General features: G+C 47.8%; 1 pseudogene; it reads right to left on the reverse strand.

Annotated features, from left to right (window-relative positions):
* Positions 1 to 716: 716 nt before the first annotated feature.
* On the reverse strand, positions 717 to 56,102 carry LOC144822730 (pescadillo homolog; annotated as a pseudogene).
* Between the last annotated feature and the right edge of the window lie 15,987 nt (positions 56,103 to 72,089).

A 72,089-nucleotide genomic window follows, 5' to 3' on the forward strand; every position in this document is an offset into this window, starting at 1 on the left:
GTGAAATGTGCATTCAGAAAATGCTATTACCATCAACTCCAAGTCAATGGGAGCGATTTACAATTTTAAAAAATGCACCGAAAATGAATTTTTTTACATGCTATGTAGCATGCACATGCCACTACGGCATTTGTGCACTTTACAAGTGCACCAGAATTTTGGGGGGTGCATTAAGAGGGGCCTTGAGGCCCATGGACAACCTAGGTTTTGCATTTTCGAAATTGCTATTTATTTTTTACCTTTTTATTTTATTTATTGAGACAAATTTTCCACAAATAATTTTGGGGGGGCTGGGCATCTTGGAGGAAGCAGGCAGTTTGTAATCATAGGCTGAAGAGTGTAGCTATATCAGCCAGGAGTCTGAAGGGGACGCTGAAGGAAGATACTTGTCATGCTCTTCCTTACTGAGTTGACATGCTGGAGGGCTCACTTTGCTATTGATGCCTCAGATTTGATTTCCGCTCACCACATTTTGGCCATCCTACTACCATTATAGTGAGTCGTCTGGTTCTAGAGAAATTCCTAGAGTCATATTCTTGTTATGGATCCGGATTTTGAGAAAGAGACATGCCATTTTATAGTACTTCAGGCCTGAGCTCTTCTTGTTGTTATGGGTCTAAAGGAATGCGGCGTAAGAGAGGAGTCATGCTTTAATGTCTTGTGTGTAAAGGTGCAGGAACTCATTTCTTACCTTGCGATGAAAGACCACGATGTGCTCAGATGCACATTGTCTGGTTCCAGGAAACATCACAAACAAAACTCCTAATGACAAAGGCATGAAGCTCATGTGTAATTTCTCAGTTCAAGAAGAACTTAAGGCCCTCAAAGAGAATCTTACTGCTCCTTTTGGATTTACTCTTTTTCCTCAGGTTTCTCCATATCTACAGGAAACCCATCTACTACCACGTTATCTTCAGTACTTGGCACCATGACTCAGGACAGGCTGGCACTGAGTGTGGACAGTTTCTCCAAGTAAGTCTCTGTATCCATAGTGTAATTCCTTTCAACTGATTTGGGGTTGTGTTCAGATTGCCCTTCCAGCTTTGTAGGGTAATGAAGATTTAGCGTTTGATACAGACGAAAGCTTACAAATTCCAGCAGCATTGTATAGAATTCTGTGAAGGTTGCCATGACCCTGTAGTTCAAGTCAAAGATAGCTTTATTCGATTTTGATAAAAAATCATAAAAGCACATAAAATACATATATGTACAATAAAATCATTCATGTTAATTAATCGAGCAATCAGCCAGACATTTCAATTTTCAGTTTTAGCAGAAATATTATAACAATGGCATTAAAATATTATAACATTGAAGATCGACATCTAAGGATACTTTTTAAAAACGAGGGGCATATTATCAAGGGATTTATCTCCGCTTTTTTGGCTTTAAAAGCCAAGAAAGCGAAGCTAAAATGATCTCCCTATCACCTAGCTGTCGCTAACACCAGTTAGCGACAGCTAGTAGGAGATAGCGACCATCTTGGGCCCGCTTTGCATGTCAGAGATATTTATCACTAATGACATGCAAAGTGGGCGTGCCAAGATGTTAGCGACTGGAAACAGTCGCTAACATCGCTATCTCCTATTACCAACTTTTGGAGATATTCGAGCTAAGCGCGAATATCTCCAAAAGCTAACACCTGCCCTGAGCAGTTCTTAGCCATGTTATCCAATGGGAGGTGGATAACATGGCTAAGAGCATTAGCTTGGTAATGCATGAATATCGCTGACTTTACAGCGATATTCATGCATTTCAGCCGATTTTTATCGCTTAGGAGATAAACCTTGATAATAGCAAGGCTCCTAAGCGATAAAAATCGCCGCAACACAGCGATAAAATGTTTGCCGCTAAGCCAACATAGCGATAATTATCGCTAGTTGTTGGTAATATGCCTCAAGGAGACCGCATTTATAGTCATCTCATCTTGCAACAATTGTATCTTAATAAAAGCAGGTCTACATTGTCTCAGCGCCCACAATTTTAGCAATGGTAATAAAAATCTCCTCCTACTATGCGAGTAGAATTTACAGAATAAAATGCAGTGTGTGGATGATTGCAAGGAGATATCATCGCATGGACATTGTATTAAATGTTTTGCCCAATCATTAATAGCTGGAAAGGTGGCCATTCTAAAGAAAGTTCCAGTTCTCAAACGTGCTAGCAGCATTCTACTATAACTGGAGTGATTTGATGTCAGGTATGACTGTATACCTGTGCCCTGTAATAGGTATTGGTGTTGAACAACAGACACCTTCATCCTCTCCACCTGCCAATGTTGCTCCTCCTAGTGTTCAAGACAAGCCTCCTTCAATGCTTTTCTGGAGAAAGAGGATAAGGTAGATGGGGCATTGTAGAGCTCAGGGTGGCCTATGTCTGTTAGAAAGTCTTTTACATAAGCAAGCCAAGGAATGTGTTTTGCTCCTTGATGTTAAACACAGTCTTGAATAATGGCCCGAATAAACTCAGTTTCAGTAGATGACCACACTTTGTGCCATAGCAAGACTGGTGAGACCTTGATTAAATCTGTTATATAAACCAAGGCGAGCTCCTTATGGCAGACATAACTAGAGGTGGATTTAGGGACGGACAGCATGAATCTCAGAAAAGCATTTTCACATGTTTGAATTTCTAAGCAATCTGATACCCCCCAAATGCCTGCCCCATCAATGGCAGTCGAAACGCACTTGGCCTTAAAAATCTCCAACAAGACGCGTACCGGTCTGCCCCCCAGTTTGTTTGCAGACCGTTTCACTCCTCCAATGGCACGCAGAAAAGCTAGCTTCCTTGTGCCTACAGCAGTGGACCATGTACCTTTTTTATTAAAAACGATCCCTAGGTATGAAAAGGTGTTGGTGAGTCCTATCTTTGACTGGTTTAAAAATATGTTGCAGGGTACATTCATTTTAGATGAGCAGCACATGGTGAAGGTTTTCCCAACATTAATTTTTAAGCCTCTTTGTATTCCGCAAAGCTGTTCAACGCCTTTTGAAGGCTTACTTGGGTCCTCGCCATTATAACTGCATCATCTGCTTGAACTCTTTCTGCAAGGGGGCACAGAGACGCTCTGACAGCATGGAGCACACATCCTACCTGCCGCATTTGTTCCTGGGCTGCACACGCTGTTGGTCTCCCCTGCCGCCGTCCCCTTCATCGTAGAACGGCCGCTGCAGGGGGAGACTACAGCTCCCAGACATCTCCACCGCACCGCCCACTTCCGCCCTGCAACTCGCCCGGAGGCGCTTAAACAGCGGACGCTCCCTCGGTGGAGCAGGGGCTTGAACTCTTTCTGCAAGGGGGCACAGAGATGCTCTGACAGCGCGGAGCACACATCCTACCTGCCGCATTTGTTCCTGGGCTGCACACGCTGTTGGTCTCCCCTGCCGCCGTCCCCTTCATCGTAGAACGGATGCTGCAGGGGGAGACTACAGCTCCCAGACATCTCCACCACACCGCCCACTTCCGCCCTGCAACACGCCCGGAGGCGCTTAAACAGCGGACGCTCCCTCCGCGTGGCGGACACGCGCGGGTGGCGCCGGGCAAAGCCCGGGCAAAGGGCAGGCCGTCTGTGGCCGTCCGGGGCAGGAGGAGGCAGGGCAGGGCCAGCCCTCTGACAACGAAAGATGGGTAAGCGTAAGAAAGTCAACGAAGTAGAGGAGGGGGTAGCAAAGCAAATGTACCTAAACATTCATACTCCATCCTGACGTACCTCTCCTCTGCTGTGGGGGCACTCACAAAGGAGATTGCGAATGCCAAACATGAGCTAGGCTTGACATCTTCATCTTCACCCACTACCCCCAACACCCAGAATCCTGCTGAAGCTTCCCATATCCCCCTTGAACCGGAGGTGATTATCGCTAACCCCATCCCACCGGTTATTTCCAGTGTTGACTTACTCCCAGATTGCTCAGTCACGCTCCCTGTGTCCCCTAGCGTCCAGCAGTGCGAACCATCACTTAAGCGGAAACGGGGAAACTCTAAGAACGCCCTGGTTGTGCCACCTGGGGCATCAGACCTATTGGGAGACCAGATGGAGGCCCTTTTTACCGCCCGGATTGAGCCCTTACTTATAGGTATTGCAAAGGACATCGTGGAAACATTTAATACCTGCCTGGAAGGACTTTTAAAGAAGTGCTCACTCCTGGATAGACTTGTACATGATCACACTTTGCATTTAAAAACACACAATGTGGGGTTCAAAGGGAATGGTAATAGTGGTAATGAGGGGGCCAAAAAAGGGGAATCTGGACCACTTTATAGTGAGGTGGTGCAAGCCAAAGTTAGCGACAGGACAAGGGATCCTATAACCACCCACACAGGTTTGGAGGAAACTTCACCATACCCCAATATTCCCGCCCGCCCAATTGTACAATCTAAGGTTCCTATTAACAAAAGGGTAAGACCTAGCCAGATCAACTTGGATTTACCACCGGAAGCTGCCCCACTTGTTGCCATCTTTACTGGGGTACCTCCACTTATTGAGGGAGAGTTTGAATCCGTCCCAGACCTCATGGCAAGGGCTCGATCCTGGTGTGATGATGTTTGTAGTGGGGCTGTCATCTCTGACAGGATTATCTTTGCCAGGAGGGTGGGCTGGATAGGGAGGAGTGCGAAGACCGTCGAGGGGGACTGTGTCTTAATTAATTTTGACAGGGCCAATTTGGCAACAGACTGTTCTGGGACGGTTCTCATATCTCAGTAAAAGACCAGTTGAGACCTGTCCCCTTGGGTTATTTTTATCCCCCCCTAGTAAAGTCTTATGGTGACCTCCGACTATCCACACGGAGGCGGGGGTTAATCCCAGTATCGGGAGGGATATGTCCAGATGTGCATGATCGCACCAATACCTTAAGGACAGACACTGTAACCCTGGTACCTGTTCTCCACGCAGTATCCAGCCCCGCTGTGGGTTGCGGGCCGGTTCTGAGCAATCGGTTTGCCCCCCTGTCGGGTCTAGAAGAAATCGATTGACTGGCGGATACGAGGCCTGCTCCAACGGTTGCGGCCCCCATTTCCGATGAGCGTTTAGCTTGTAAAATCCTTAGTTGGAATGTGGCTGGGGTTAGAGCAAAAAGAGGAAATGATGCATGGGTTAACTCTATCATTAGGCACGACATTATAGCATTGCAGGAAACATGGGATACCTTGCCTGGTTTTTATTGGGACGGTTTTGTAAACTTTGCCGTGCCGGCAGTCCCTAGCATCACTGGTAGAGCCAAGGGAGGTCTTATTCTCCTTTTTTCATTGAAACTTAAGGGGGCTTTAAAAATAATCAATAATAGCTCACCAAATCTTTTAATTGTGGAAAGGGAGGTTTCCCCTAGCAGGAAAACCTTCTTTATCAACTTTTATAACTCTTGGATAAGGGAAAATGATAATGACCTCATTGCCACCCTGGAATCCTTTTTATTTTCAGTCGGTCAATATAAAAATACCAATGACGAGTGCGTCTTATTGGGCGATTTTAACATTCACCCCTGCCATAACATATGTAGCATAGGCGACCCCATGGGCCCCCCTAGTTCAGGGGCCATCCATTTTCAACACACCAAGACTGGAGAGGCACTGGAAGAGTTGCTGGCTAATTTTAACTTATATGAACCTATGACCCCGGATGGGAAGATGAGACTTAATACCTACAAGGGTTCAGACCGTGGGTCCATCATAGACTACATATTTGTGAGCTCGGGGATTTTACATAGGGCTGTTTTCTATGCCACAATTGTTTCCCCGTTCAGTGATCATAATCCCGTCTTACTTGAAGTGAAATAGGGGGATTCCATGGGATCCATGCCACGCCCTGTTAAGATTAGGTCAGCGCTACGCCCCGTGGACCAGGGGAGAAGGATAAAGTGGGCAAACGTGGTCCCTGAAACCTTTTACGCAGACCTCCTCCCAAAAATAGAGGGTTATATGGCCACTTGTGGGGACCTGAGCGCAGCAAACTATGAAATTATGGGGGCATTTGAATCCATATGCACACACATCTCCACAGATCTGACGGTCAAATCAAGGCAGGTAGCAAATAATCACCGTCGATGGTTCGATACCAAGTGTTCAAAAGCACATAGAGCACTTATTTCAGCCCTAAAACACACCCTGAGGGACAAGGCGGTAATCACACTGGTAAGGAGAGAGTACAAGCAACCTACTAAACAACGGAAGGACGATATAAAGGCAGCGGCCTTGGACAATTTACTCTCAGTAGACGTCCTTCGTAACAGCAGCAAATTTTGGACAATATTAATGAGCCTTTTTTCTCGGATGTCGGCAATTGTGCTATGGACTGTGTCATCCCTGATGACAAATGGCTGAGCCACTTTAGAGCAGTCTACGGTAATATGGACTCAGAAGCCTCAGGCTATATATGTACAGTCCCTGACGCTGGACCAGTAGCCTTCAACGAAGTAGAGGTGGAGCTAGCTATCTCAGAGTAAACTAAAACAAAGCCTCTGGGCCGGATGGGGTGCCAGTGGATTTTTATAAACATTCCCCGAAGCTTTGGGCCAGTATATTGTCTAATATCTTTAATGCTGCCAACGGCAATCTCTTGCCTGCTTCTTGGGCTACCTCAATCATAGTGCCGATCTATAAAAAAGGCCGGCGCGACGACCCAGGGTGTTATAGACCCATTTCTCTCCTAGATTCTGCTATAAAGATCTTAGGCAGAGTCCTCCTGGTTAAGTTAAGGGACAGTATCGAGGGATGCGGTGGGCTATCAAACATCAAGTATACGGTAGCCAAGGAGGGGTCGTTGTTTTGGCCTTTATGGACCTCTCCTCGGCCTTCGATGTGGTGATTAGGGCCAAACTATGGGCAATCCTCCTGGAACTTGGCATAGATGGGGCATTAGTTAAATTCATGGCATCTTTCCATCAAGAGCTGTTCTCCCAAATCCGGGTCACAAATGAGGGAAGGTACACTACCCGCTTTAAATCTATGCGTGGAGTGCGCCAGGGCTGTATTTTGGCCGCCCTCCTTTTTACCATCTAAATCAACAGCCTGGGTCAACATCTGGAGGAGGTGGACGGGGACGTCCCGCGTATAGGAGATGCAAAGATCCCTGCTCTCCTATACGCGGATGACACAGTCCTTATAGCCCGGACTGGTAATGGCCTTTAGCTTCTACTCGATGCATTTGCGGCTTTTATGGACAGGCTGGACCTAAAGGTAAATGCTAATAAATCTCATACCATGGTGGTCGGTCTTCATAGGAACAGGGGTAAATCAAAACTTTTTAAATGTAAGGGCGAGGTGGTTACTAGGGTAGCAGTGTTCCCATACCTGGGGGTGCTCTTTGACGAGAGGGGCTCTTGTGGCCCCCAGGTAAGGGCAAAGAGCCTATCCATGGCTAGATCAACCATGGCTCTCATGGGTTTCACAAAAAGGTTGGGTGCAAGGCCCATGGAGGGCTTGCTTAAGGTCTATAATGCTAAATGCATCTCGATCGCGATGTATGGGTCGGCCCTATGGGGATATGTACATTTAGAGACAATCCAGAGGGTCGAAAACAGGTTTTTGCGTTCCTTGTTGTCCGTGCCCCAGTCGACTCCGACTTTTTCGACTCATGCGGAGTTGGGCTTGAATTATGTCACCGACAGGCTTAACCTGGCACCGTTAACATTCTGGCTTAAGATCTGGCTCAACAAGGAACTAACCCTTAATCACGCGATCTTAGCAGACGTAATGTCCTTAGACCACTCCCACAAAGTGCCCTGGTTGGAGTATCTGAGAAAATCCTTTGAATATCTGGGACGCCTAGACCTTTTCCTGTCACCATCCTGTATCAGGAAGGCGGATGTGAATTTGGTCAAATAAACTTTTCATGGAAAGGGCCAGCCTAGCCAGGGAGGAAAGGGAAATGTTGAAACCCATTGTGCGATCCCACTGTATGCTTTTAGGTTCTTTTGCACTTGAGCAATACCTTATAACCGTCACAAAGCCATTTCATAGGTTTTTATTGATAAAGTTTAGATTTAATTTGATTCATTTTTATTTGGCCAATTATCCTACTTGGGTAAAACCAGATTTAGCCACCCCTTGCACTTGTGACCAATTTTCAACCCAAGACACAATGCACTTTGTAATGTTTTGCGGGCTTTTCTCGGACATCAGAAAAAAATACCTGTGGCCTATTTTGAGGGAGGCTGGCTTTGCGCAAGTGAGGCCGGCACTAGTTTTCCTTCAGTCTTTGAGCAGCATCCGCATTACATTTTGTGTGGCAAATTTTTTAGTGGCTGCTTCCAGGATCAAATTACATAACGCCCCACGGTCTGTGACATAATGAACTTTTAACCATGTCATTTATGTGTTTTTATCCTTTTGACCCATTGTATTGTATGAGTTGACTATGAAAATGTATCAAATTATTTTGTGTGCGTACAAAAATGTTTTTATGCCTTTTATTATTTTATAAATCGAATAAAGAGTATTTGACTGACTGGCATCATCTGCATACAGTAATATCGGTACCGCAACACCTTTGATTTTGGGATAGTCCAATTTTTTATCAATTAAAAGAGCTGCCACGCTAGTTATATAGAGGTTAAATAAAAAGGGTGCCAGAATGCAGCCCTGCCGCACACCTTTCAGTGTAGGAAATTTTCTTTTGCATTCTCCATTTTTTCCGAAGCGGACTTTTGCCCCTGCCCCTCTATACAATTCTTTTATACAATTAAGGATGTTATGATCGATGCCTATATCTTTTAAGGTGTCCCACAGTACTTCATGACTCAAACAGTCAAACTCTGAACTAAGATCAACGAAGGTCATGAATAGGTTTCCCTTTTTGGCCACTACATACTTGTCCCTGATTATGGTCAAATTAAGCCCTTGTTCGACTGTGCCTATGCCTGAGGTAAAGCCATACTGAAATTTAGAGAAGGCATTAGCCTCCTTAGCCCATGTGTGTAGTCTATTCAGTAAGACTCTACCAGCCACTTTCATCAAAGAATCTAAAAGTGAAATTGGCCTATAACACTTAGGATCATTACGATCTCCCTTTTTGAAAATTGGCACTACAATTGCCTCCTGCCAGGTCGATGGAAATCCCCTTTTAGTATAGCTGTTTAACACATTAGTCAGGAGCGATGCCCAGAGGAAGGTATTGGCCTTGTAGGTGTCTATCGGGGCTCCATCCGGTCCTGGGGCTTTATTCAGGGCACTTTCTAGAATAGCTAGTTCTACTTCTGCTAAGGAAAAGACTATTTCCAAGGGGAAGTAGCCCCGAGTATCAGACTCGTCAATTTTCTGGTGGCCGAGAGAGGTCGAGCTAACTAATTCATCCTTTTTATATAGCTCAGTGAAGTGGTTTACCCATACCACCTCCTCTAAAGCAATCTCAATTGTATCCGTTTTCCTTTCTATAAAGAAGGGGGCATTTACAGCCCTCCAAAAGGCCGTATTATCTTTCAGTGCGCATGCCTTGTGGAGGGCTAACCAGGCGTCCTCCTTTATGTCCAGCTTCCTCTTTTTTATTGCAGTTTATAAAATAGTCTGGCTGATCTTATTTCTATTGTATTTCTGGGTACCTTTTTAAGAGCTGACATTAGCAGGGAGTGAGCTCTGGTGCACTCAGAGTCAAACCAGCCCTCGGTCCTAATTCCTTCACCCACCCTTGTCCTGCGTGTCAATTGGTTACAGATTTGATCTGTTATCTTTTTAAAAGCAGGTACAACCTTAGCTGGGCTGGGGTTTTCCTCTAGGCAGGTTACAATATCATCTAGATGTCCTGCTATTAAAGTATGGAGAAAAGTGGTTGGATCTATCTTGTTCCATTTAATGGAATATCCATTTACTCTAGAGAGTGTAATCCCATGGTGATAAATATTTTCAACCACATCAGACTTCTGCGGGTTTCCCACCCCAAAACTAAAAGATGTATGTATCGGAAAGTGATCGCTCATCGCGCTGTCCTCGGTTCTAAAGGTCAGGACACAACTTTGATATCTAGCTGTAAATAATGTAAAGTCGATCACTGACCTGAAGCCTCGTCCATTAAAGGTAGGTTGGAAGGCGACCTGGGGACTACAAAGCTCATTTGTAAAACCTAAATCCCATTCACACATCAGAGTATTAATTAGAGTGCCTATTTTGGAATGCTCAAAGTGGGTGCATGGGTCTCCTTTCAAATTAACCAACCCGCAAGTGCCAGATTCACTATAAGGGCATAAATCGCCCGTTAGTATGACACATATCTCTATTTGCCCACAGTCTTGTTGAATGTGTAAGGTATTGATTAGGTACCCATGACCTTGTCATCCTTTGGAATGTTATTATAAAAATTAATCAGGATGACCTGTTGGTTTTCTCCCATCTTTAATCGCAGAAGTTGGTAATAATCTGCTCCGGTGCTCAGTGTCTTTATCGCCATATTTATCATATTTGATATATAAACGGTCAGACCACCTGAACTCCTACCCCTTGTTCTGTTTAGCTGCTGAGAAGAATGTACGGTATCCACTGATATGTATCTCCCGCTGTTCCCAACACTCCTGTAGGTATATAATGCTGAATTTATTAACAAATGTCAGGAAGGTTGGGTCCTTAACTTTACTTGATAATCCCGCTATGTTCCAAGACAGGAGGGTTAATTTACCCACGGTTTCATCCAGTAAGGGCCTCTCATTGCCTTGCAGTATGGGTTCCAAAGCCTCTCCATAGTCCCCCCGTGAATCACCTACGACCCATGCACGTGGGAATTTGCTTCCCAAATGTCCATGATCATATTTGGATTCTGCACTGTTATTGTCGGTCTTAACCTTTGTGGATATATTCTGGATAGATACATTGTGTGTACACACATCTAGCCCTTGCTTGGTTGGTGACTTGGATGTATAATGCCCTGTCGCATTCTCATTCGTGTTGGGCTTAGCTTTTTCCCTCCTAGGCTCGTCTGATTTCATGGGTGGCGTTACCAGTCAATCCACCATCTCAAGACAGCTGTACCTGTTAGCAGTGGGGATCCCCCCCAGTTTCCTGGGTATAGTTGGTTCCTATTTGGGTATCCTTCCCACTCTTGGGGGTCGATTAGGATGGCGGACGGAAATGAGTACTGTCCGCCATGGTCGTGGAAATTTTACTCCCGGCTGCGCCGCGGAGATTCCGCGGTTGGGATTAGGATAATCATGTCACGAAACTCCGACCGCGGCGGACGGATCATAACAAACACCGTCCGCGGTGGACGGAACACATCTAACTCCGTCCGCGGCGGACGGAGCCCAATGAACAATCCCCGCCGCGTACGGAAATGACCACGGAAAAAAACACATGTACCGCCATACCTGTGAATACTCCGTGTCCGCAATTAGGATAAATCCGCCCGTACCACGGAACGCACAGCCATCCACGTCCGCGGCGGAAAGAATGCAACGATAAACAGTGCATCACTGCGGAAGGCCAACACGCACAACATCCCTAACATCAAACAAATGTCAGAAAGTGTACCGCAAGTACAAAGCAAACATACGAACATTGACAAGGCCCCCCCCCGATACACCAACACCAAGCACAAGCCAGCATGACACGCCCCAAGTACCCAATAATGCACACTAGTCAACACGCCCACCTACCACCTGACTGCCAACAACCATTGAGACACGACTATAAAATGACACCCACACACTACCACAATCCTTTGCATCACAGCATTGCTGCTAGCAAGAGGCCCTAATCGAGATACAGCTAACTCACATAGAAGACACACAACCACCACCCTACCACACCCACCACACAAACACCCACCACACAATTCCTACACATCACACACCACACACCTGCACCCCCCAACTCACTCAACCCACACACTGAGCACCACACACCATGGCACCCAAAAAAAAACCTAAATTCACGGAGACAGAGTTGAAGGTAATGGTAGATGAAATCATCCGTGTTGAGCCCCACATCTTCGGGGCCCAAGTCCAGCAGACGTCCGTGGCGCAAAAGAACCACATGTGGGACAGGATCGTCACTCGGGTGAATGCGTCAGGGACCGTGCCGAGGACGAAGCATGACATTCAGAGGCGGTGGCATGACCTGAAGACCCGGGTGAAAGGCATCCGCGCAAAAAACTATGCAAGAGCCAATCATACTGGCGGAGGAACACCCCCGGAGCCCATACCCTTCACCGATTGGGAGGAGAAGGTGCTGGTGATACTTCACCCAGAGAGTCTAGACGGACTTGATGAAGGAGAAGAGGCTGGTAAGTACAAACCAAGCCCCACGATCAGCACGACATGGTCAGGCTCACACAACTGAGAAGACACATCACCTACGCCCCAACCCATGCACGTCGGACACCTACTCACAAACATGTACATGGCTACCAACAGGCCCCCATGTTCACGGGGAGGGTGGTGGTGGTGGAGGGTGGGGTGTGTGAGAGGTCCAAACTACAACTCCCAACAGGCCCCCATGTTCACGTGGAGGGTGGTGGTGGTGGAGGGTGGGGTGTGTGGGAGGTCCAAACTACTACTCCCAACAGGCCCCCGTGTTCACGTGGAGGGTGGTGGTGGTGGAGGGTGGGGTGTGTGAGAGGTCCAAACTACAACTCCCAACAGGCCCCCATGTTCACGTGGAGGGTGGTGGTGGTGGAGGGTGGGGTGTGTGAGAGGTCCAAACTACTACTCCCAACAGGCCCCCATGTTCACGTGGAGGGTGGTGGTGGTGGAGGGTGGGGTGTGTGAGAGGTCCAAACTACTACTCCCAACAGGCCCCGTGTTCACGGGGAGGGTGGTGGTGGTGGAGGGTGGGGTGTGTGAGAGGTCCAAACTACTACTCCCAACAGGCCCCCGTGTTCACGGGGAGGGTGGTGGTGGTGGAGGGTGGGGTGTGTGAGAGGTCCAAACTACTACTCCCAACAGGCCCCCGTGTTCACGGGGAGGGTGGTGGTGGTGGAGGGTGGGGTGTGTGAGAGGTCCAAACTACTACTCCCAACAGGCCCCCATGTTCACATGGAGGGTGGTGGTGGTGGAGGGTGGAGTGTGTGAGAGGTCCAAACTACAACTCCCAAGAGGCCCCCATGTTCACGTGGAGGGTGATGGTGGTGGTGGAGGGTGTGGTGTGTGAGAGGTCCAAACTACAACTCCCAACAGGCCCCCATGTTCACATGGAGGGTGGTGGTGGAGGGTGGGGTGTGTGAGAGGTCCAAACTACAACTCCCAACAGGCCCCCATGTTCACGTGGAGGGTGGTGGTGGTGGAGGGTGGGGTGTGTGAGAGGTCCAAACTACAACTCCCAACAGGCCCCCGTGTTCACGTGGAGGGTGGTGGTGGTGGAGGGTGGGGTGTGTGAGAGGTCCAAACTACTACTCCCAACAGGCCCCCGTGTTCACGGGGAGGGTGGTGGTGGTGGAGGGTGGGGTGTGTGGGGTGTGTGCGACAGGAAACAGAAATGTCTACAAATCCATATGAACATGTAATGTCCACATTACTGACCAGCTCTATCTTGTCCCTCAGGTGATCGTGAACTGACTGGGGAAACCAGTACCCGGCCGCAAGCCTCGCCTCCCACACATACCGGACTCTCTGGTGACGATGACACAGGCAGCTCTGGTGCGGAGGATGGAGCGGGACCAAGCACACAGCCAGGGCCATCTGGCTCACAGGGACTCCCGGGCCCGACAAGCGTTGCATGTGTGACTCCAGCGACACCTGCCTCTGTGATCTGCAGAGTCCCCACCACCACCACCAGTACCACCAGTACCACCAGTACCACCAGTATCACCAGTACCACCAGTACCACCAGTACCACGACTCCTGCCTGTGCCACCCAGCCTAACCCAGCGCACGATGCAGGTCCATCGGCCTCACACCCAAGCAGGGTGAGTGGGCCACAGAGGAGAGAGGCGACGGGACATCAGGCAATAAGGCGACCCACACCCCGCCGTACAGAGAAAGGACAGCTACCCCATCCTGTGGCAGAGTCCCTACAAGCCCTTCAGGAATACTGTGCAAAGGGGTTTTTAGAAAATTAGGACTAGAGGGGCGCGCTGCCTGGGTTAAAACGTTACAAAGTGTGTATGGAGCAAGAGTGTCGTTGTGTAGTGCGTGAAGAGCAGACGGCAAAACACCCTTAACCGTCCAAACAAGTCAAAAGACAAGGCAAATTAACAAAGATAAGCTCTCGCAACTACATGTGTGTTCATCAAAACAAGGTAAATTGACCAAAAGTTAAAAAGAAGCGCAGAAGCAGGTTCTTTGGTGTAAGTCTTCTTGTCACAGCAAGATGTTTAATTTTCTCCAGACTTGAGAATAATATCAATCGCCGACACGTGTTTCGTCGTGTGCGGTTGAGTCACACGACTCTTCAGGGCTTCCACTCCAATTCCAATGTGTGGTTGGAGTAAGTCTGGGTCTTTAAAAGCTCAGTTTCAAGCAATGGGTATTCTGTATGTATATGAAACAGTCGATGCTGTTTGACAAAGTAATCAGTTGCAGTATATGGATAGAATTATCGTATCCCACTGGTAATTTCCATTTGAAAGTATAGCGCTGTGTCTCGCTATGCTGTAAGGCGGGGAGCCGGGAGGGGATTCTTTATAGCGCCAAATTGAGGAAACGAGTACGTGACCTCTGCGGTGGTGTGCCGCTGTAGGCAATCCCTCCTCTGTTAGTTCCCGGCGGTCGTCTCTCGTGTACGAGAGACGATTACTTTGTCAAACAGCATCGACTGTTTCATATACATACAGAATACCCATTGCTTGAAACTGAGCTTTTAAAGACCCAGACTTACTCCAACCACACATTGGAATTGGAGTGGAAGCCCTGAAGAGTCGTGTGACTCAACCGCACACGACGAAACACGTGTCGGCGATTGATATTATTCTCAAGTCTGGAGAAAATTAAACATCTTGCTGTGACAAGAAGACTTACACCAAAGAACCTGCTTCTGCGCTTCTTTTTAACTTTTGGTCAATTTACCTTGTTTTGATGAACACACATGTAGTTGCGAGAGCTTATCTTTGTTAATTTCCCTACAAGCCCTTGCCAGGTGCCAGGCGTCATACGACCGTTCCCAGGAACATGCAGATCGTGCACACCAGGACTCAGTGGACAACACCAACATGTTGCGCGAAATCTCTGGGTACCTTGGCCAGATCGTGCACATCATGGGCCAACAGACAACAATGTGGAGGGAATGGATTGCCCGGAACAACCCCCCTCTCCACCAATTGTTGTAGCGCCACCGCCACCGTCACCTCCACCTCCACCGTCACCTCCGCCTCCACCGCCGCCACCACCACCTGTGCCCCTGGCGACGGATGTGGCCCATGACCAACCTGCACCCCCAGCTGACTCTGTTCCACCTCAGAGACGGAGGGGCCGCCCGAGGCTGGAAGTGGGTGAGAGCAGTGTTGGAGCGCCATCCACACGCTCCAAGAGGGGCCGCCAATGACTTTGTCACTGCCTGTGCCAGACATTCACCCTGCAAAGTATCCTGTCCCACATAGACAATCATTGCCACTGGTCTGCTGGACTAGCCTGACACCCCCCAATGTGGTGTCAGCACGGACATTTCATCTGCCATTACCTTCAACTCCAACTCCCTCCCCACCCACTTACTTGTAAATATTCACCAGCACAAAAGCACAACCTGTAAATAAATGTCACTTACACACTCAATGATGTTTTGCCTCCATGTTTATTCACATGATTGCCTTCAGAAACAGACGTAAACAGGTTCAGGGATCCTAGTCGTACATGATCATGGCGCTGCGGAGTGACCTAGGGAAAAGCAGAGACAGCAAACACACATCAGGAAACAGATTCACACACATCACAACACACTGCACAGCAACATTACACAAACTACACTCATCACTAAAGCATGGGATGAGAGGACACACATCATGGAGACTTGTATGTCCAAAGAAATGAAGACACACATATGCAACCATCACAAACAAGAACACACAGCTGATGCACCCCACATCCACACAACACCAGCAAACATACATAAGGCATTGTCAACTGGCACAAGAGGTAGTTACTCACATTCAAGGGAAGTAGCGATCAATGAGCTGGCGCCTCTGGTCCACACCTTCCTCCTCACCACTATCCTCATCAGTCGACATGGGTGGGATGGGAGGCCGAGGAACTTCTTCGTCTTCAGGGTCCAAGAGCAGTTCAATGTCATTGCGCACTGCCAGGTTGTGGAGCATGCAGCAGGCAATCACGATCCTGCATACTTTTCCTGGTGAGTAAGGCAGGGCCCCTCCGGTCTTATCCAGCCACCTAAACCTAGACTTTAGCAGTCCAAAGGTACGTTTGATCACTCTCCGTGTCCTTCCATGTGCATCATTGTAGCGCATTTCACCCGCTGTAGTAGGATTACGTATGGGACTGAGGAGCCATGGCCGGTTTGGGTACGCCGAGTCGCCTAAGTAGGGGGATGACAGACACAAATATCACAACAAGAAATGGTGGGTACCCCATGCCACACAGAGATCACAAAAGTCCCCACTGCACACTCACCAACAAGCCACGCTTGACCGGGTCGCAGATTTGCCATCAGTTGGGGGACAATGCTGCTCCGCATGATGTGGGCGTCATGTGCGGAGCCAGGAAATCTTGCACACACATGGGAGATGATGTTGTTTGCCAGGCACACCACCTGCACCTTCAGCGAATGGAAGTGTTTGCGATTCCTAAAAACCTGCTCACGTGCCCGTGGTGGAATGATAGCGATATGTGTGCCATCAATTGAACCCACAACGTGTGGTATGTGGCCCAGTGCATAGAAGTCTGCTTTGACTGCTGCCAACTCTTCCGGCCGTGGGAAATGTATGTAGTCATTCTTGTACAGCATCATAGCTCTTAAAACATCCCGAAGTACCGTGCTGAACATGGACTGTGACATCCCCCCGGCATATCCAACTGTGTACTGAAAGGTGCCAGTAGCAAAAAAGTGTAAGGCCGCCATCACCTTTGCTGTGGGTGTAATGGAACCAGGATAAGTCCTTCGTGGCTGCAGATGAGGAGACAATTGTGCAACAAGCTCCATCAACCGTCGTCGATCCAGCCGGAATTTCCTAATCACCTCCTCGTCAACCATATCCTCCAGCACAGTGTATGGCCGATGCACATTTGGAGCCCTCCTGTGTGGGAGAGAAATGTAACTTGGGTCAACTTACAAACGACGCATACGTGTGCAACTCCATCACATGTGAGCCAACATTAGCAACAACAACTTTTCTAGGGAGAATGGTCATATGTGTGACATCTCTGATAGTCTATACAATACGGAGTGCCCCTTTAACAAAGTGCAGCCACTTGCAACAGGAAGTGTGTCAACGCAACGTAGTCACATGTGAACCTTACTGACAATACGTGTGTCTGTACCCTAATGTTTAATAGCCACATCACAGACACACATGCAAGTGCATGCACACAAAACGATAATGATACACACACACCATGTCATCATGCACCAATGCCAACACCAATAATGTTGTGCATACGGTAATTACATGCATGGTGACACAACGTCCAAAACACATACACTGAATGCATGTGTACCACCACCACCGTAGTCACCTCGCCAGAACCACACACTGACAACAGATGCATAATTTGGCCATACAGCCGTGATGTATTGTGTAGTTGTGAAGATGTAATAACGTTTGTAGGGTCACACCCGACGTCAACAGGTCCAAATGCACATCTGTTACCCATTGTGTGCCCACCGATGGGCATAGTATGGACACACATGCAATAGTGTATGACATATGACCTTTCCCTATCACGCTCACAACCCTCATGACGCAACTGCACACAACACATCACGGTGCAGCGTCTGACAAGATAACATATTTGGCGCCGCCATGGCGGTGCACAACTTCCGCTACTTCCCAAAGGCCATACGCGGCCAGCGTCCCTCTTCCCATTGGCTGCATGTGCACGGACCGTCACGGGCACACATCGGCAACCGCACGTGCAAGCTTCAGGCATGGATGCTTCAGTTGCAACAATGTTCTATCACTGGCGCCACCATGGTGGAGAAGTGTGGCTCACTGGTTAGAGGAGGCAGACCTGGAAGCAGAGGTCAGCCCGGGACCAGGGTTCAATTCCCGGCTCGGCGGGGTCTTGAGTCCTAAAATGTCCATGGACTCGACAATTCTCGCTCCGGTGCCTACTCGATTCACGGGCTCACACTCTGCGACTCTGGGCAATAGCTTGCTTAATCTCCACAACGGCCCCTCGCGGCGGGATGCCTGGCTTTCACCTTGCGGATACCCTGCTGGGGTTATCTCACAGGGGAATACCAGGACGGGTTCCCTAAGCAAGCGCTTAGAAACCGCTTGGTGATTTGCGCTATATAAATTCCTGTACATTTACATTTACATTTACATGGCGGTGCACGTACTCAGCGGGGGAGGTGCAGGCCTATACACCCTTTAGATGTACTCAATGGACATGCCAGTTCATGTCCCCTCTTACAGTCACATTGCATCATCCACCGTACACCGGCCGGAGCGGCCGTGCCAAGGACCAACCGCCGTGCCAGGCCGGGCCTAGGACGGCCGTGCCGGCCATGTCCACAACCGCCATGCCAGGCCGGGCCTAGGACGGCCGTGCCGGCCATGTCCACAACCGCCGTGCCAGGCCAGGCCTCGGACGGCCGTGCCGGCCATGTCCACAACCGCCATGCCAGGCCAGGCCTCGGACGGCCGTGCCGGCCATGTCCACAACCGCCGTGCCAGGCCGGGCCTAGGACGGCCGTGCCGGCCATGTCCACAACCGCCGTGCCAGGCTGGCACGGCGGTTGTGGACATGGCCGGCACGGCCGTCCTAGGCCCGGCCTGGCATGGCGGTTGGTCCTTGGCACGGCCGCTCCGGCCGGTGTACGGTGGATCATGCAATGTGACTGTAAGAGGGGACATGAACTGGCATGTCCATTGAGTACATCTAAAGGGTGTATAGGCCTGCACCTCCCCCGCTGAGTACGTGCACCGCCATGGTGGCGCCAGTGATAGAACATTGTTGCAACTGAAGCATCCGTGCCTGAAGCTTGCACGTGCGGTTGCCGATGTGTGCCCGTGACGGTCCGTGCACATGCAGCCAATGGGAAGAGGGACGCTGGCCGCATATGCCCAATCGCAAGTAGCGGAAGCAGTGCACCGCAACAACAGGGCCAGTCATTGGCCCATTTCACGAACACGCTTCCAGGGCTGACCAATTGCTGGCGACGTATGCCACTGACACGTGCTGAGGGCCCTATATATGTGTGTTGTCCAAAAGCACACATCCTACCCTGGGAACCAGTGCTGCCTGTTCACCTCGACCTTCTGCTGCTGCTGAGCTGACCAACGACTGCTGCCTGTGACCATCACCTCGACCTGCTGCTGCTGCTGAGCTGACCACCGACTGCTGCCTGTGACCATCACCTCGACCTGCTGCTGCTGCTGAGCTGACCAACGACTGCTGCCTGTGACCATCACCTCGACCTGCTGCTGCTGCTGAGCTGACCACCGACTGCTGCTCTAGTCCCATACTCCGTGATCTTGCCATGTCGAGAGGCAAAGAGATCCGGTCTCGTCCCTTCACCGCCGTGGAGCTTGATGTCCTCGTGGACGGTGTGCTCCGCAACTATGGACGCCTCTACGGCGCACCCGGACGGGTGGTAAGTGCAGTGTGGGACATGTTGGTGTGCATGAGGGGGCCAAATAATCGTGCCTACTGCTATCTTAGCTGTGTACTGTGGGCTCGACATATGTTCCGGATTGTGCATGGCTGCTGACAGATACGTGTTGCCCCTATGTGTGTGACAGGCCAACTGTCCACTGACTTACACCCTTTTGTCTCCCATCATGGTAGGTCAAGCTGCACCTTCTCAAGGATGTGTGGAGGAGCATTGCACGGGAAGTACGGGCATTGGGGGTGTGCAACAGACGACATACACACTGCCACAAACGCTGGGACGACATTTCCAGGCTGAGCAAGAATGTAGCGGAAGTGACACTGGGGATGATTCCAAGGACGCCCCGTCTGGCCCGACGCTCCATGACCCCTCTCATGCACCGTACCATTGCAGTGACGCATCCTGAACTGTCCGAACGTCTGAGTGTCGATCAACAGCAAACTAGCGCTGAGCATACTGTCTGTGTAGGAAACTTGTGAGCGCAATGCATGTATTGGTGCACAGACACAGTATTGAGTTCCGTGTTGCGTATGTATCTCTGTGATGCCATGTTGGTCCCATTGGGTGGGTGTCATTTGACATCCAGGTCCGCCATGTTGACACGCCAATTGCTTAGTAGTTGAGTGTTGAAGCACATCCTGCCCTGTCCGCATGCTGTACATGTGTCACGGCCACCAACGCTTATGTAATGTGAGGATGACTGGTAGAGGTGGGCCGTGTGCAGGATGGGGGCTACAATTACTTTGTCAGCTATGGAATTTGGCAATCCTTGTCCTTCTGTACGTGAGTGTGCCCATGACTTACACCTCTTTTATGTGCATTTCAGCTATGACAGAGGACACTCGGCCACAGACGGAGGAGATCAGTCGAAGAAATGAGTCCGGGTCAGACTTCGCACACACGCAGACTGACACAGAGGAGGGCAGCGCCGGAGAGGGGGACAGGACCGTCCCTGAGGACTCGCATGTGGAGACACCATCGTCCTCATCTTCGGAAACTCTTGGTGAGCCTGCACTGTTGTCACAGACTGGGAGTGGGCAATCATCACCTTCTGTCGGAAGACAGCACACAGGGCCCACACTTCCGCCAACTGCACCATGTACTGTTCGTGGCCGCAGGAGTAGGGGGAGCAGAGTGGCGTTCGGTGCAGGCACCGCTGCCCCTGCCACGGTGAGCCAAAATGCACTGTGTGCTGAGGCCGTTGATCTGCTGCGACAGCTGTGTGTGGGGCAGACCAATATGACAAATGCTTTCCAAGACCATGATAGGAAGTTGGGGCAGGTGGTGGCATTCATGGAAGGGATGCACGGCGATCTTGCTGGTCTACACAGGACAGTGCAGTCATTGGCAAGCAGTGTGTCGTCTGCAATAGTACAGTCGCATGGCCAGGGTGCTACTTCTGTTTCCCCATCTACACCACTGGATGTCTCAGGAGGTAGTGATTATTCAGAGCAGGACTCAAATGCAGGTTATTGCACTAGAAGCAGCGTCAGACAGCACGTCAGGGCAAGCAGGGCACAGACCCCATCCCCTAGATCAGCTAAATCTGTTCACGAAGACAACGTCAGATACACTGGAGTACACACACACGATCCACAAGTGTTGTTGGGGGACATGCCTTCAGGAGCTACACAGGCATTCAACACAAAAGGTACTCCCAAGGCAAGGGATACTCACAAGTCCATGGACAGTCCCTTGGACAAGGCCACTCAAAAGACAAAGGACCCTCCTAAGAGCAGGGAGACTCCCAAGGGCAGGCCCACAACAGAGGAAAGGGACCCTCCCAAGGACAAGGACAGTCAGAAGACAAAGGCTCCTCCTAAGAGCAGGGAGACTCCCAAGGGCAGGCCCACAACAGAGGAAAGGGACCCTCCCAAGGACAAGGACAGTCAGAAGACAAAGGCACCTCCTAAGAGCAGGGAGACTCCCAAGGGCAGGCCCACAACAGAGGAAAGGGACCCTCCCAAGGACAAGGACAGTCAGAAGACAAAGGCACCTCCTAAGAGCAGGGAGACTCCCAAGGGCAGGCCCACAACAGAGGAAAGGGACCCTCCCAAGGACAAGGACAGTCAGAAGACAAAGGCACCTCCTAAGAGCAGGGAAACTCCCAAGGACAGGCACACAACAGAGCAAGGTCCATCTCCCAAGGCCAGGGACACACACAGAGAGCAGGTGTCTACTGGAGACAGGTGCACCACAGACGACAAGTCTGCTGGCAGGAACAGGGCGGCGACCAGGGCACAGGCAAAATCCAGAGACAACACTCCACCTAAGGATAAGACACATCCTACGGACAAGGCTTCTAGCATGGACAATGGCGCAATCAAGGACAGGCATACTTCACCCCTGGCTGCACTGAGGCTGATGTTTTCAACTGAACGCCAAACAGATGTCTCCGTGGCGGAGTCCCCCCATACCTCCACTTCCATCCAGCCCAGTCAGAAGCAGAGGAGGGAGTCCCCTGTTGTTGCATCCCCCATTACACATGAATCTGAGTCCAGGCGGCAGGCACACAGCAAACGACAAGCAGGCTCCAGCACGTCCCCAGAAACCCGGTCCACGGCTGCAGATGCTCCACCTATGGTGGGTGATAATTCTTTAGAGTCCCCACCACTTGGCAGTCCTGTCCTGTCCAGGGTGCACTCACACATCCCTAAGAAACACAGACACACACCATTGACACCTGCCCACCCCGATGTCGCTCAAGGTCAGCTATCCCCAGCTCCCAGGGCCACCCTGCCTCCTGGCCCATACAGCCCTGTGGCTCATCATTTCAGTGGTCCCAGTGGCGCAGGTGCAGTTGACTCTCATGTATCAGATAGTGGCACTGTGTCTGTTGTTGGCTGTCATGCATCATGTAGTGGCACAGTCTCTGTTGTGCCCTCTCCTGTTGCTGGTCCTGGCAGTGTATCTGGGTCTATGGCTCACGTGTCAGTGAGTAGATCTGTGGCTGTGTTGCACACTCCTGTTTCTGGTGCTGGCAGTCTGTCTGGGTCAGTGGGTCACGTGTCAGTGACTACATCTGTGGCTGTGTCTCACATTCCTGTTGCTGGTGCTGGCAGTGTGTCTGGGTGTGTGGCACATGTGTCTGTCACTCGGGCTGTGGCTGTGTCTCCCACTCCTGTTGCTGTTGCTGGCAGTGTGTCTGGGTCCGTGGCCCATGTGTGTGTCACTCGGGCTGTGGCTGTGTCTCACACTCCTGTTGCTGGTGCTGGCAGTATGTCTGGGTCCGTGGCCCATGTGTCTGTCACTCGGGCTGTGGCTGTGTCTCACACTGCTGTTGCTGGTGCTGGCAGTGTGTCTGGGTCCGTGGCACATGTGTCTGTGACTCGGGCTGTGGCTGTGTCTCACACTCCTGTTGCTGGTGCTGGCAGTGTGTCCGAGGCAGGTAGTTCACGCAGTCCCCCTGATTCTGTGATGTGAGGTGCTGATCACTTCACTCAAATGTTATTTCACATGGTGTGTCCATTGAGAACTGCGTTGCACTCTTGTGGTCCCTGGGACGGGTTGGTTGGGACACGTACTTGTGCTGCCTCTGATGTACCTGCTCTGTACTCGACAATGCCCTGTTGATGTTCTGATACTGCATTCTGCCCTCTCACATGCTGCCTCTGATGTACCTGCTCTGTACTCCACAATGCCCTGTTGATGTTCTGATACTGCATTCTGCCCTCTGATGTGCTTCCTCTGATGTACCTGCTCTGTACTCCACAATGCCCTGTAGATGTTCTGATACTGCATTCTGCCCTCTGATGTGCTGCCTCTGATGTACCTGCTCTGTACTCCACAATGCCCTGTAGATGTTCTGATACTGCATTCTGCCCTCTCACATGCTGCCTCTGATGTACCTGCTCTGTACTCCGCAATGCCCTGTTGATGTTCTGATACTGCATTCTGCCCTCTGATGTGCTGCCTCTGATGTACCTGCTCTGTACTCCACAATGCCCTGTAGATGTTCTGATACTGCATTCTGCCCTCTGATGTGCTGCCTCTGATGTACCTGCTCTGTACTCCACAATGAGTGCTGAGAGGGCATGGAGGAAATCTTTTGACTCCACGTTAAAATCGTTGTACTTTGCCCAGCTTAAATTCTATCACAGAGCTATCTGCCAAACCCGGGCCGCATATTACTCCTCTGAGTTTTCCAACAGCCCTAACCCATCCAAATGAATCTTTAAGGTGCTTAAAGATTTGATGGGGAAACGGGCAACCTCGCTGGAAATCTGCACGGACTCTCACTGTGAAGGTCTGGCATCCTTTTTCGTGGAGAAGGTGCAGGCAATCTATCGAGGATTTACACCATCTGTACTCGGGGATAAACCTAGTGACGTGAAGGCTTCGGTCTCCGAAACTCTGTCCTCTCTGCCTGTCATGTCTGTTGAGGTTTTTGACACGCTGAGCCTCAAAATTAAATCTGGCTCTCCCTTAGATCCGCTGAAGCCGGAGCTTATTACTCTTCTCCCGCCCCTCTGCCGAGAGCCCATATTGGACCTGATTAATCTTTCGCTCAGTGAGGGCGTGGTTCCTCCCTCCTGGAAGCAGGCAGTGGTTAGCCCCATTTTGAAGAAGCCCAACCTTGACCCCCTGCTTCCTGAGAACTATCGGCCCATCTCTCTTCTGCCTTGGACTGCCAAGGTTACTGAGGCACACGTGAACTCCATTCTGTCTGCCCACCTCTCTCGTAATAATATTCTTGACGAGAGTCAGAATGGTTTTCGCGCACAACACAGCACTGAAACTGCTCTGCTCTTTATGACCGAGCACTTGCGTTCAGTGCTGGATGCGGGACAGACAGCGGCGCTCCTCTTGTTAGACCTGAGCGCCGCGTTTGACACGGTGTCTCATGACATTCTGATGCGGCGCCTAGAGGAAGTGGGTATTGAGGGGAAGGTTCTTCAATGGTTCCGCTCTTTCCTTTCGGAACGGTTTTTCAAAGTGGCCATTCCACCTGGTCAGTCCTCTTTTCATCCTCTGGGACTGGGTGTCCCTCAGGGCTCTGCGCTGAGTCCCACTTTGTTCAACCTGTATGTGAAACCGCTGGCTGCTGTCGTCAGACAATGTGGCTTAACCATGACATCGTATGCCGACGACACGCAGCTGGCGGTGACACTCAGTGGGGACCCTGAGGTGACGGCGCCCAGATTCCGTGCAGGACTAATAGCTGTAGCAAATTGGATGCGTAGCAATTGCTTACAGCTAAATGCCAAGAAAACCGAGGTCCTGATTCTAGGGAAGCAGGCGGAACTTTGGGGAGATCAGTGGTGGCCTCCTGAATTGGGGGTGTCCCCCGTCCCAGCGGCCGAAGTCAAGAACTTGGGGGTCTGGCTGGATTCCAACCTCTCTTTTACCAGCCACACAAAGAAGGTTGCAGCTACCTGTTATGGTATTCTGCGAGGAATGAGACCAGTCCTCAAATTCTTCGACCCTCCTACTCGGCAACTGGTGGTCCAGGCCTCTATTCTTTCTCGGCTGGACTACGGGAGTGCACTGTTGCTAGGAGTTAACCAGGCTGAGGCTACTAGGCTGCAGAGGGTGCAGAATGCCGCTGCGCGGGCCATTGTTGGCCTCCCGAGACGCTGTTCTGTCTCTGCAGTCTTGACCTCCCTTCACTGGCTGCCAGTCAGACAGAGAATCAAATTCAAGGCTCTCTGCCTGACATTTAAGATCCTGAAACTCTCTTCGCCTCCAGCCCTTGTGGGCCTTGTCTCCCTTTATGTCCCTACGCGGTCTCTCAGGTCGGAATCTCTATTTCTGGCGATTAAGCCTAGGTTCAGACTGAGTAGGATGGGAGGTCGCTCTTTCTGTGTTTTGGCGGCTGGATTGTGGAACTCCCTCCCTGTCCATATTCGTGCCCTAAATAGCCTGACTCTCTTTAGACGCGCTATAAAAACCCATCTGTTTGCCTCCGCTGACTGATTCCCTTTCTTCTCAGCATTGATCTGTTGTGTTGTGGTTCTTGACCAGGCGCCAGGACGCCCCTTAGCTGGGGCAGCTGTGCGCCTAATAAAAGTTATTAACATAACATAATAAAAGTTATTAACATAACATAACAATGCCCTGTAGATGTTCTGATACTGCATTCTGCCCTCTGATGTGCTGCCTCTGATGTACCTGCTCTGTACTCCACAATGCCCTGTTGATGTTCTGATACTGCATTCTGCCCTCTCACGTGCTGCCTCTGATGGACATGTTCAGTGCTATGGACTGTTGATGCACTTGGCCCCTCTCACGTGCTGCCTCTGATGGACCTGTTCAGTGCTATGGACTGTTGTTGCACTTGGCCCCTCTCCCGTGCTGCCTCTGATAGACATGTTCAGTGCTATGGACTGTTGATGCACTTGGCCCCTCTCACGTGCTGCCTCTGATGGACCTGTTCAGTGCTATGGACTGTTGTTGCACTTGGCCCCTCTCACGTGCTGCCTCTGATGGACATGTTCAGTGCTATGGACTGTTGATGCACTTGGCCCCTCTCACGTGCTGCCTCTGATGGACCTGTTCAGTGCTATGGACTGTTGATGCACTTGGCCCCTCTCACGTGCTGCCTCTGATGGACCTGTTCAGTGCTATGGACTGTTGATGCACTTGGCCCCTCTCACGTGCTGCCTCTGATGTACCTGCTCTGTTGGGCACAATGCCCTGTTGATGCTGTGATACTGCATTCTGCCCTCTCACGTGCTGCCTCTGATGGACATGTTCAGTGCTATGGACTGTTGATGCACTTGGCCCCTCTCATGTGCTGCTTCAGATGTACCTGTTCTATGCCATGGACTGTTGATGCACTTGGCCCCTCTCACGTGCTGCCTCTGATGGACATGTTCAGTGCTATGGACTGTTAATGCACTTGGCCCCTCTCAGGTGCTGCCTCTGATGGACCTGTTCAGTGCTATGGACTGTTGTTGCACTTGGCCCCTCTCACGTGCTGCCTCTGATGTAGCTGCTCTGTACTCCACAATGCCCTGTTGATGTTCTGATACTGCATTCTACCCTCTGATGTGCTGCCTCTGATGTAGCTGCTCTGTACTCCACAATGCCCTGTTGATGTTCTGATACTGCATTCTGCCCTCTGATGTGCTGCCTCTGATGTACCTGCTCTGTACTCCGCAATGCCCTGTTGATGTTCTGATACTGCATTCTGCCCTCTGATGTGCTGCCTCTGATGTACCTGCTCTGTACTCCGCAATGCCCTGTTGATGTTCTGATACTGCATTCTGCCCTCTGATGTGCTGCCTCTGATGTAGCTGCTCTGTACTCCACAATGCCCTGTTGATGTTCTGATACTGCATTCTGCCCTCTCACATGCTGCCTCTGATGTAGCTGCTCTGGTGCCCACTTTGCCCATGCTCACGCATACACTGTGATTATACCCCTATTATGTACAATAAAGGTAGTCTATCAAGTCTCGTGGTTTGTCGTTGTCATTCATGCTTGCGTACTACAAATTTGTATTTCTATTTGCTTCTCATCAGTGGTTTGGGTAACATGACACTCCCCCTCCCTACGTCACGACCCTTGCAGGTATTCCCCTCCATGCAGCCAATGGTCTGTGCCTTACCTGCGTCGGCGTCGATGGTGGGCCAAGACTAGGATGTGGTGGATCGCGAAGAGCATCGGGAAAGCGTGTAGCGCTGGGTCCATGGTGGCGAGCAGCTTGTGGTGGGTCTCTCTGCTGTGTCTCTTTTCTTCGCTGTGGGGAATCCGCCGTGTTCAGACAGGTTGTGTTTCCGCTGCGGTTTTATGTGTATTTTCCGCCATCTTGATTTGGGGGACGGTCTTAGACGTCAGTATGTACGGCGGAGCCTCCGGATGTGTTCCGTCCGCCGCGTGGTCGTGTGTAGTTCGACGGCGGTGCGTGCTTTTCCGTCGCGGACGGAAATTTGACACGTTTTCCTATCCTGATATGGCGGATGGAGTGTCCGCGGCAGGCGGACACGGAAAAGGCTTTTTCCGCCTACTCCAGGGCCGCGGTGGCTCTTCCGTCCGCCATCCTAATGAGCCCCTTGGTGTCCACTGTTGCCCCAGTTTCCTCCTATCTCGAAGCCTTGATGACTCCTAGGTTGGTAGAAGTATGATAGCCATCTGGTTTCTATACCTACACCACTCGTGTGTGTCCTCCATGTACAGATGTGATCGACAGTGCGCCGGTCATCAAAATTGACCAGGACACAGTTCCCTTTTAGTATCTTTCTATCATGCCCTACCCATGGCACCCTGCGTACCATTAAGATCTTACTGGACATATGTGGTGGGAGGGGGCAGTTGACATTAAGCCAGTGAGAAACTTTGTTCTTCTTCATAGTCTTCAAGTTCAGGTACCCCTGTCAAGACGACTACATAAGGGCTCGCCTCTGGTGGTAGATGTACAACAGGTCTGCCCTTTGTTGGTCCTCTTTCCCCATGTTTTTTTGAGGGAACAGCGAGGGTATTAGAAGAAGGCGCCTCCCTCCCCCGTTTGCTGAATCTGGTGAGGGGTTTAACTACTTTCGTCTTTTCTGTTGAGATTGCAGGGTTATTAGTTGCCTTTCGCAAGGGTATTTGAGGTTGTTTGGTTGATAAACTTGGTTGACCAGGTTTTGGAGTTTTACCATTCGCTATCTTTTTTACCCCTGGGTTCGGTGGGTTCTTGGTGGGATTATGCAGTTCATTGAGTTGTTTTTCAATGCGCACTAATCTAGTTTCCAACGGTGCAAGAAGGGTTTTAAACAAATTCCCTATTTTGGTTAAGAGTTGGCCATCAGTATCCTCCTGATGTTCTACATCATGGCTAGCTAGGGGTATACACCCGTTACGACGCAACTTTTACTCCGCACTACCATTACAACGCGGGCATTACAACGCATGACATTACAACGCATTGCGCTGGGGGGCGCTCTAGGATAAGAGGTAAGTTTAATTTACTATCCAACACCTTCCCTAGGGTCCACGGGGACTGGAGTTAGAATAGTAAATTATACTTACCACTATCCAGCACCCCAAAGCGCTATGCGTTGTAACGGTATTCGTTGTAAATACCGCGTTGTAATGGTATGCGGAGTAAAAGTATGCGTTGTAACGTCATACATCCCTAGCTAGGATCTCTACATCAGATAGATCTAAAGCCACATTTGCAGCTTCTGTTGGTAGAGGTTTTCTCCCTTTCTTGCTAGTCTGTTCTTGCCCGACCCTTGATTTTGGATGAATTGCACGCGCCTTTGGGTTTCACTGTCTTTGGGTTCTTTCCCCCTGGCATAATCGTTTTTGTGCTTTTCTTTTTAGGTTTTGCACCCTCCCTCCTCTCCCTTGATAAGCTTATACTGCTTTCAACCTGTGGGGTGTCTAGTGTGAGCAAGGGTGTTTTTTCCAAATCTAAACTAATCGATGAATCTGATAGCGAAGGAGAAGTTAAGTTAGGGGAAGTTAAACAATCCCTCCCTAGCGGGATGTAGTGCACATCTGCATGCTCCTCTATGAGTTCCATTTCTTTAACAGGTTCGGGAGTTCGGGCTGTCGCTAGGTGCCCCATAGATGATCTTTTCGCAAACGTGAGGTCTTGGGACACCCTGCGTTCCATTAGGCGTATACCTTGGTTGATTACTGAGTTTGTCCTAATTATGAAATCATCCAAGGTGCCTGTTAATTTTGCCACCCCCCCCTGCTGTTTTGCTCCTGCTACCACGGGTAGACATAGTTGTAGGCAGATTCAATATATGACCGCAGTTCAAGTATAGTTAGAGTGTTACATATCTTTAGTCGCAGTCATACATACGGAGTATTCGGTCGACGCGGAGGCGAAGCACGGGCCCGTTTAAGCCCGTTAAAGCCCGGGCAAGACCGGAGTATTCGGTCCGGTCTTGCCCGGGCTTTAACGGGTTTAAACGGGCCCGTGCTTCGCCTCCGCGTCGCCCGCGCGTGTCCCGCGACGCGGAGGCTGGTCCCATTTTTGTAGTGCCTCCGGGCGCAGAAGTCCGGTGCTGCGGCTGCTTCCTGCAGCAGAGTCCCCTGGGAGTTGTAGTCTCCCCTGCACAGCGGCCGCTCCGAGATGGGTGAGGCAGCGGCGGCGAGGGGAGACAGAAACTGGGACACGGTAGGCGGGAATCACTGGCAAAAGAGTTTTAGTCAGGTTTTTGAAAGGCACCCGCCACCCCGAGGCTGGTCCCGTCATTGTAGCGCCTCCTGGCGCGGAAGTCCCGCACTGCGGCTGCTTCCTGCAGCAGAGTCCCCTGGGAGTTGTAGTCTCCCCTGCACAGCGGCCGTGCCGAGATGGGTGAGACAGTGGCAGCGAGGGGAGACAGAAGCTGGGACACGGTAGGCGGGAATCACTGGCTAAAGAGTTTTAGTCAGGTTCTTGAGAGGACCCTGTAGTTCACATTGATTGGATGTTTGTGCGCAAAAGCATATGGTGTAATCCAAATAACCAGCTGTCCCAGCACCTCAGCCTGGTGGTAGATGCCTTTGATGGACAGGAACACCTCGAGCAAAGAGAGTGATGCAATGATGTAGTTCATGAACTTAACTGTAAGGCGAGGCACAGCTGGATGGTCTGAACATGGCATTTCCCAGTGCAAGGTAAATGTGGAGAGAAGGTAAACCATAGACAGTGCATCATCCAGGTCTAGCAGAGCATCAGTGCAGGTCGGGTATCTCTTTTTGATGATATGATCCAATCTGCAGCTAGGTGTATTTTCTTTCATTTGGTCTGCAGCAGTCCACTCACTTTTAGCTTATGCCTTCTGAAGCTTCCTGACAAAGACCTTGTACTCACGAAACCTATTGACAACTGGTTCATGGAGAAGAAACTTTATATCTTTGATGAGATAGAATGTGAGTGCTACAATGGAGGCTTTGTTCACTTCTTCTTGTGCTTCGGTTCATGGGGGTAAATTCCCTTCAGGATGCAGAGATGTCTGCAGTCAGTCAGACTCATCTGAAACTTCTTGCGGTCTTTGATCCTGATTATATGTTGGTAGCTGTGCCTCTTTCATACATTTTCTTCTACTTGCACCCCCATGTTTTGTTTCCAGTAGGCTATGCTCGTCTCTGGATTATGTCCGACTCATCTATTTGTGATTTCCTGATAGCGATTCCTACTCTCTATTTTGGTATATTCCATTTTGCATTTCCTAAATAGCGATTTCCTAGGATTTGCTATTTAGGAAATACAAAATGAGAATTTCGTTCATATCCCCTAAGGTGTGCTGTTTGTTAAGACAAAAAAATCTATTAAAGGGGGAGATGTGTTATGCTGTATTTTGTTGATTAACCGTTTTCTTCTTCCCTGGTCTACCCTTGTTACCCCTTCCCTTCTTCCCGTTATTTTATGTATATGATTTTGTCTTGGAACGTTGGGGGATGGACGTTCTGGCGGGTGGCGGTTGGAACAGGGTTGTAGTGAGGTTCTCTGCCTGTTAGGACGCATGTTATTTATTGGAAATAAACGGCACATTGGAAATTTTGTTTAGTTGGTCTTTAATTGTGACAATGTGGTTGCGCTCAGATATTGAGTGGTAGATTATTTCCTATACTCGCCTTACACCGAGACCCTCGTTCTGATGGGACCAGTTTTACCATGCAGTAATTTTACCACATTAACAAATGGTAGTGCCCCCAGCATTTGTAACCATGGTAAGATTATAGCACGATTTATATTTTTGTCCGGAATGAAGAATAACACCCAAATCTGCTTTATTACACCCAAATTAGCCCTTTTTCTGAGCAGTGGCATGCCGAGAGTACCATGAGGACTGCCGCAAGCATGGAAATTGGACCAGAGTACCATGAGCACTGCCGCAAGCAAGGAAATTGGACCAGAGTACCATGAGGACTGCCGCAAGCAAGGAAATTGGACCAGAGTACCATGAGGACTGCCGCAAGCAAGGAAATTGGACCAGAGTACCGTGAGCACTGCCGCAAGCAAGGAAATTGGACCAGAGTACCATGAGCACTGCCGCAAGCAAGGAAATTGGACCAGAGTACCATGAGCACTGCCGCAAGCAAGGAAATTGGACCAGAGTACCATGAGGACTGCCGCAAGCAAGGAAATTGGACCAGAGTACCGTGAGCACTGCCGCAAGCAAGGAAATTGGACCAGAGTACCGTGAGCACTGCCGCAAGCAAGGAAATTGGACCAGAGTACCATGAGCACTGACGCAAGCAAGGAAATTGGACCAGAGTACCGTGAGCACTGACGCAAGTAAGGAAATTGGACCAGAGTACCGTGAGCACTGACGCAAGTAAGGAAATTGGACCAGAGTACCGTGAGCACTGCCGCAAGCAAGGAAATTGGACCAGAGTACCATGAGCACTGCCGCAAGCAAGGAAATTGGACCAGAGTACCATTAGCACTGACGCAAGCAAGGAAATTGGACCAGAGTACCATGAGTACTGACGCAAGGAAGGAAATTGGACCAGAGTACCATGAGCACTGCCGCAAGCAAGGAAATTGGACCAGAGTACCGTGAGCACTGACGCAAGTAAGGAAATTGGACCAGAGTACCGTGAGCACTGCCGCAAGCAAGGAAATTGGACCAGAGTACCATGAGCACTGCCGCAAGCAAGGAAATTGGACCAGAGTACCATTAGCACTGACGCAAGCAAGGAAATTGGACCAGAGTACCATGAGTACTGACGCAAGCAAGGAAATTAGATCCTCCATTATAGTATATTAATGATTGTTGACTGAAAAAACATACAATAATTAGAACAAAATAGGGCCTTTGCACCCCTGAGCCTCGGAGCCATTGCACCTGATGCACCATTTATTACTCCGACCCTGTTTCCAACAAGTATTTTCTGTGCAAAAGACAAAAGTGAGCAAGGGAAAAAAAAACAGGCATGCGCAGGGCTCGAGTCTGGGGTACACACAGGTACACAGCGTCCCCCCACTCTTTTCACAGGGTGGACGCCGTCCCCTCGGCCGAGAATTTGGGCCTCACAGAAATATGCTGAACTTGTCCCAGTGTCATTTTCAGACACCGGGACACGTTCAGCAGCGCCTGCATGTTGCCTGCTTTCCATTCCCAGCAGCAAAGTGCAGTGCAGGAGCGAGAGAGCCTTTTCCACCTCCAGCTTGGCCGAAGTTAAGGGTGCCATCCTGCCCCATGCTAACTGGGGGCGGCCTGGAACCTTACATTTAAATGTACATGCCGCAGAGGGAAACAAAGGCACACAGCGTGCCTTCTCTTCACAAGTACTTAAGAGAGGCCTGTGTTCTGTCCCTGTATATAAATGCAGACCCTGTAAGACTGTCAGATGGGTTAGTCTGTCCCAGTATTTACACAAATAATTTAAATAGCACTATTTTATTTCTTTTACAACGCTACGTCGTGATATCATGAGATCATTTGCATAATATCTTACTCGGTCAGTCCCCCCACTTCTTTTTATAGGGCTTGTGCCCGGGCCATGCGTTATTTCTAAAACCCTCGGAATATTTGCCTTCCTGCGCTTACTGAACTGGTTTGGATAGCTGAACTACTGCTTAAATGTGCGACAGCGGAGAAGTACTTGCTTTCAATCTGCCATCAAATAATTCATATCCCTTTGATGCACATTTTGTAACAACACTGTCTCCCTGCCCAGAAGCGAGAAAGAGCTAGGCACGGGCCACTATGTGTGATGATGCCAAGCTAGTTAGTGAATGGAAGAAATAAATCAGCGTTCAGCTGAGCAGCATTACACATTCAAATTTCTCTTTTTTTTTCTCCTCCATGGTTGCAAAGTAAACATACTTTTCTCTGCAAATAGCCTTGCTCTCCGAGCACTTCTGCTTAAGTTCTGCGCACATCTGTTCTCCCTTGGTTTTCACCAATTACTCTAATTCTGTTTATTGTGCGGGCTTCAAAACTGTATGTAAATGATGCTATAGCATGTTCAAGGATGGCAGCCGTTTGGATAAATGCGAATTCTGCTATCCAGACAGAGTAGTTTCTGAATAATGAAGCTGGCAGGGGAATGGCCCCGTTGAATGAATCTTGATTGTCAGATGCGCAAAAGCAGCAGAATTCCGAGACAACACCGGGAGATGGATGGGGCCAGGAGGTGAGGACACGTGTGCATGGCTGCTGCAAAAAATTACTTTGTGAATATATTGATTTATGTGTTTCACATTATTATAAAGCCGTTCATCAACTACGTGTACAAACATTAGCAAATGCAAGACAGCAAGAACACTTGAAGGGTGGTGGTCGCAGCAAATGCAAATCAATGATGCCCCAGCCCAGAAAAGGTTAGATGGCATACACAATTTTTTTTTATATTTTTGGGCTGAAAGGTGCTAAAATAGGGGGGTCCAAAGTAGCTACAAGAGGGACAGATACATGCCAGATGTCTACAAAACACACATTTAGTGACAGTGATTATAAGTGGAATTAACAGATGTAGTCAGTGGTCTATTTTGAACCCGTGGCATGGATACAGGCTTTATCTGCTTACTTTGAAAGCCTGGGGGCATATTTACAAGGAATTCACACATGCGGCACCACATGCTAGCTTGTTGCGCTGCACCAACAAGGAAAAGTGCAGGGTGCATCATATTTACAGCAATACATTGCATCCCTGACCTTTCCTTTGCAGTGGTGGACAATTGGCTGCCTAGTTACAATGCACCATGGTGCAAGAGTGCCTGCGAAGAAATCAGGTTGTTTTTGTGGGGCAGGGGACACCATCCCTCACAAAAACAACCCTTATGCCACCCCTGGGGAGGCATAGGTTTTTGACATATTCCGAGGTTTACAAGTCTTTGTAAGTCTGGGAATGCGTCAGAATCCATGGGTGTTACATGGGAACACCCACAGCCAGGCGCGCAACACCCATTGGGCTCACGGGGCTTCAGCCCCCCCCGTCGTGTGTGTCAGCCCGGGCTGACACAGCTTCCTTCGCGGCTGGCGGCGTCTAATTGCAGCCGCACCCGAAGTCTTCACAGGTCTGTTAAAGACCATTTAAATGTAAATGAGGCTTCCTAGAGAGTGAGAGACAGAGAACCCGAAAGAGTGACACAGGGAACGCTGTGATAGAGAGACACCGGGAACCAGGGGCGTAACACAGGCCCCTGCAGCCCCCGCAGTGCGTGGGGGCCCAGAGCTGCAGGGGGCCCCGAGCTGCAGGGAGCCCCCTCAGCACAGTAATGAGGCCGGAGAGCTCTAGATGAAATCTGGAGCGGGGGCCTCACTATAGTTAATGTAATCAAACCGAAGAGAAAACTACAGCGAGCACAATATACATGTGTCCAAGTATTTAAGAAAATACTTCCATTTATTAAGAAAAACGCAAATGCCACCATGCTCATGCAACTAGCATTTCCTATCTGCCATTCTGCCTAGCATTCCCCTGTCACCGAAACTATGGTAAATGAGTGTTAAAATATTCACTCTTGGAAGCTAGCTCTCAGGATCAAACTAAATCAATAGAATGGTGTTTGCCACAGCAAAACAAAACACCTCTGTGTTCGGCAAAATATTTAAGCATTGGTAAAGCCAATACGTCTGGCTAAAGGCTTCACTGGCATTGCCTCTTTATTGCCGAGTTTGTGCTGTGTTTTAGTGGCTTCATTGGTGAATCTGACAATGTACAAAATGTTGAATGGGTGTGTACATGAATGGATAAATGAGTGTTTCAATGAATGGATACTTGATAGGTAAGTGAATGAATGCATGTATGGGTATTTGAATGGGCAATTGCTTGAAAGAATAGTAAAATAAAATGTATAATGGATGAATGTGTGATGGCAAGGATAGGTGCAGAGAGGTTAAACTAATCAATGGCAGAAGTGATAATGTTATTAAAATGCTAGGGATTGCCAACATTATGCCAGTGCAAGCATTACACCAAGCATAGGCACTATTATACCAACAATGTCCACAATATATAAAGAATAACCTCAAATATGCCATTTCAGTCATCTCATAGGAGTGAGCAGTATCATGCCATGGGGGTCAAAGCTGTTCCAAAGAATTGCAGCCCTAAGGCTATAGCCAGCATTGGGCAAAGGTAAAGTTAGGCTTTTGGTCTAAGTTTTGAACAAAAGGCTAACTTTACTACCTTTTGGTATTCACAAATATAAGTTACGAGTAGTCCCTTTATGATTGAGGAGTTTCCACACCCAGGTGGACCTCTGCCCCAAGTGCGGAGATTCCACTCCGAATGCAGCGATTCTGCTATGAGTGTGGAAACTCTGCAGTCGTAAAGATTTTACTCGCAACTTATGTTGTGCACACTGAAAAGTACTAAAGTTGGACTTTTGATCAAAACTTAGACCAAAAGTCTAACTTTGCCTTTGTGAATTGGGCCCGTTGTGTTTGAGGTGGTTATGAACATATCAGTAGACAGAGGTAGACAGGAGCAGGCAGGGGCTGTCAGGAGAAGGCAGGGGAAGGCAGGAGCAGGCAGGGGCAGACAGGGGCAGGTAGGAGCAGACAGTAGCAGGCAGGGGCAGGCAGGGTCTGACAGGAGCAGGCAGGGGCCGACAGGAGCAGGCATGATCTTACAAGGTCAGACACGACCAGGCAGACAGAGGCTGGGACAGACGGGAGTAGGCAGGACCTGACAGGAGGATGCAGGGGCAGACAGGAGCAGGCAGTGTCTGACTGGAGCAGGCAGGGGCAGACAGGAGCAGTCAGGATCTGACAGGAGAAGTGAGGATCTGACAGGAGCAGTGAGGATCTGACAGGAGCAGTCAGGGGCAAGCAAGGTCTCACAGGAGCAGGCAGGGGCAGACAGTAGCAGGCAGGGCCTAACAAGAGCAGGCAGGGCCTAACAAGAGCAGGCGACACGGGCAGGGTCTGACAGGAGCAGGCGGGCAGGAAGGAGCAGGCGGGGTAGGCAGGGTCTGACAGGAGCAGGCAGGGCAGGCAGGAGCAAAGAAGAGCAGTCAGGATCTGACAGGAGGAGGCAGGGACAGGCAGGGACAGGCAGGAGGAGGCAGGGGTAGACAGGTGCAGCAGGATCTGACAGGAGCAGACAGGCGCAGCTTCTTCCACACAGGAGACAGTTATCCAGCCAAGGGCTTCACACTGTCCGCAGGGCTGACATTTGGGTGCCGCCGTCTGCCTCCAGTGATAGATCTAACTCCTTTGCAGGGGGCTGTGGAGCTTTCCAGGAACTCTCAAGTATTCCCAGCAAAACTGCAAATCCAGTCGAGAAAGGTATAAATATTGCTTTCTCCTGCGAATGTTTGAAGATCTTGGAAAAGTAGTGTTTCAATTAACTGACCCAGAATGGTGAGAGAGAGATTGGACTGAAGTTAATAATATCCAGAGGGTGCAGCAAACCTTTTTCAGGAGGGGTTTCACTGCGGCATTTTTCCAGGCAGTGAGAAAGGTGCCTTGTCCTAAAGGAGGACTCAACAATTCCAACAAGGGGATCTTGAGAAGCAGAAACAGAGCTCCTTTAGCTTCTCCGGGCAGAATCTGACTGGGGTCTTGTGGGCGCAGCCTGCAAGGGTGGCAGCAAGGTTGGTTGCATCAACATGTGCACAGGAGGTGCAGTATCAAGGTTGGTTGCAGCAACAGGTGCAAAGGAGGTACAGGTGGTACGATCTTAAAGAAAGATTGTTGGGTGTAGGCATTATTTCAGTCAGAATGTTTTCACATATTTGTTTAATCTTAAAAAGAAAGTGCCAGACCGTTGCAAAGTCGTTGAGACTTTTAGAGAGCACCTGAACAAATATTGGGAGATTGCAATCTCTCTAATAAATTAATTGAGCTGGAGAAATGCAATCTAAAAAGCACTTGGGAAAGGGTCTCTGCCAACAAATAAGTGACGAGAGACAAAGATGAAGGCCTAGTAAGAGAGCAGCATCATGTGAACATGTAAGAGCTGCACCATCAGGATACTCCAGCCATAAACTGAGCTTTCCCAGGACCACCAGGAGACTCCAGCCATAACCTGAGGTCTCCCAGGAACATCAAGAGACTCCAACCATAACCTGAGTTCTCCCAGGACCATCAGGAGACTCCAGATGGAGCCTGAGGTCTCCCAGGACCATCAGGAGACTCCAAATATATACCAGGACACCATCAGGAGACTCAATCCATAGACCAAGGTCTCCCAGGACCATCAGAAGTCTTCAACCATACGCTGAGGTCTCCCAGGACCAGGAGATGTCCTTTCTGGGGGCCAGAATAGAACGTTCCTCCACCAAGGAGGAAAGGTTGCAGGTTAAGAGGAACATTCAGACCCCGACATTGCCATATCGGAACTGGTTTGTAAAGACAGGGGGCATATTTGTGAGAGCCTTGTGGCAGTGGCATAACAATGCCCCCGCTGCCCCTGCAATGCAGACAGCCCTAGAGCTCCAAGGGTCCCCTTCAGGTCAGTGACCTGGCCTGAAAGATCCCGAGTGAGTCCGTAGGGGGGCCCCCTCCATGTACTTTGCAGGGGGGCCCCCTCATGTTTCGTTACGCCACTGCCGGGAACTCGAGAGAATGAGAGACAGAGGCACAGGGAGAATGAAGGAGCAGAGTACCCGAGAGTGTTATCGACAGGGAGAATGCGGGCACAAAGGACTCGAGAGATAGAGAGCATGCAAAGGGGAGAGACATAAGACAATGGGAGATTGAAGGCACATAGTCCTGAGAGTTCAACTCTAAAGGGTAAGGGGCTTGGCCACTTTGAGAGAGGGAGGAGAGAGATACCGGTTGGTGAGGGGTTTGGGGCACTTGGGGGGGGGGGGCAAGACACCATTTGGTGGGGGGCGCTGATGCACTTGGAAAGGGGGGCAGAGACACCGTTTGGTGGGGTGCTGATGCACTTGGAGAGGGGGGCAGAGACACCGTTTGGTGGGGTGCTGATGCACTTGGAGAGAGGGGGGCTGAGGCAATTGAGAATAGCGGAGAGTGTACTGTGATTTGTCGGGAACCACACTGACAGACCGGTGGTGGCGGGGGTGGTCCATGCCACGGACACCGATGGATGCAGCAGCAGCTACAGACAAACACAACAGCGACGAGCGCGGCCCTCACCTGATCCCTCGGGCATCCTCCGGGCACCTCCTCACAGCCGGCTCGCCATCTCACCCACGGCGCTCCAGTGGCCGAGGGATGAAGGTCAGTAGCAGAAAAAGAAATAAGAGGCAGGGGTCCATGTGGCTGACATTGAAGAGCGATGGGGAGGTGAGGGGTCTTACACTGCAGAAACCTGAGCCCGGGGACCCATTAAATGTGGCCTGGTAGAGGCAGGGCAGAGGACCTGAGACTAGTGGGGCATGGGTTCGGGGGTCTGTGGCCTCGGAGACAAATGTCCAAGAGACTGGGGCCAGGGAGACTGACATTAGTGAGACACTGTTTCAATGCTTCTGACACCTGACAGACAGATGCCCGCGATTTCATTATATTATCATTAACCATCTTCCAATGACCCGTACTTCAGATATGTTTTAAAAATAAATAATGTGTCAGTGATTGTGTAAGTACTTAATTGTCTGTATAACTAGAAATGTCTCAAGTTATTGTTTTAAACATATCTGATGCAGACCTCATTGGGACATTGCTGATGTTCATGCATGACGAGTTCTCCAGGATGGCTTCTGTGGTATTGCTGAGGCATCATGATAGGCCTGGGTCAAGGGAGTCTGTCACACTAGTAAGATAGAGGTACAAGGGGTCTGACGTCTGAAAGACCGATGTCCAAGAACCAGGGTAGACCTAGGCCAAAGGAATTTGTCACACTAGTGAGATAGGGGCTCAAGGAGTCTGACATCTGAGAGACAGATGTCCAAGAACCAGGGTAGATCTGTGCCGAGGGAGTCTGCCACTGGTGAGACATGCATTCAGGCAGATGTCCAAGTTGTCTGCCTGAGATGGAGAGACATAAGTCTTGTGACACTATGGCTGTGGTTCCCAATCTGTGCGCCCCGGCACCCTGGTGCGCCATGAAAACTAGCCAAGGGCGCCACGGACAGATTCTCGCACAGTTTGGGAATCACAAATAAATAGTATGTTTTTCACTTACGTGCATCTAAATTGAACACTGCTCCGTGTGGTCAGGCCTGCAGTGGTTGCCCTGGGCAATGAGAGGGCAGTGTAACCTCACTTTCAAGGCGTCTACTATCAGATCAGGAGGGAGGGGAGGATGTTTCAATGTCTTTGCTTTCATGCTGTCCGGTGCTGTTTGTCTCCTTTTTTCTGTCCTAATCTAGAGGGTTTTTGCCCAGAATTGCAGTATAGCTCAGCCCAGACTCTCCTGGGGTCTTTCAAAATTTTAAAGCTGCTGCTGAGGCCTTAGCCAGAGATACGCGGTAAGAGAAAGTATCTCTTTGCAAGGAGGGACATGTATTATTAATACACTTATTTGGAAAAAGGTGGGGGTGGGGGTGAGGGTGGGGAGCAAGGGATATGAAACAGTGCGACTTACAGTATACATAAAACATGCTCCAGTCTCAGTAAGATCATTCAGAGGGTTGAGAGTCTGCTGTAATCATATGCGAGCAACAGACCTGCAGGTCACAAGTGCAAATGCCAGTAGTAGCCTTTTGGGTTAACGGGGCAGTAGCGAACAACACAATATAATATTTGTTTTTACACTGCTTTTTTTATCACAAATATTTACAATTTAGGGAGCATACAAACACAGAAGTTTGTCCACAATTGCATGATTTTTGACCTGATAGAAACCAGGGTTAACATCCATGTGTCCAAATTCCAAGGCTGCTTTAGGATTTATTCATTTTTAGGTGAAAAAATATGCTTATTCACTTTAGAAAATAAGTTTCAGGTATATGCCTTTACAGTCTGACATATTATTGTAAGTAAACAATTTGTTATCACGCCTTCGCTTTAGCTCCCTATTGTGCCTTTCTTATTCTCTTTCCTGAATAGAGAACCCAGGAGCCTAGCAAACAGAATCACCTGTGATCATCAAATCAAATGAGATAATATTGAAATTGCAGGAAAACCACGTGCATTGCCAGTGCTCAATCAAATGTTTTTTGTTTGCCTTTTCTGTTTGCCAAAAATTGCTGCAGACTTACTCCAAACCTTGATTGTGCTTGAATGTGTCTAGATCATGTTTGTTTTAATTCTTTTATTCCATTGTCCACGTTTTACACATTATATTGAAAAGGAAATTGGAATAAACAGCAGAGAACAGTGATCACTATTAATAGTATCATCCAATATATATTTGTTTGCAAAAGTGAATATTTAGTTCCGCAGCTATGCCATATTTTGTTTCTCACAACGTGTTGGTAATTCATTTGTGAATTCCTCACCTGCTGTCTTTTTCAGAATTTGTAAATGGCTAAGAAACATGGCATGCTCTGATTTGAGGTGAATAAACCTTGTTGGGGTTTTGTCTGATGAAGCTCACAGTGTGTCAAACAGTCTGCAGAGCACACGCCAATGTGTTTCAGGCATGGACACTGACGTGCATTTACAGTTCACTTCTCTGAGAACACTATTTCTCTCCAATTAGTCCAATCAGTTGTTGATACAGCATGGGGCTCTGCAGTGGCCAGGATATGATTACATCTATGTTTTAGAATACCTTCAGCTTTATCCCATTTATTTTTAGGGAAAAACATGAAAGTACTCCAGAGAATGGGCTTACATTCACCACCCGCCACAAAAGGTACCATAATGGGGAGCCGCGGCCAACAGTCAATAGGTAAAGGGAGCCGTAGGTTGGAAAAGTTTGGGAACCACTGCACTATGGCATGGGCCCAGGCAGGCGGGCAACACCCATTGGCCTCAAAGGGCTTCAGCCCCCCGTCGTGTGTGGTAGCCCGGGATGAGACACTTCCCGGGGCCTGCTCACAGCCGCACCCGAGCACTTCACAAGTCTTTAAAAGACCTTGTGCATGTTAATGGGGCTTTGTTGTTGTTTCACCCCTTCTAAGAGCCCCTTCAGCTCGACTCTGCCGAGTGCCTAAAGATTCAGCCCCGCCGAAATTTTTTCTTAGCCCCCCCCCGAAATTTGACTCTAGTTGCGCCTCTGCCCACAGCAACGCAAATTGAATGTCTCTTTGATGCAGAGTAAGTTAAGGCAGCAACTTGAGCTGCTATGCTTTACTCCATATCTATGAGGTCATGTAAAGCCATGTAACTTTGCTTTGCAAGGCCTCGTAGATATGGGTCTGCGATCTGCGTAATTGCCTCCTGTTTGGCGAGCTAGTTTTTGATGTTCCATGCTGGTGCCTCAGAAACTGGGGACCGCAATGGGAATGCCAGAAACAGTAACTGCACTGCAAGGTCTGAAAAAGTTCATGATGTGCAGGAACTGTTGTGCAATGGCAGGAACTGTTGTTTCTTGTGATAGTCAGCCACATATGAGCACTTTAAACAGCTCTAACCCAGCAATCTGAAGACAGCTGGGTTAGAGCAAGTGTAGACCTCCAGAGCGCTGTGGAGCGCTGAGTGAGGTAGCTCACACCAATCCTAGGTCTGCCCTCATGCTGGTGACAGCAGCCCTAGGATTGGCCAAGGGAGTTGCTGCATTTGGTACATGTGTCGAAAGAGGTTCGTAGTGAAGATATCGCTGAAGTCAGTTATGTTTTTTTAAAATATATATTATTTTAAGTTTGCGTGCCTGCCTCCCCCGTAGATGCCAGACACCACTGCTTGAGTAGTGAATACTTCAGTAGAATCACAAGTCCAACTTTCACTTAAAAGAACCTCTTGTCACCCTAAAGTCCTCTAGTCAAGATGGTCATCTAAAAATGTATTCTTCATTCATTTCTCTTGTTGACTTGCTAGGATACTGAAAATCCCCATCTCTCTCGGACTATGGTGTACATTTGTACTGCGCTTCTGTTCCTTGTTGGCAGGAGTTTGACTAATTCAATCTTTGAGTCTCACTCGCCAACAATACCTGAGGTGGAGATTTTTTGAGGAGTACTGCTGCTGTGCTTCTTCTAAAGTAGGAAGCATCTTCCCCAACTTCTTTTTGAAGCGAGAATGGTCAACGCGTTATGATATTTTTATTTATAGAGCGCAACAGCTGCCCCAGCAAAGGGGCGTCCTGGCGCTATGAGAAGACAAACACAACACAGCAGCGAGATGGCACAGAGAACATCCTAAAATTAAACAAATAAAAAGGTTTTGATAGCACGTCTAAACTGGAAAAGATTATCAATTGCCCGGATCTCAGAAGGAAGAAGGTTCCACCACTTCGCTGCTAATACTCGAAAAGAGCGGCCGCCAGTTCTACTCAGCCTGAAGTGTGGTACCACTGCCAAATTCTGCCCCAAAGATCTCAGGGTACGCAAAGGGACATAGGGAATTAACAAGTTCTCCAAGATTTGGGGAGACATACCCTTAAGGATTTTGAATAGCATGCAGAGAACCTTAAATTTAATCCTCTGAATTACTGGGAGCCAGTGGAGCGAGTGCATCGTCTTAGAGACCGAGCATCGTCTAGGCAAACCTACCACTATTCTGGCCGTAGCGTTTTGAACTCGCTGCAACCGAGTGAGTTCAGCCAGATTTATCCCGACCAGAAGCGAACTAGCATAGTCCAGCCGAGACAGTATTGATGCCTGAACCACCAGCTGTCTGGTGGGGGCATCAAAAAATCTCAATATGGGCCTAAGTCCTCTAATGATACCATAGCAAGAGGCCGCCACCCTCTTGGTGTGGCAAGTAAAACTAAGTGTTGGATCAAGCCAGACCCCAAGATTTTTTATCTCCGAGACCGGAGAAGGGGTCACACCCAGTTCGGAAGGCCACCAGTCGTCACCCCACAGCCCCACTTGCTTGCCTACCACCATGACCTCTGTCTTCTTGGTGTTCAACTGAAGACAATTAGAGTTCATCCAATTGGCCACTGCCCGTAAACCGCCCCGAAACCTGAGGGCCTCCACATCAGAGTCCCCATTCAACGTGACCGCCAGCTGCGTGTCATCCGCATACGAGACCATCGTCAGGCCCCATTGCCTGACGACCGCAGCCAGCGGTCTCACGTAGAGATTGAAAAGAGTGGGACTCAGCTATCTGAACAGCTTTTCCTTTAACAACTGGGGGCATATTCACAAGGAGGCTGCGCCATCACTGCATCACTTTTTTTGATGCAGCAATTACGAATCTGGCAAGCGGTCTAACCACAGCTTTGGCGGTGCGGTGGTAGGGCGGACCCAGCGCCGTGCCGGCAAAGTCATAATCAGGTCCTTAGAGAAATTGGTAGCAGTATAAATGCAAAATTGTATATATTTAGTTTTTAATATGTTGATATACATTGATTCACATTGGCTATATATTTGCATGCTGGTAATTGTTTTTTCATATGTTTTCATATTTCTTGGCACAAATGAGGGAAAGTAAAAAATAGAATGATATAAATATGTGTAAATCATAACCATTTGCATGACAAGTTGAAGCTTTAACTAACTTCTCAAAAGGTTTATGGCTGTTGCTAGAGCTAGGTAAGTGCGTCACACATGATTACCAAATAATAGATCTAATTTATGACGAAATGGAGATCACTTATGATTTGGCATATGACATCACTTGACATCAATAACAACAATGACATCTTTGTAGATGCATTGCTAACTGAGCATTGTAAAAACATTTCTTATGTTATTTAAATGTAGGTGAGGGAGTTATAGCAGTTTGCTCTTGTCGTGGCAGCTCTCTGATATTTCATGGCTGTATTATCAATATATCTTGGAACCCATTGTGACTACACTTCTCAGCAGCCCGGGGTGCCCACGTAGCATCACACTCACACTCCAATGTTACACTTCCTACATCAGATGCAGAGCCACTCACTGACTCTTAAACCCTGATTACGAGTTTAAGTGTTATTTATCCCATATGATTAATAAAGATACAATGGGGTATATTATTTATCGGGTGTAATAAATAACACCCATTATGAGTTGGTGGGGAATAACATGTGGAGTTTGGTATTTAACACACCAAAATCATCATAGCACGGTAAATACTATATTATATTCCCCTGTTAAAATTACAGCAGGTTTGAGAAGCTGAAATTTAACGACGGTTGAGATATTTAATGCATTCGATCATTTTCGGATGTCGCTCCCTACTTACCATCTCGTTATTCCTACCCATATATAAGCAGGTGTTTAGGAATGGGTAGGAATATACCACCCACCTTGTAATCAGGGCTCTGTCACTGCACTGCCAATCTCTCACATGATTACAGCTGGTGACAAAGGTGCCGTAGGTGCAATGCCACTACACCCTTGACAAAGTAAATCTTGAGTGACCGCACTTAGCAACATTTGCTTTTCCAGTTAACAGGTGGCAATAACCCTATTGACACTCATTAAAAGGCTTGGGATGTGACTACAGCATAACCTCCGCACTATGGTGAATCTTTACAGGAATTACACCAAATTTGGCAGAAAGCTAGATCTTGGTCCAGAAAGAGCGTGTTTTGTAATTTCATGCAAATCTGCTCAGTAGTTTTGGAGTTATTACAGTAAAAAGATTTATGTATATCTAGAGTCACTCATCCTCTAGGGATCTAGGTGGATTTGCAGAGCTAAGCACCAACAACTATGCTGTGAGTCGCTCGCTGCCTGCAACCTGTGAGGAAGTGATCGAGGTACCCTGACCCCCTGGGACTGATGGTAGTGTTTATGAGGGACCCCTCATGGGCTAGAAATGTGTCACATTTCTTTTTTATGCGCTCAAGGATCCATAGATCCATCCGGTGTTTCGAATCCCAATGTACCCCTAGTAGTTGTACAACCATTTACCTACATTTGCCCTACCATAGTTCTACATAACAGTTCTGGCGCTGACCTTTTACCTAGTTAGGTGATGCATAAATGGTGTGTGGTTTTCTCTGAGAACTAGCCTCATTTATTATACATGAGGATCCTCAGTATCACAGCAGGATTACCATATTCTGCTAATAACTCTGTATAAGGGTCACCCCGATCGTCATCCATGACCGACATGTCCACAGTACCATGACACATCTAGGTAGAACCACTTAGGGTAGCTTTCGGGTATATAAGGACCACATTTTCACTGCATATTCCAGAGGAGAAAGAAACTTCCATGCTGACACAAGACCCTGTAGTTCCTGCACTCAGACGCTCCAGCATACAGTGGTCTGACATCCCTCACAGGGTATTCAGCACAAGACCAATACGGGGTCCTTCGCTCTCTCATATCAGGTAATAGGGTTGGCTCTCTCTTAGGGGGATTCTTGGCTATACACCTATATACATGCTAGATACACTTAGGTACATCTAGTTAGGGTTTGCATCATAGAAGTATGAATTATTACTGTAGTTTATTTATATGCCTGCATATATCCACTGTTTTAGCACTATGGTACATTCTACCTTTTATTTCCTCTATTGGTGCTTGTAATTGTCTATATCTGTTTCTGACTAATGGTTGTTGCAGCACATGTATTTTATACTAGAATTACGTTGGTTCATTAAATACTTATTAAAAATGTTCCCACCGTTTATTCGGTGTATCACTATGAGACAAAGTGAGCATAAGTGACTGAGCAAAAAATACTGTACTGTTTCCACGATCTCTGAGGGATCAGGGCTGTCATGTTCGATAGTTGCCAGAAACTATTTGTTCCTTGTTAAGAGGGGCCCATATTGGCTCTGTGAGCTAGCTGGTCTGCAGACTAACATATCCTTTGGGGGTGTCTTGAACCAGTCTGGACACCAATTCTGTTGTTTATGTTGTCTAAAATTGCATATCCTATATAGACTTGTAGGAACTACACGACATGGTGCTGCCAACGTTAGTTTGGTTTGCAGTCAACGTTCAAATTTGAGTCCTTTGTCTGCCTTTCTCAGAGACCCCGACTCACATTAATTCATTATTAAATAACCTTTGAAATGTCTGTCCAAGTTGAGGCTGCGGTAGCTTTACAGGCAAATGCAGAAGAGGAAAAAGATCAGGAAGGTGCAATAAACATTTCAGAAAATGTCAGAAATGCACTTACTTAAAAACCAGCAGATTGTGGAGTCCCAGCATTAGGTGGGACAGTTACCTTCATGATTGAGGCACACAAGGCATACAAGACAGAGGTGTTCTATTCTTGAGTCAAATTCCCACCTCCATATGCACATACACTTCATTCCTATATAGCAGATGAAATACCAGAAGAATACTAGAAGAATACAATCCATACAAGGACATAGAAGTCACGTTAACGTACCAAGAACATATAAATTGGTTTAAAGGCGTTCTCTCACACATCACAGAAAAAGTGAGACTCGGTCCGGAGCGACTTGGCCAGTCCTAGCAGCTTACGCACTGCATCTCAAAATTGACACATTACCAGTAGCAAACGTACGTCCACTTCACAAAGAAATAATAAAACTTTACAGAAACCTGACACAGTTTGTTATGAGACTCACACTTCAAAGGTCGAGATCGTTGCAGCGCCTGTTGCCGCTGCCAGAGCCGTCACATCCTTCGTTTGCGGGACGCACCAGACCGGTATGGGAAGATTATCATTGCTGCGAGTGTCGTCGCAGAGCCAGTCATCGCTGGGTGAGATCGTCGCACCACTTGCTTGTGGACCGCATCACGTCGCTGCGACTGTCGTCGCAGAAGCCATCGCATCGAGGAGCTGCGAGAGAGAGAGATCACCGCTCGTCCGCGCATCGTCGCCCCAGAGATCGTCGCAACCCCAAAGATCATCGCATCATGCCTTTGCGAGAGAAAACTTCCTACGGAACCTACGCACCAGAATCCATACAAGTCCGCCTTCCTCCCCATACAGAACGGAATCCCTACATGCCCGCTGCTGCAGCGGGGTTGTCACATCGCCTCCCCAGGGTGTCAGGAGCAACGCATCGCTTGTTTTCCACCGCACCAGCTTCTGCTTTGGAACTTTGTCGCATTTAAAAGGCACTGTTGGCTAAACGTGACACAACTGTGAACTTTTCACACAACTGTGGATTATTTTATCGCAACCTTAAGAACTCTTTAGAACCATATTCTTGAACTGTGTATGTTGGATTTTTGTTGTTTTGGTCTTGTGTAGTTTAGATTAAATACCTTTATTATTTCTAAACTGTTGTGGAGTCATTTTGTGGTGTTTTCACTGTGTTACTGTGAGTGTTGGTACACATACCTTACACATTGCTTTTGGATAAGCCTGACTGCTTGTGCCAAGCTACCAAAGGGGTGAGCAGAGGTTATCTAAAGAGTGTTTCCTCCTTACCCTGACTAGAAGCAAGGGTCCCTATTTGGACAGTGGTACCTACCTCTGCCAACTAGAGACCCCCAGTTCTAACACTAGCCGTAAAATAAGAAATGAACAGACTATTGAAGACTCTACTTTTGAACGGGGAATGGGCTCTGATGATGCTAGACAGCCCAGCAGAAGTAACAAAAGCTCACCAGAACCTGATGGAATTTCAGGTGACTGCATTGAATGAGCATATCACGGTGGAGACACCTGATACTAGGGTAAGTGCTCCACATCAGTTATATGAAATAAGACTCCATATTGAGGGGGACATACCATGGAATGTGAAAGGTCTCTTTTTGGGAGAACCTTACATACGGGTATGCCATCCTTTTGGCTAATACAATTGGCCACCTGAGTTTGTTATGGATTGCCCAAAAGGAGAAACAGTAATTTTACAGGCTTTCTTCAACCTCATTCCAGAATCGCTAAAACATTCATATGCGTAGGAGAGGGCGGTAGCACTAGCTCCTGCATTATACCACAATCATGGAGGGGGGATGCTGAGTCACCTCACTATGAAATCCCAGGTAAAAATACTCTAACTCCATAGAGACAGTACCCAATAAAACATGATGCAAAAACACAAGTCAGGGATATCTTAGATTAACTTGAAAACCAGGGTGTAATCAAAAATTGTACCTCTTCAATGAATAATCCTTTGTTTCCCGTTAGGAAACTCGACAATTCATACCATCTAGTTTTAGACTACAGGCATTTGAACACATGCAAGAAAACATTTGAAGTACAAAATGCTCACAGTGGCGCATTAATGAATAACATTGTGTGGAAAAAATACAAAACAACACTAGATAGCTCAAATGGATTATTTTGCCAAAAATATAGTGCCTGGAAGCAGGTTTTTTTAATTTTTAATTTTTTTATTAATTTTCAATAAAGCAACTTTAAGTCATGTCTTAATACATTATACCTTGGTCAGCAGTGTTTGCAAAGAGTAGATACACATTGAGGCTTAATTTAGCTCTAAACAGATATGTCTTCCTTTCAGAGTGACCGGGTTGAGAGTAAGTTATAATGCTTTCTCTTTGCGCTCCAGTAAGTACGCAGTAAGGGGTGCCCAAAAGTAATTCTGATGTGATCTGGCAGGCTGCTCCTCCTCATATGTCTTGAGAGTGTCTCTGCAATACACTAGATCTTTCAGCCATGTCTTAGGCGCAGTATGTGAAGTCTGCTTCCTGCATCCCACATCTGCGACAGACAGGCTCTGCCCGCAGATCCTGTCTCCATAGCCTCTGAGGTGTGTGGTAGGCCTGATGGAGATAACTGAGGTGAATTATGCGTAAGTTGCAGTTCGGTGTCAGCATGTCTGTGAGGCTGCAACAAGTTGTCCAGTCATCTAGTGTGAGTGGCATGGACAGAGACTGGTTCCATCGCGTTAAGGCTCTGGTAGTGGGTTGTGCACATTCTATCTGCATTGCAGGATATAGTGAGGCTACCAGGTGACGTCTCTTGGGTTCTGTTATTATTGTCAATAATGGAGCTAGAGCTGGAAGTTCCTCAGGGAAGTTGGGGAATATGATTTGATGGCCACTCTTATTCTGTAATAGATGAAGCAAAACAGTAATGATTGGTTGGTAATGTATTGTAATGCAGTCATTTCCACAAAATGCCCTTCTACAAATAAATCACTCATTGTACTAATACCTGCGTCACATAGCATAATGTTGCTTCCAGCGTCTTGCATCGCTGTCAGCGCAGGGTGGTTAGCAAGAGGCATATAGTGGTAGTTTATTAGTCATTTGTCCTAGTTGTCGCCATGCATTAGTGGTGGCCTGTATGGTGTTAATTTCAGATTTAGGGACATCCCTGCGATCGTGCAGTAATATATGGCAATGTGGTATGAGGTAGGCGCCGCCATCTTCCATGGCCAGATGAGGCAGGTATTGCACTGGATGATACCAGTAGTGAGCGTAATGTGAGTGTGCACATTCATTCAATTCAATTCAATTCAAAAAGGCTTTATTCGATTTTAAAAGCAAAATCATAAAAGCATACATTATAAAGTGCCATAAACATTAAATATAAATTATATATTTATAACATTTCATAAATTTTAAAAGCTTATTACACGGTGCTTATCATGTCAAAAATAATTTAATTAGGTATATATAGTCTTATAAAGTTTAAAATCCTAGTATTCCGGGAAATACAAAGAAAAGAGTGGTTAATTTTCATCAACATTACATTGAGTTCCGAAAACCTGATTACGAGTTTTAAAAAACTGAATACTGCATAGGTGACGGAGTCATTTTCTAACTGTTGCAACTTAATGAATGCTGATCTGCAGGTACGGATCCCCCAAGCCCTTAAAATAGGTTTCAAGAAAACACCCCTTGGTGCCTGATAAAATTTGCAGAACAGTACACAATGGATGTTAGACTGGAAAGAAGTGTCATCACATGAGCATGTTAGATTTTCCCTTGACCAGTTGTTACATTCTGGAAAAGTGATCAAGCGGAAAAAGGTGCCCAACCTAAAACGGGTCAGTAACATGCGGGCATAGGGGCTTGGCTCAGATAGAAGATACTGTTGGGGCCCTTCACAGATGGTAATTTGCTGGTATCTGCTGGTACTTTTAACTTTTTCCAAGCTCCACCTCTTGTTAGCTAAATGGTAAAAAACCATCTTTTTTAGTGACCCTCTGGACACGACTTCCAAGCTTGAGGACCTCGTAAAAAATTCCAGATGCCCAATCTCGGTCAGCATATTTTTTACATAGGAGAGCCATTTAATATTGGCTACTCCATCGAGTTTAAGGCAATCTGTAATTAGATCTCTATTTAGGGATGTCTCGGGAGTAACCCATACCTTGTGCCACAGTAGTAAAGGAGAGATTTTTATAATATCTGAAATGTAAGGTAGGCCTACTTCAGTGTGTGCGATAAAAGTGGCTGTAGTTTTGGGGGCCCCTAATAAATAGCGGATGTACTGATTTTCGCAATGTTGTATCCGTTGTGCGTTTCCAATCCCCCAGAGGCTTGAGCCATATGTAGCTGTAGAAGCACATTTTGCTTTATAAATGTGGATCAGTTCGCTCACAGGTCTTCCACCTAATTTGGCCGCAAAATTAGTCAGAGCACCTATGGCCTGAGAAAAGGCTAGTTGTCTTGCGGTCAATGCTGCATGCCAGCTACCCTTCCTGTCAAAGTTTATTCCTAGGTAGGTGAATCTCTCTGTGGTCTCGATCCTTTTGCCATCGAGAAAAATTGGGCATGGTGCCCTCTTTGTCCCGAGGCCGCACGACATGGTATATGTTTTCGTGATATTAACTTTTAGCCCTCTATCTCTCATGAAATTAGTAAATTTAACAACAACCCTCTGTAGGCCGACCCTAGTCGGATACATGATGGCAGCGTCATCGGCATATAGAAATATTGGCACTGGTGTTCCCATTATGGTTGGGTGATCGGGCTGTGACTCCCTGAGGTGTTGACCGATGGAATTGATGTATAGGGTAAAGAGAAGGGGCGCTAAAATGCACCCCTGTCTCACTCCCCTCCTAATGGAGAACTTATCTGAGCACTCACCCAATCTTCCATAGCGTACCCTTGCGCCTGCATCTCTGTATAGTTCTTTAATAAATAGGAGGATTTGACTGTCAATCTTCCATAGCGTACCCTTGCGCCTGCATCTCTGTATAGTTCTTTAATAAATAGGAGGATTTGACTGTCAATGCCCATTTCGCTTAGTGTTGACCATAGTTTCGCATGGTCCACACAATCAAAGGCGGAGCTAAGGTCCACGAAGGTAACACAAAGGTTGCCCTTCTTTGTCTCAGTGTATTTAGCAATAACTAATGCCAGGTTTAGTCCCTGTTCTATTATACCTTTGCCCGCTCTGAAGCCATACTGTAGGTTTGAAATGACATCATTGTCCTCTGCCTATGTTTGGATCCTATTTAAAATTATCCGACCCGCCACCTTCATAAGTGCATTAAGTAACGAAATTGGCCGGTAGCAAGTGGGGTCATTTCTGTCCCCTTTTTTAAAAATTGGGACAATATTGCCTCAAGCCAAGATGGTATAAACCCTTGGTGGTTTGCATTATTTAAAACATTTGTCAACATAGGAGCCGAAAGATCAATCTCGGTTTTGTAGACGTCTATTGGGACTCCATCCGAGCCCGGTGCTTTGCCTGAAGGGCTGTCCTTAATTGCCTTTGTGACCTCCTCACAATTAAATGTAATACCTAACGGGAATGCACTAGATGGATTGTCGCTCTCCCATAGTTCGTTCTGATGACCAGCTCAGAGTCCCTATGAAACCATACTCCTAGATATCTAGTTAGGTCGTCCTGCCATTCTAGCGGGTAATCTAGGGTGGATGGGGTAGTACTATCTGTCAATGCCACAACAAGAGATTTTTCCCAATTTATTTGTAACCCCGAGTGTTGTCCAAATTTGATGTATTCACGTAATAACGGGTTGAGGTGTTCTGGATTTTTCACATACAGAACCATGTCATCCGCGTATAAGGAGATGTGTACTGGGCATGTTGGGAGTTGTATGGCCGAGTAGTGGTGGTGCTGTCTTATTTTGCAAGCTAATGGCTCTAGAACTAAAGCAAAGAGCATCGGGGAGAGTGGGCATCCCTGTCTCGTCCCTCGGCATATCGCAATTGGCTATGATATATATTTGTTTACCCATACTTGTGCGGATAGATTTGTGTACAGCATGGAAATCCAGTTCGTGAATATGGGAGGGAATCCCATTCTTAACAACACTGTGTGTAGGAAGTTCCAGTCTATCGTATCGAACGCTTTAGCAGCGTCCAATAGCACCGCCACAGCTTTAACCTCTGGCGCCAAATAATGGGCTAGTGCAAAGAGTGTATGTGTGTTATGTGCCGTAGTTCTATCTTGGATGAAACCAGACTGGTCAGGTCTCACCAGCAATGGCATCAGTGGTTTGAGTCGTTCTGCTAGTAGGCTCGTGAATATTTTGGTGTCCACATTTATAAGAGATAGGGGGCGGTAAGAGTCACATCTTTCCTTATCTTTTCCTGGTTTCAGTAACGCTATCAGCAATGCTTCTCTCATCGAGGGTGGAAGAGTTTGTGCCTCGTGTGCTGCTCCATAGAGTCGCACCAGGTGTGGTGCCAGTAGATCCGCAAATGCCTTGTAACACTCTACTGAGTAACCGTCCGGAACAGGTGCCTTCCTGTTCGGCAAATGCTTCATTGTGTCTATCACTTCCTCTACTGTCACGGGGCGAGCTAGATACTCCCTATGATTGTTCGATAACCACGCTATTTCTACATCTGCCATATAAGACATTATGTCTTTTCGTGACTTTGAGGGACGTGCTGCGTATAGGTCGCCGTAAGTACCCATGAATTCGCTCATTATGACCTTGATGTCACGTGACACTGTACCCGCTCGAGTTTTGCTGGCGGGTATATGTTGAGGCGGCCGCCCGAGCATATTTTCTCAGCTAATATCCTGCTGGGTCTACCCCCCTCTCCATACATCCTAGCTGTCTTGCGTTTGGTTATATACTTGAGCTCGTCTGTTGCGAATTGTTGGTGTTCTTTTAGGAGCACTTGTATTTCCCCCAGTAGTGTAATGTCCCTTGTTTGCGTGTATCTATGTTCTAGTGTGTGTAAGGCGTTTTCGCGCGTTTGTAGTTGCTGCCGTATATCTTTTAGTATGCCTGTGGTCGTGCTAATGCATACCCCTCTCAATGTGGCCTTGAAGGCTTCCCATAGCAGACATGGTTCATCCGTAGTGGGGTAGTTGAGGTCAAAATAGTCCACTATTGCCCTATGGATTGTGTCAGTGTATACCAGGTCACGTAGCGCCCCGGCATTGAACCGCCAAGTGAAAGGTGGAGTCACATAATGTGGTATGTCCATTGCTAATAACACAGGGCTGTGGTCCGACAATGTTCTTGGCAAGTGTTTCACGGAGACGGTCCATGCCACCACCTCCCTCGTGCCCAGCCAGTAGTCCAGCCTGGACCAGCTATTGTGCGCCGCCGTTATGTGCGTTGCCGCCTTGTCGTCTGGATTATTGACCCTCCATATGTCAGACAAACATAAATCTATCAGTGCATCTTGTAGAGTCTCTCTGGCCCGTGTGTGTTTTCCACTGTGGTCGGCGATCTATCTAGCCGATCCCTGAGAGCTATGTTAAAGTCTCCACCCCATAATATGTTCTCGATCTGGAGATTTGCGATGGTTTGCCACAGATTGGCGAAGAACCCTGGGTCATCTGTATTGGGGCTGTATGTGTTTACTAACGATACACGCTGATGTCTTACCATTCCCACAACAATCACGCTTCGCCCTTCAGTGTCTTTGTGTACTTCCGCTATTTCAAAGTTAACTCCCTTTCGTATTAAAATGCTGACCCCTCGGGAATAGGAAGAGTATTGTGAGCTTGACACCGATTCTGCCCATCTAGCACCCAGTGTGGAGGTAGTGTTGGCAGCTATGTGCGTCTCCTGTAGAAAGGCTATGTCCGTGTGTAGTCTATCAAAATATGCGAATATCTGCCTTATCTTCTTAGGATTGCCCAGCCCTCTAACATTCCATGTGATTGCTTTTAGTACAGTAGATCGTGTCATCTCAGGTCAGTAGTGTGCCATTTAAATGCCGTGTCGCCTATGGCTCCAGGCGCAATCGATCCACAATGTTTTTGCATTTGTTGCAGTATACAGTGTTGAACAGTGTGTGCAATAGATGTCGAGGTCGCAATGCATCTCAGACACAGTGAGTCAAGTCGAACAACTTCCAATTCCCAGTCCCTCCCCCCACCCACTTCAGCACCCAAACTTTGCCAAAGCCATCCCCTTATTGTAACCCAACTAGTATCAAACTGGAGTCGGGGTGCACCCGCTTGGGGGTGTCACCAGGTACACACATCTCCATCCACATAGTGGATGTGGACGGGTGCACGTGCTACTGGTCAATCCACAACGTCCTTTGTACCTCACATTTCCCGCCCGTTCTCATTCGCGTTTTTTTTTTTTTAGCAATACTGCAACCATTACCAATTGTCCCACCGTGCTGTGGTGTAGCTCAATTCGAACAGGGTTTGTGTACTCTCCCCTGCTCGTCGCTCCCACAGACTATGTAGTAGGGCGCATTTACAGCGCCGCGCCTTCAGTTTCCTGAGTCAGTCTGCCCGTTAATGCTGTATAGCAACATTTTAAGTAAAAGAAGCACTGTTTTGTGTGTCCCAGCCCTGCAGTCCCTCCCACGATCCATGTCCTCCACAGACCACCAGGTTACTCACTGTGCATGGTTGCTGGCATGTTTTCAGTGTGCCGGCTAAGTTCGTTCGCAAGACACACTTGGGCCCCCGCCTGTCTCCGGCTTGGGGTACTTGTCGTGCGTCTCTTCGTGTAGTAGTGTCAATCTGGACACGCCTGAAGTTGGAGTGGCTTGGAGGAGTTCCCTGCAGTGTGAAGTCCGTTATATTGTATTGTTATTAGCCCTCCCAATTTCCTAGTCATTGTCGCTTTCCTGGTCATCTCGTCCTTGCGTTTTGCGCCGTCGTCCCAATTTCTTGATGCATTCCTGTGCAGCCTGCACCATCGGAAGAATCACTGGTTTACCTTCACTTGTGATTTTGAGTTTTGCTGGATACAGCATCGCGTATCCAATGCTCAAATCCCGGAGCTTCTTTTTCACTGGTGCGAATTCCTTGCGCGCTAGTTGCACCGCCATGGTGTGGTCTGGGTAGAATTCCAGGGTGTTACCTTGATACGTGATTACACCCATGTCTCTGGCCAGTCTGAGGATTGTGTCTCTGTTCCTGTAGTTGAGCGAACGGGCTATTATCATGCGTGGGGGAGCACACGGTGTCGGTTGAGGGGCTAGGGAACGGTGCGCACGCTCGATAAGGAAGACCGATGACAGTTTTTCAGCTCCAAATAAGTCTTTCAGCAGCGCCTCGATGTAGTGTTCCATTTTGCCTGTGTTGGTGGATTCTGGCAGGCCCACTATGCGGACGTTGTTGCGTCTGGACCTCGCTTCTTGATCTTCCACCTTAGCACGCAGGACTTTCATCGGTTTTTCCATACCTCCGCAAACCTGTGTCGTGGTTCTGGATTCGTCCTCTACTCTGGATATCCTTTGTTCCGCCTCCACGATCCGCTCATCATGTTTTTCTATTTTCGCAGCCATATTGTCCATGCGTTGCACCACGTTATCCAACTTGTTATTCATTTCTTGCAGGCTTTGTTGTATTGCCCTTAGGACTGTTTCCATGCCGGCCCCATCATTTGACTCGTGTTCCCCCTCCACGTCTGAAGCAGCCGCGGAGGTTTTTGTCTGTTTCCTCGCTTCAAAGGGCAGCTTGGTCTGCTGTTTGTCGGGCTTCCCCATGATTTCGGCGGTCTGTAGCGGATTACGCAGGGTGGTCCCCGGGCTCACTGTCGCCGAGGCTCTCGCTGCAGTCAGGTTGCGCCGTTTTGGTGTTTTCGCCGTCCACTGTGAATTAGAGGTATTCATCAGGTACCTCGCAGGGCCGCATGGCCGCCTTGTTGCTGCTCTATATGCGGCGTGGGGCGCTTCTGTTGGTGTGTGGCGTCTACTGTCGCACCTCAGCGCTGTCGTCTGTGTCACCTGTTATGCTGGGAGTGCCTAATCGCGGGTTACTGCGTGTATGTGGAAAAGCACATGGTCACGTAGTAGGTTCCTGCTGAGTCAGCTAGTCTCGCCGTTCCCCAACAGTGTCTGCTCCTCGTGGGATGGTGCCCTCTATCATTGTCTGTATCGCTGGTTTTTAGAGTGAGTTCTTGCTCTCTTGGAGGCTCTTGGTGTACCTCTTTTCATTTCTGTCTGGTATTCCCCTGGTGCCCTTCGCATTCCGTCATATCAGGCAGCTAGCTCGGGCAGTCCCTCGCTTCCTCGACCGAGCGCTGCTCACCGCCCTCCTCCCGGTGCGCTCCTGCCTTTACCACTACCTAGTGGTCGAGGCGCCCAGGGGAGCGCTCCGTGCCTGCTTGTGTACCTGCTTGCTGAAAGCAACAGTCGTTCCTCGCTCCGGTCCTTTTGTGACCCTCTAATATCAGGCTTCAGTGTGGGCTCGTTAATCCTTCCCGCTCACATCTTGCGTTCCACTGCCGCCGCCATTTTAAGTCCCGTGGAACGCAAATAGTCTAGCAGTGTTTACCGCGTCTGTGTTGGGTCGGGATCGCTTCTCTGGGGCTCAATCCGTTCGCGACGTTATTTGGCCTCACATAGACCGGGGCATTTCTTGTGGATTTTCGTTGGTTCGCCGCTTTTCCCATCAGTTCCGATTGTTGAGAGCGGCCATCTTGGATCTCTTCTCGCGTCTGAGCTGTTTTTTCGTCGATAATTCTGTTAGTGGTGGTCAATGCAGTCTTCCATCACTTACAGCGTGTGGGTTGCCCACTCCGATGTCCAGTCATCCGTTTATCGTTTCTTTGGCGGTACTTCTGGAGGGTGTAGATCGCTTGTTCTGCACCCGTCCGGCGGAGCTGACTCACAAGCCAACCATCCCGCAGTGCGCCCTCTAGCGCCCCCCGATTGGGCTGCATAATTCGTTAACATAAGACAAGTTACAATGGAAAATCATAATATTCAGCATATTACCAAGTTTAGAGTGGGTGAAGTGAGTAGGATTATCCTCCTTATGTTCGCCTAGGCCACAAATGCCAGTCGAACCGTGAGGACAAACAGTACAATTAAAATCACCCACCCAGATCAAAACCATCTCTCCTGCTAGCTGGTTCTTAAGGATAGTTAAACTACTCATGAGTTTATTAATTACGTTTTCCATGGTGTTTATTGGCACATTATTATAAAAGTTAACTAGAGTCATGTTCTTTACATGGCCCCAACTAATCATTAAAATTTGATAGAACTCAGTAGTCATAAACTTGAGTACTTTAATTCCACCTGCGGTGGAAACATATATGCACAGGCCCCCCTTGTTTCTCCCCTGTGGGCTTGCTATTGCCGGTGTGTGCAGGGTTTGATACCCAGTTATGTGTAATTCATCTATGGTCCATGTTTCCTGCAGGCAGAGTATATTATACTTAGTGGCTATGTCTAACCATGGTTGATGGGACACTTTGTTTATCAATCCTGCAACATTCCAGGACAAGATGTTATAAGTGGATTTTTTCGCCTTAAGGGGAGTATTATCTGCGATATTTCTCACTATCACGCCCCTTGGTGAAGGAGGGCCTGTCTTTTTCAGATGTTCAGCTTGAACGCGAGGGTCGGTAGATATGTTGTCTGGTAGGATCTCGCCCAGGTGATGTGTAGCAGCTACAACCCTTGTTTCATCATCCCTATTTTCAATCCCGACCCGGCCTAAATTTACCCTCCTCTGTGGCCTATTTGAATCCGATTGTGACGATGAGACGGTTGCTTGTGATTTTTGCTCCGTATTGTTCCTCTTTTGTCAATCTAAATCGTCCAGACCTGTTAAGGCCTCATAACAGTTGTCTAATGGAATGGACCATTGTCGGATGTATGTGGCTTGCTGTATTCTGCCACGTTGATGTGTGAGGGGCCTACCTGCAAATGATTGTGATGGATAGAAGGGCCCTGATCGATTAGCGATCATGGGGGTTTGAACTCCGGGTAAACGTCTAAAACTTCTTAAGGTGTCATAAGTGAGTCTGGTGTCACGCAAGGTCAATAGAGATGGGGGTAGAAGTAACTCAAGTCACGGGTCGATATTCCTCCACCTCCTCTCTCTGAGTACCAATCAACAATGTGGGCGATTACCCTCTGATCCCTGAAATTGACGATAATAATGTCCCCCTTTATATCTTTGGGTCTCTGCCCCACCCAGGCTAGTCTTCTCACATGTACAATTTCACCGTTTATATGGGGAGGCGATGGTCTATTCTTTCTTAACCAATAGACTGCTTTATTTTTTTAGTTCTTGGTAACCTTCCGTCTTTCCTGCTGCCAATTCGGGGACCCTGGTGAGTACAATAACATATGGAGTCGCCTCTGGTGGCAAGTCTATATGCTGTGCAATTCTTTTTATGTTCTTATCGGGAGGGTACACTCTGTCAATATTTTCGACGTTGTAATCTAGCTTGTTCGCATGTGCTTTGTGCCTTACGTCCCTGATTGTCGTGGGGCCAATATCTTTTTTTGCGGGCACCACATTGGTCTCAAGGGCTGAAGGTAGAGTGTCCCCTATGTTATTGGCTTTGATGCTTTTCTTCCCTAAAATTTGCCCACAGGTAGTGTGAGTCTGTTTATGGGCTGCCAGTTCCTTTAGTAATTTACTATTGGAAGCGGTCACTTCCACTATAGTGGCCAGTTGTTCACCCAACCTTTTTACTCTCTCCGTAAGGGGTAGTAGTAGTGATTTAACTAGATGTTGAATAAGTTCTACTAGGCCTTTGGTTGGAACGAGTGCTGGAGATGGAGGTTCGGACAGATTCTTCTTTACTGAGTTGCTTTGGCCCTTTAACAGGCTTGTGCGAGTTCTAGGTGTTTTGGTGCGTCTACGCCGATGACAGTTTCCCCCCCGCTTTCTCTTTAGTGTAACCCCTTGCCCTGGTAATTTGTGTTGTGTCGTTTTTCTTGTTCCTAGGGTTGGAGTTGGGTACTGGTACAAGTATCGACTCCTCTGAGATGAATTCTAGTGAAGGGTCCAGATGGACAACGTTGGTATGCACCCCCCTACGTGGCTCTGGTGATGCTGTTCAATCTTGTAAGAGTAATGGAATACTAGTATCACTGCTTGAATTTTCTTCTAACCATCGTTTAGGCGGGGTAAATACTGTTTTAATGGAACCCAAAGAAGAACGTTTGTTGTGGAGAAGTTCTGAGGACAAGCAACGCTCTGTGATTGCTATTTCGTGCTTCAGTACAGAGGCGGCCCTGGTTATAAAGTGATCTAACGTCCCTCTGACGGTCCCTCCCACCAGGGATTTCCTACCTTTGCTTAATCGTGTGGTCATCTTACAGAGGGTTATGGGGACAGTACTGGAGATAATGCCTAGCAATCAAGTATGGTAGTGATATCGTAAACACGAGGCACTATTACATCAGTATCATTACCCACACATATACCATGTCTCTTACTTTGTGTCCTGTATACAAGATTCAAAGGGTATGGCCCAGCCCAGCCTTATCCGGGCTTTAACGGGCCCGCCCATGGCCCGGGCCCGGGCACGCCCGCACGCGTCCTGTGCCGCAGGAGGTGCCTGGTTGTTTTAAGCGCCTCCGGGCGCTTAGCAGTGATGCGGATGGTGTGCGCCCTTCAGGGGACTATGGGAAATGTAGTCCCGGGGCCTGCACCCTGATGGTGAAGTTCCCGGCGAGGCAGGCAATAGCGGGCGCCGGTTCCAAGGCGCAGACACGAGCCCCAGCAGCAGCTAAACACACGGGTGGCAGCCAACACTTCAGGTAATGCAGAATGAGGGTCCCTGTGCACATAAATAATAAAGTTTAAAGCTCAGGGCGGTGAACCCACCCGGATTATATGGGAGCAACAGCGTGTCCCAACTGATTCTTGCTTGTTTTCCCACCCACAGTAATTTGTTAATATGTGTTTGTAGTGTTCTAAAGAAGTATTGCGGTAGGGTGATAGGGATGTTGGTGAGGAAGTATAAAAATGTTGGTAGTAACACCATTTTTATAATGGCTATTCTATCTGCTAATGTCAGGGGGAGTTTTATCCATTTATCCACTTGTTCCTCTAGCTTGACAATTGCTCTCCTGTAGTTCTGGCTGATGACTACCCCTGTGTCCCTGTGGATCCAGACGCCCAAATATTTTACAGGGTCTGCCTGCCACTCCTGGGGGTATTCTGGGGAGCATGTTTGCGTATGCTCAGTAAGGGGAATGATAGTGGATTTGTTCCAGTTGATTTGAAGGCCCGAGAAACCCCCAAATCTAATGTATTCCCGCAGGAGCCATGACAAGCTGTGCTGTGGGTCTCTCACGTACAGCATCATGTTGTCTGCGTACAGTGATAACCCTATTTGGTGTTGATGAGACCTAAGTGCCGCGTCTGCATATTTTTGTCAGACTCTACATGCCTGGGGTTCTAGTGGTATAGTAAAAAGTAGTGGGGAGAGCAGACTACCCTGTCGTGTTCCGGGTCTAATCGGCACTGCTTCTGATATCTGCCCATTCACTTTAATTCTACCAACTGGCTCAGTGTAGAGAAGTCTGATCCAATTTAAAAACATATCTGGCTTGCCCATCCTGCTCATAATGGCAAACAAGTAGCCCCACTCAACCGAGTCAAAGGCCTTGGCTGCGTCCAGCAGGACAGCCGTAGACTGCAACTTCGGATTTAAAATATGTAAAAGCGCAAATATAGTGCTTATTTTCTGGGAGGTCGAGCACTCAGGAATGAATCCTGACTGATCTGGGAGTACAATTGTAGGCATTAGGGGCATAAGTCTGGTAGCCAGCACCTTGGCTAGTATTTTGGCATCAGTATTTATTAGAGGCAGCGGGCGATATGAATCCCATCTGTCTGGCTTTTTGTCAGGTTTGAGGAGTGTGATGATCAATGCTTCTCGGAGAGTGGGTGGGAGGATACGCTTCGCATATGCATCTGCGTACATAGCTAAAAGGTGTGGACTGATCAGGTCACTATATGTTTTGTAGAACTCATTTGTGAGTCCGTCAGGGCCCATCGCTTTGCCATTTGGTAATGATTTGATCACCTCCTGTATCTTGGGAACTGTTACCAGCTGTGACAAATATTCTCTGTGGTGATCCGCCAGCCACACCAGGGCAATGTCTTCCAAATATGTTGCGAGTTCTGTCATGTTTGTGTCCCCTGTTGAGGTATACATATTACTGTATGCTGTGGCTAAAGTAGAGGAGATGCCTGCGTTATCAAAATGAGTGTTTCCGTTATTGTCAATTATATGTGTGACTATGTGGTGTGTTGTCCTCGTTTGTATTTTCTGGGCTAGTGTATGCCCTGAGCGTCCACCCTCACCATAGGCCTTGGCAGTATGTCGTCTAGATAGGTACTTTAGTTTGTTTTCTGGAGCTGCATTATATAGTGCGATTTGTTCTTTAATGCGCCCCAGAGTCTCTAAACTGTGCGTGGTCTCATATTCTTTTTCCAATTTTTTGATGGTTCCCTCTATTTTCTATAACTCGGAGCATAGGTCCCTCAATATCCCTGCACTAGTGCTGATGCATTTTCCATGAATAGTGGCTTTGAACACTTCCCACACCACTCCCAGGTCACCAACTGAACCCACTTTGAATTGAAAGTATTCCTCTACTGCTTTATGTATAGTTTCACTATAGATCAGGTCTAAGAGGGATATAGCATTAAAGCAGCATTTATGCTGGGGCGGTGCATATGTTGGTATATCTACCTCCAGTAATTCAGGGTTGTGGTCAGTGAGGGTTCTCGGGAGATGCTTGGCGTTCCCCACCTAGCCATTGACACGTGTGCTGGCCAGCCAGTATTCGAGTCTGGACCAGCTGGCATGTACTGTAGATGCATATGTGCACACCCTGGCGTCTGGATGACGGAGTCACCATGCGTCTACTAAGTCAAACTCATCCATGCATGCCCATACCTCCTTAGCAGCCTTTTTGTGGTGTTCTGTTGTGTTCATTGATCGATCATGCTCAGAGTGTAGCGCTATATTAAAGTCTCCCCCACATAATAGATCTGTATAGGATAGGTCTCTCAGGCGGTTGCGTATGCCAATATAGAAGTCTAGATAGTTGATGTTCGGTCCGTACGTGTTGATTAGGCCGATACGTGCCCCGCGTAGTGTACCTGTTAATATGAACCCCGCCCTAAGGTGTCTTGTAGTATCTGGTCTACGTTAAATTTTACAACTTTCTTCACCATGATGATGACGCCACGAGAATACGAGGAGTAGGATGATGCCATGGCCAGCTCCGCCCAATTTTCTGCCCATGGCCTTATCTGTGTGTTTGTGGTGTGTTTCCTGAAGCATGGCCACTTCTATCTGGTGTCCATTTAGGTAGGCTATCACCTGACGTACCTTTCTGGGATTATTTAATCCCCAGACATTCCATGTCAAGCATCCTAATAATCTGTATGTAGCTTGTTCTGGCATTTCATTTGGTGCAGTATATGTGTAGGCATCTTTAGAGTGTTCCCTTTGGCTGTATCGGTTGCACACAACTCATGAACAGAAAAGGCAATGCTTAAACATATAAAAAATTAACAATCCCTTCCCCCTCCCGCATCCCAATGATGCTGGAGAATGTCCTGTGCATGTGTTGAACTTGTGTTAACCGGGTAGTGCCTAATGCACCCCCGGTTCGTAACTTAACAAGAAATACAACAGTTTGGGGCTTACCCATAGGGGGGTGCGCTTACTCTCCTCTGATGATAAGAGGGTGGGGTGTGAGCCTTAACATGTAGATTTATTTAGCCAGCATTGTTAAGAGTTAGTTAGTGCAAGTAGAGTGTAGCAGTCTAGTTGTTCCTTACTTTGGGCGGTGGCGGTATGATGCTCATCATGATCCCACACAGTAGAACGGTTGATTTTATTATCAGTTTTCTTTATCCAATTGGTGTCTTTGCATGTCATTTTGTAATTGCGAGTTAGTGTACACCATGGCTGCCTCCGGGGTGTTGAATATCTTGTCTGTGCCGTTGTGCATGATTTTGAGGCGAGCCAGATATAGCATGGCATATTTAAGGCCTGCTTTCTGCAGCTTGGTCTTTACTTGCTGTTACTCGCGCCTGGCTGTCTGTACCACCAAGGTGAAATCCAGAAAGAATTGCAGTATATTACCTTGGTGATTGATGGTTCCTTTTTCTCGTGCCAGTCTGAGGATGGTATCACGGTCCCTAGAGTTTAGGAGTTTGGCCACAATCGGTCGCGGCTGTGATCCCGGCAGATGGCACGGCGCAAGGGTACGATGTGCCCGCTCTACTATGAGCATGGGAGATAGTTCTTCCATCTCAAAGATATCTTTGAATAGGGTTTCAATATATTCCTCCATGCGCCCTGTGTTGGTTGACTCAGGTACCCCAGCGACGGGGATGTTGTTGCGCCGCGAACGTGCCTCCAACTCCTCATTTTTGGCCTGTATAACTGCCATCACCTTCTCCATGTTGAGAGTCTTTGTTTGCCGTTCTTGAGTTGTGTCTTCTGTCGTGGAGACACAGGCCTCCATGTCCGTGATCTGGTTCACCTGTTGATCCAGCTTATTGGACATGTGGTCAATGCGAAGGGTTAGGTGGTCAATTTTTTTATCAATAGAGAGTAAGCTTTGTTGTACCACTGCTAGCAGAGCTGCGAGTGTGGCCAGGCTGGTGCCTTGTTCCTCCATGGCGGTCGCTTTAACTGGTAGCTCGTGTGACTTTTTTTCTCCTCAAAGGTGAGTTTGGTCCTGAGCTTTGTCAGGCTTCCTCATATGAATAGCTTGCTAGTAGCCACACGGTGGGACCCCGCACCAGTCTAGGGCAAACGCATACCGGTCGTCTTAGGTTGAGTGGTGGTGGAGGGCTTATAATGTTTGCTTGGCTCCTGCTGCAGGGCGATGTTGTAACTTGTAGTTGCGCAGGGACCCAGCTATGCTGTCTGCTGCTACACTGTTCTTTGCATTGTAGAGGGTGGTCCCATCCCTTCCTGCTCTGCGTCAGATGTATGAAAGCTTCCTCGGTGCTGTCATGTTTGGTGGAGCGGTCGTTGTGCACTCATCGTCCCCGCCCTGTGGGCTAGTGATTAGACAAATCTGCTATGGATGAGATCAGAGTCTGCCACTTGGAGTGCCCCCTAACACCAGACCACCCTCTTCGGTCCGTTCGAGACACCCAACCGCTGCAATCTCTCCCCACTGGCATATTATAGTTGTGCCCTACCTAATGTGGCCCCTGCAGCAAGGTGGAAGCCCTCCGGCTGTTCTACGCCAGTCTGGGTCCTAGGTCACGATATCCCAGGTGTGGTGCATCACCGCGGACTCTGTTGTGGGTTACGTTCAGGTGCTATTTGCCTCAAGGAGTGATTGGTCTGCGCACAGCATTTACGATCACAGAGGCCTACTGTGTGCTCAGATCATAAAGGCCTCTGGGTCTCGCTAGGCCAGTATGGCCTATTACACTGTGTGAATGGACTTCGATGATTAACTCTTGTTAACAGTGCGTGCATGTGAGAGCGTGATTCCCAACACGCTGCTCTTCACCACTTGCTCCACCCGTAGCCAGCACCAGTAGGCCCGGGCAGTTCATGGGGTCCTTTTACGCTATACACTGCCCGGGCTGCCCGCTATCTCGTGCTTCTGACTCAGGCAGTGCAGAGCCCAGGGCCGTCGCGTGAGCTGTTCGGGCGGCTGTGGTGGCCTGCCCAGGTGATCAGCAATGCTGGTATGTCAGGCTTGTGGGGCTGTCCAAGCTATGTGGCGCGGTCTAGGGTGACTTGAGCCAGAGAGCTACGGTGCACCACTTACTTCTGCCATCGGCGGTGGTGCTGGACGGTCCTAATCTCCGGCACGGCCCCCTCCGCTCTGTGTTGCTCCTCGGCTGCCTGCTCCACCGCATGTCAAAACCGCGGCTCTGCAGTACGGATGGTGCAGGTTCCGCGGATGGCTCAGGTTCACCGGGATTCTGTAGGGCAGTGGCGTTGTGAGTGTAGCCATAACGAAGCAGCCGCCATTTCCTCCGCCGCAGCACAGTTGTTCATTCTAGGGCGCCGCAGACCCAATTTCAAGGCTTCTTTTACACCTCTGTGACTGCCCACGATGTTTAGAGGGTGTGACCACTCTTGTGCGCTTCATTTCGCAGTTACTTCAAAATTTTGATGTGGAGAATTGTCCTATGTAAGTTATATTTATCTGATGGACAATGAATTATTGGATCATTTTACCATGGTGAACAACATAATTTTGGGGTTTGCCTCTGAGGGCTACACATTTAACTTTAAAAAATCAAAAATTGCCCATCTCAATGTCTTACTTTTAGGGTATGAACTCTCAAGTGAAGGGAAAAGCAGCTAATTTTTTTAGAGAAGTGTGTGCTGCTCCAACCTCCAAAGACCCTGAAAAACGTACGTTACATTTTAGGATTCGAACATTTTGGCAGAACATACATTTTATATTATGCAGAAAATTAAAACCTTTCTTTCTATGACTTAATTAGACATGATTTTTCCGTTCTACATTAGACACAGGAACATACAGAAATTATTTGTTCCCTACAAACTGACATGACACCTTCCAAACATTTGCATACACATGTAAATACTACAAATTTGGTGGTCCGTGTAATTGCAGGTTAATCAGGGTACACTTGCCTAACCTTCAATGAAGGCAAAACTGTACCCATTGCATACAAATCACATTTGTATAGGAACACTGAGAGGCGTTTTGCATCAACAGAAAACGTTTTGACAGCAGTACAGACCACTTTAGTGAGAGAAAGAGCACTAACTCAGGGGAAACTAATAGTTGTCATAACTCCAGTACCAACCTTAGAGGCTGTTAGTAACGCGAGCATTCCAAACTCTAAAGCGCTGCATCTGCGATGGATACAATAGGCTAATTCTCTCACTGCAACAGATGTAGACTACACATTTTATTTTACGTTAAAAACACAAGCATTTTTGCAGTGCAAACAAGAATATCCTCTTCTGGATGAAATAATGCCTCTAGATCAGTATGAATATATTATTTACACTGATGGTTCTGCTCCACCTGCCGTAGGAAGTAAACAGCAATACAGCACCACATGCTCGGTTTTGAAGGGCCGCATTAGATGGTAAGTTCTGTCCTAGCAATGCGAAGACGCAGTCTCTAGGAGACTGCACGGCACAGTTAGCAGAACTAAAAGCCATGATATTGATGCTAAAAAATACGGATTGAGAATTCCCCACACTTATTGTGTGTAATTAATTTTATTGTGTCCAATCTTAAAATGAATATCTTTACTGGGGCCAGCATGGGTTTAAAGATTCAAAAGGTTGAACAATAAACCACAAATTACTTTGGGAACAAGTGGAAGAGCTGAAAAAGGGATTGCCATGGGCTCACATAATTCTAACGCTGAGTCATCAACGTGTTGGCTTGCACGTTGAAGGGAATTCATTGGGTGATAAAGCCGCTAAGGCGACAGTGGAAACTGCTACCATTGATGCAATCGCTCGTTCTAGCAAAAGGATGGGTGGACAGATAATCGTAGCTGTCATTGCTTCATCTAAAAACATCTCAGCCATACCAAAAGGTTTTCAACTCAAGTACTACTACAAGTTAGATGTGCAAAATATTCCATATGCTCAAATTCCAGGAGTGGGGGATAGATTAATAACAAACATGGATCGCAGATTAGGTTTAATTCTAGCTGCACACGACTGGGTGCAGCTCCTGCGGGTATTACTGTGACAGTTTCACTACAGAATCAATGTGATTGGTGGCCAGGTCTTTCCAAACAGGCCAAGGGTTTTGTCCTTAAGTGCGACATCTGTCAATAGATGAAGGGTTCTACCATAGCACATCCGCCACAAACACCACTATTGATATCAGACAGACCTCTCGTATGTGTCTGTTCGGACCACTGCAGCCCCTTACAATCTGAAGGGGCTTATAAGTGCATCTTGGTGGCATTGGTTTCATGCTGGAGATTCCTGTGGGTTTGGCCCGCTCGAACTGTTATAAAGGATTTGCGAGTTTTTATAGAGACATAGGCAAACATTACATTCAGACTGTGGTCTAGGGTTTAGCTCCTGGGCTTACAAAGAAGCTTTGGGAAGTCTGGGTTTTGCATTGAGGGTCTACTCTCCATATCATCCAGAGGGAAATTTGATTGTGGAGATGAAAAACTGGGACTTAAAGCAATCCTTAACAGCAAGAGTATTAGGCTTAGGGACTTAAAGCAATCCTTAACAGCAAGAGTATTAGGCTTAGGTGGTAGTTGGGTCAATCACCTATACGGGGTCCAGAGGGCACTAAATAACATGCCAAGAAGTTCCCTAGGAGGCCATAGCCCATAAGAGGTCCTGTTTGGGATGAGAATGTGAGTACCCGACCTCGATATGGCAGCACAGTGGTAGATGAAAAAGTATTTCACATCAATGATAATTTTTTGTTTTACAGGAACTCAATGAATTTCTTGCACTACAAAGCAACGTCTAAGTAAATTGCACAGTCATTGGGGAAGTGAAAGCTGTTACCGCAAAACCTGCCTGGGTCCCGAAGATCGGGGACCTGGTCAGAGAAAATATTGTGGACAAAAAAGAATTTGGGCCATCTTACCTGTCCTGGCTGTTGGAGGAACAGTACTTCTACTGCCTCTTGCCGGCAAAAAAGAAAAGAGATTCTTCTGTACAGGAATTTTGTACAGGAATTTATATAGCGCAAATCACCGAGCGGTTTCTAAGCGCTTGCTTAGGGAACCCATCCTGGTATTCCCCTGTGAGATAACCCCGGCAGGGTATCCGCAAGGTGAAAGCCAGGCATCCCACCGCGAGGGGCCGTTGTGGAGATTAAGCAAGCTATTGCCCAGAGTCGCAGAGTGTGAACCCGTGAATCGAGTAGGCACCGGAGCGAGAATTGTCGAGTCCATGGACATTTTAGGACTCAAGACCCCGTCGAGCCGGGAATTGAACCCTGGTCCCGGGCTGACCTCTGCTTCCAGGTCTGCCTCCTCTAAGCGGTGAGCCACACTTCTCCCATACCCACGTACTCACTCATTCAGAGACCGGAAAAAATATTCACCCACCCACAGACCCACACATTCACTCACACACTCACTCACAAAGCCACTAACACACTCACACATCTACTTACACACCCATACAACCACACACACCCACCCACACAGCAACACACACACCCATGCATAGACCCTGAAACCCACTCATATACCTACTCACACATCTACACAGCCAGTCGCACACTCACTAACACACCCACACAAACACTCACACCACCCCCTCACACACCCATATAGCTTCTATCACAATCTCACAGTCACTCACAAAGCCACTCACACACAGGCAGTGATACTCTTATAGAAATTGCAATAGAAAATGTTTGTATTAAATATGTTGTTCTTTTAGTATTCAGTGTGTGAAATATAACCAGCAGATTCCTTATTTGTTAACAGATTTTCGACGGATCCGTGGATCCATAAAATGAACATAAAAAACAAAAAACTTGGCGCATTGCATTTCTAGAAAGACTACTCAAGTAACCTTAGCTTAATTTTACATTTTTTAGTTTTAAAATATATAATACGAATAAATGTGTGAATTAAATGTGAAAATGTATTTTAGTAAATTTAACTTATGGGACAATTTATATTAAAAAAACTGTGAAATTCACTAAAAAACAAAGGTTACAGGGACGTTATTGTTAGGAAATAGCATTAAAATAAGAATCTGAACCTTACTATGATATCCCTGCAACATTTGTTTTTTACAGTGAATTTCTAAGGTTTTTAATTCTACTTTCTAACTATAACATCCCTCTAACCTTTGTTTTTTTCTGTGGATTTTTAATAAGCTTTGTTTTTTTGTGAATTTATATGAATTTATACTGAATGTTAGTAACTTTTAACAAACCTCATATTTTACAGAAATGAGGTCTAACTTTGAAGTATGTCTCATAATTCACAGTGGTGAATTCCTTTCTAGGATATTTAACTTCCATAAATAAACAAAAAAGCTAAATGGGTATTTAAATTAGTATTTTATCCTCTTTTCATTGCAAGTGAAAACAATTTGCTTCACAATGACAGTGCGGGTCTTGCAGCATTAATCTGCATTCCTGGCAAGCTCACCTTTGCAGACCCATACTTGACGCAAGTGTATCTACCAATGATTCGTCCCAAGTGCGTGAAAATAAACATTGTACATGGAGAACTCTGTCAGCAAAAAGTTACTCTGTCCCACATTGCACTTTTATACTATAAAAAAGCACATTTCAGAATGCATCAATTTGATTTCCTTGCAATGCCCGTTGCATTTAAATTTTGACCTATAATAATACACATTATTGCGTAAAACACATTTTTAATATTAGCACATTATCCCCAACTTAAAGAAACATTTGTGTCAACTGTGACAAACATATCTGCAGTCTCAGGTAAACAATGAATGTTTAACAGAAGGATCCAAAATGCCCAAAGCTTTCTAAAGAGTACTAAAATCAATGAATAAATCATGTAATAATAAAAATACATACCGAGTAATAATTGTATTATCTTCCTATATTGCCATCTCGGGGTACAGGTGACATTCAAAAACCACACTGCCTTCAGCCTTGTGGCTTATAAACGTCCCTAAATTGTAAAATTGGCTTATATTACACAGATATCTATTATGTATTCTCTCTCTAAATATAATGGCATTCACTGAAAATTTAACTGAACAAGCCCTGAAATTTGCTGGTTATGGAGTGCTCCGCAGAAAGCAGCCCATAATGCATGGCCCACCCTGCTTTGCTCTATGTAGGGGTGTACTGTTCATGCCAGAGAGCATGGTTATTAGTCTTCAGCCACATCATAAATGGAGACCGGACCTCCCACATGGCAGCCCAGCCATTTAATCTAAAGCAGAATGGGGAATAACTTTGTAGATCCATTTAATTCTGGGGCAAATTATGCCTACAATTGCAGGTTCCATGGGGATTAACAGTTAACACTTCCATTTAAGACCTGCCCTACTACAGGTAGAGTATCGGCCCGCAATTTGGGAGTTCTGTTTGAGCCTAATCTGCAGCTTGACGTCTCTGTTAATAGGACCGCGGCGACTTGTATGGGCTTTCTTCGTGCCCTACGTAAGATCTTGCCGTTACTTCCCCTGGGAGCCAGAGCAGAGGTAGTGCGTAGTTGTATTCTCAGTAGGTTAGACTACTGTAACGCACTACTTCTGGGAGCCCCTAAGACCTTGATCCTAAAGTTGCAGAGGATTCAAAATATGGCTGCCAAATTGGCTCTATCTCGTTCACGTTCTGCTTCTTCATCTGCAGCACTGGCTGATCTTCATTGGCTACCTGTCCAGCAGAGGATTGCCTTTAAGGCCTTATGCCTTGTTTTCAGGGCTCTGCATGGACTGGGACCGATACCGCTTCAAAATCTTTTTTCTTGGTATCAAGCTGCTAGACTTTTGAGATCTTCCTCAGCGTTCCTGGTGACGGTTCCCAGGATTAACAGAGTGAGGATGGGTGGCCGTGCCTTTAGTTTCACGGCCGCCACGTTATGGAATACCCTACCTCTGGCGCTGAGGAGTAGACAAAATCTGACTTCCTTCAAGAGAGATCTTAAGACCCACCTGTTTCCAAGAGCAATGTAGTGTGCTTCATCTGATGGAAAGATATGGTCTCAGCGCCAGGATACCCTTTGGGTGACAGCTGCGCTTAAGAAGTATAAAATACATACATACATACATAACAGATTGTGAAGTGGAGAGCTGCAGTGGGCTGGTTAGGCAATTGGGTAATCATGGGGAAGAATTACTTGCTGCCTGTTTTTTTTGCTGTGGTCGTTGGGGACTGTGTGTCCCAAGTCTCAGACTCTGACCTGGACTTTACTCTACCAGCTGGGTGCAAATGTGCTGTTTTTGTTTCTGCTGTGAAATGGAGGGAGCTAAGGTGGGCATTCTAGGTTGTGAGGCCGGGGCAGAAGCATTTTGCTGCAGAGTTCTGGCCGAGCTATGTCTTTATTTGTAACCTCTGCCCTCAGATTAGCTCTAGCTGGTTTTCAAAAGCAAGAGTCTATTCCGCAGCCAGTAACACCAGGTCTCGATTTGACAGGTCCAATTATTTGAGATATGGAAACACTTGCACCCTTTGAATCTGGCAGAGCTGGTACTACCCTGGTGATACCCCTCTGTGTGACTCATAATAAGGCCCATTCTGTACTTCATGCAATAACTAACCTCCACGTTATGGTATTAGCGTAAAAGGTCATTTATTAGGACAGGGTTGCTAACATTCTATTAAAGTTTATTGACATTAACAATATCTCAACATTATGCATATAACTGGACAGTTCTATTCTCTCTGCACCATTCACACTCGGTTTCAATTTCCCAGATCGTCCATATTATTTGCTTCTTTCTTCCTCCTTTCAGTCACTGACCTCATTCCATATACCAGTCATTCCTTCACTTGCTCTACAAATATCCTCCCTTGAAGACCCTTCCATTGGTTGTCGCTTTCCACGCACCGCCATTAGTCATCTGTGGTCCCTTCCTCATCCCCGAGGGGGATATGCCTGCATGTGACTCACTACCCTCAAAATACTGCAGACACCATGCGACCTGTCCTAAACTGGCAACAATAGGAATCAACTACCACTATTAGCCAATTACAACCTGTAGGATGGGCAGGAGGACCTAAAAAAACTCTCGCCCTACTCTGGTGGTGCTTGGCGCCAGAAGAGGCCTGATACGCCTCCCCTGATGCCTA

This window comes from Lissotriton helveticus, chromosome 3_1 (assembly GCF_964261635.1).
Source record: "Lissotriton helveticus chromosome 3_1, aLisHel1.1, whole genome shotgun sequence".
NCBI classification, from domain to species: domain Eukaryota; kingdom Metazoa; phylum Chordata; class Amphibia; order Caudata; family Salamandridae; genus Lissotriton; species Lissotriton helveticus.